This window comes from Meleagris gallopavo, chromosome 2, assembly GCF_905368555.1.
Source record: "Meleagris gallopavo chromosome 2, MGAL_WU_HG_1.1, whole genome shotgun sequence".
Taxonomy (NCBI): domain Eukaryota; kingdom Metazoa; phylum Chordata; class Aves; order Galliformes; family Phasianidae; genus Meleagris; species Meleagris gallopavo.
In genome coordinates, this window is record NC_139405.1 from 70375094 (window position 1) to 70446304 (window position 71211).

The following is a 71211-nucleotide window of genomic DNA, read 5'->3' on the forward strand; positions in this document are numbered from 1 at the left end:
AATCTTTTCCTAGGCTTATTAACAAAAATATAAAAACTGCCAATGCCTTTGTATTTGTGCCTGAGGAAATCCACAGTTCCAAGGACCTGTTACCACAAGTCCATGGGCTGCTCTCCCACATTCCAATTACACAGGTTGCAATCAACATATGTCTCAAATCAGAATGTTTAACTTTCCATCTTCAGATTTGAAGGACAATGCAGGGATATAGAAAAGAAAATGTAATTATATGGCAGAACTGGCAAAGCTGGAAAAATGAAAGGAGTTAGCATGCTGCTACAGCTTTACAGCTTTTTTAAATTGCTTACTCTTACAAAAAAATATGTTAATTTCATAAAATAATTCATTTTTCTGTGTGTTTTGTTCCCTTTTTTCTTTTCTTTTCTTTTCTTTTCTTTTCTTTTCTTTTCTTTTCTTTTCTTTTCTTTTCTTTTCTTTTCTTTTCTTTTCTTTTCTTTTCTTTTCTTTTCTTTTTTTAACAAATTATCAGCACTCTGTTGTCTTCCCACCCAGGAGGAACTAGCCCATCCTCATTTTGTTCACATTTTTCATCACCATACACACTGCCACACCATGAGTTTTGTATGCAAACCATCAAAGAGGGCAGGCTATGTCCAAATATCAACCATCTCACTGCAGTATCTAATTTGACATAGTTTAGCAGGCAGATAACTGTCACAGCCATACTGCACTAAGAATATAGAAATGCAGACTTTCCAAGCATTGATCCTGCAGTCATAGAGAACATGTTAAATCCACTACTATTTTTTTCTGTAGTAAGAGTGGTGAAGCACTGGAACAGGTTGCCAGAGATGGAGATATTCAAGCTCTGTATCAGCCCCTGACAAACCTGATCTAGGTGTAGAAGTCCCTGTTCATTGCAGGGAAATTGGACTAGATAACATTTAAAGGTCCCTTCCGACTCAAACATTTCTATGATTTTATGATTCATTACATGGCCAAGAAGAGGCGCTTTTGTACATAAATCATCTTTCTCCCAGGAGAACTGTTGTAACAGCCTCCTTGGTTGCACAGCAGAGGAGTCAGATCACCAGAGGACATACATTCCGTCTACAGTGAGCAGCAGTGAGACAGTAAATCACTGAGTACAATAAACAGATAGGTAGATGGAAAGAGAAGGAGATGGGTAGGTAGAAAATGGACCACATTATCATGCTGGCTACCTTCTTCATTGCTCTAGGAAGAGCAAGAAGGTTTTTTTCACAGGAAAACTTGTTAAATTCCTATAGTTCATCTCCAATGAAAACACAAAAATTTCATTGATTTATAATTGACAAATATCATTAACCTGTAATAAGTGAACTATGCATTCAGAATTAAAATCAGATAAAACTAGGCACTTAGAAACGTTAGTATAAAAATGTATACATTTCTAAACATTCATCTATATCTACTTTCACAAAACGGTACTCTTTGTAACTCCTTTCTTACTGGTTAATCTGGCTGGTGGTCATTCTTCCCTTCATTACTAATTACTATGAATAGTTTGAGGCAAATATGTTTTCAGGAAGTTTTGGGCATCCCTTTCACACCCTATGACCAGCTGTTGCTATCCCACCCAGAGGAAACCTTGTAGATATCTTCTCAAAGAAACAAAAACCCTTCTGATTACCTTGTTATCATACTGCTTCTGTTAAACATCTGCTAGCAAATCCCATGTCTAGGGAAATCATTTTACTGAAGATACTTAGGTTATTTTAGGACCTCTTTTTCAAAGAATTTTAAAAGAATGGAAGAAAACTCCAGAGATAGACAATGTTCCTGCTTTGTCGTGATACAGATTGATTTCATAATTCCAAATCTTTATCGTGTTGCTAACAATGTCCCAGGTAAAATTTAAAAAAAAAAAAAAAAAAAAGCATTTATTTTATTTGGATGGATATGAGATAATGGATATCTTATTTTACAAACTGAAAAGAAGCACCTCTGGAAGTAACAGCATAACTGTATGAACTGTTTGTGCCAATTGCTCCAGTCTCAGCCTGAATGTCTTTTTCATACCATACTCTGTGTAATAGGACAGATGGAAAGACTAGCATTGTTGGCTAGCATGTTTGTTTAGGTAATTTGTACAGAAAAGAGAAAAAATAACAACAATCTTAGTAAAATTAGTTTCAATAAGATCTTTAAGACATATAATGGTTTCTTCCTTTGATCATAAGTATTTCTAAGCATTTGGTTTCAATGAGGTTTTCATTTTAAAGTAATCCTTCCACACTGGATTTGTAAAACATCACCCCACTTCCTTGTTTTCTTGAGCAGTGCAAAAAGCACTGCTGGAGAATAATCTCAATGTTTAATAAATCATTTTGCAGACGAGTAGAGATGTCCTCTACCCTTCCATGAACACAGTCATTTAAGAAAAAAATAGATCTTTCTATATTGCAAACATTGTTCTAAATATACCTTAGGTGAAGCCCTGATTCAGCAAAATACTTATGCACCTGCTTCTGCCTATTCAATTCATCTGGATTTAGGAATAAGTTTGAATAGTTTGACAGGACTATCTTATGGTCTCTGAGAATATCAGAGTTATTTAGCTTTTTGTAAATCACTTCCTGGAGACAAAGAAACTTTATCTTGGTTTTGTGATATGATATACTACTTAGTCTCCCTCATGGTTTGGGATTTGGAGGGGCTTTGGATGTTCTGAGGCTCCATGCTAAGTGGAAGGAATAAGGACTCTTAAAGCTGCAACCATCACGTCTGCAAATTAATTAGATAAAGCTGAAATTTGAGCAAAGATGCTCCTGACCAGACTTTCAAGCTATTTGTCTGGCTTAAGATGCGAGATCAAAATTGAAGTCTTGCTTGTGAGCCTGGATTTCCTAATTCTTTCAAGTATTAATCATGAAGAGGAACAGAGAAACATATAATTTTTATATAGAATATATTTTATTATAGAACATATAATTTTTATGTAGATCTCACTGTCAAGTTGAAAGCTGTATTCCAGACGGTTAGGAAAAGGAAGAATTTGGAAGAGATCAGCAAAAGGGAGGATTCACATTAATGTCCCAGACAGTCAGCCATTCCCTGTGAGGGCTTTCTAGGCTGGGAACATGGAGCTGGGCAGAAGAACTCGGCCAGGCTGGGGAGGGAAATGGGGATGTGCAGCAGCCTGGGGCTGGCACCCTCTGCTGGGCTCTGAGAAAGGAGGGGTGAGAAATGCTTTCTCAGCCTGTTTGTCCCTTTTGTAGATGCATCCCCTAACATTTATCCACTTCTCCCTTTCTATGATTCAGGAATGGTGGAATGATAAAAGGGGCCAGGTAACACAAAAAAAAAGAAGAAAAAGAAATTCTCCAGTATAAGAAGAATTGGAACATGTTCTTGAAATTGTTTTCATTAAGGAAGAGAGAAAACTGAGGGGAAATAATTAACAACAAATGGATTCACTTAAAGCTGAGGAGAATTTTTTTTTTTCATTTGTGATGCTTTTAACTGCTGCCATTCATTAGACCAACAGCAAAAGAAAACAAAAGTAACTTGAATAGTCTCATAATCGTCTCTATTTAAATAAACTGGAATAAAGGCACACAAACAAGAAAAATTAAATTAAATCCTTGCTTTTAGCTGGAGCGAGAACTAACAATTGCATTCCCAGGACACATGCCATTTTCTCTGAAGTTTATATGTAAACTCTAAAAATTCACTAAGCTGTAATAGCATAAAAAAAAACCTAAGCTTTTTTTCAGCACTTCTTTCTACACCTGATTTGTGTGGATGATTAAAGAAAAACAATTTAATTACCAAAATAGTGATATACCTGCTTTGGATGGAGACATTTACAACCAGAAAGAGAAATTCATTCACTTTTTTTGCAATGAAATCAGAATTGTTCAGGATTCTGCCATACAAGAAACCTGGAAGGATCTGGACTTTAAGGCTTGATCCTTATGAAAGTACATCAGTGAAATATTTGTCATTTTCACATCTTATTTTGAAAGAGAAAAAATTAATTTCTGAATTGGAGCACACAAAGTTTCTCTAAGTCAACATTTCCTTAGAGAATTGTGAAATACTTCTTTTGTTTGTGTGTGTGTGTGTGTGTGTGTGTGTGTGTAAATCATTGTGGTAGTATATTTTATCCGTTATTAGGAAGATAAATGGATGGCCACTTATCAGAGTCTCATTTAAATAAAAAGAAATGGCACACGATGCAATTTTAGAAATTCTTTTTAGATCTAGATTTATCTCCAAAAGTGAACATTCATGAAAAGATTTCAAAAAACTAATGTATATTCATTGAGTCAGCTTAAGGCTATGATCAAGTGAAAAATTTGCAGCATAATTTTAAGAATTATTTTTCTGCTGAAATAGAACAACTTGTAATGAGATCTGCTGTGAGTGAGAGCTGCAGGCAACAACAATGGACAGTCTGGTGACAAAGACACTCAATGAGTCTGTGAAAACCTTAGCACAATTCCACTCTTCGGACAAGCAGAAGGTCTGCTATGATGGGCTCTGGAGATTGGTTAAGGAAGTCTGTCTCTCCTACTTTACATTTCAACATTATTTAAACACTTAGTTTCTCTAAAGCAAACCGGAATTTATAATTCAGCCTCAGATTCCCCTGAGCCTATAAGAGAGACATCCTTAACTTGTTACCACCCTTACCCAACAGAGATTTGAACTATGCTGTCATCCCTCATAAAAATGTGACTAAATCCTTTAGTAATAATGCATGCAGGTATGTAGCTTATTCTCAAGTGCAATTGAGAAATATTTTGAGTAACCTGGTGTTAACAGCTGATTATAAGCTAACTCATACTGTAGCACTTGAATGATCCATTTATATCAAACTTTTTGATCAAACCATTCTTCTAAGTCAGTAACACTAGCAAAACAGTTTGCTTCCATCTCTATTAGTTGCACAGAAAAGAAGCACATTATTTTGAATCAAACTACCATTTGTTATTTCATGCTTCACCAGAATGTAATTTAACATACTATAATAGAAGATTTCTGGCAAAATGACAACAAGATTTTGTCATCCTTCTGCTAACCTTTAGTGTTAATGATGGAAAAATCTATGTCTGGAACAACTGGCATCATTTACTGTAGATATTTATATTAGAATTAAATTAATCATACCCATTTACTATTCTTCTAGTGATCTAAGGGACCAGTTTGGATTAGACACACGCATCGCAAATGCAATATTCAATTAAATGAATCATGCCTAACATCGATTTATGAGTGGAACATGTACAGTCTATCCGTAAGTATTGAATATTAATTATGTCATTTACTGTGTTATTAGAAAGCATTCAAATGTTATCTTGATGACTCTAAGCCCAGATTAGAATACAGTATGATGGAATTCATATTAAATAGGCAGTTGTGATCATACCATTGCTATGATGATTTAACTTTTTTAAAATCAAGGAGTTTGTTCCTACAAAGGTTTGGTCAGCATAACAAAATCATATCCCACTTTAGGTCGCTTCTCACTGCTGCAATTATAGCAATAACAGCATTATCTCTGCCTCTATTTCTGACAGCCAGATTAAGAAAGCTTGCATCTGCTTCTCTTCCTCTTCCACTGAGGCACCCATAGAAAGGTCAAAGTGCCTCCAAGGACCAAGACCAAGACCTGCAGATGCTTGTGCCTTCTGCTGTCCCCCACCTATGTCCCTTCACTTATTTGGTGTAAACTGAAACACGCTGTACTTGGCCTTCCAAAGCACTGAACTTTTGGAGACAATTCCTCAAAAGCATTTAAGTATATGCTTACTGTTACAAGTACCACTTCAGCAGAGCTGCTTAATGTGTTCCAGAGCCTGCAGTTCTGTTGGCTCCTTCTTTAGATAGATGATGTTGGTCATGCCCAGCATCTCAATTTTTGTGAAGGAGCTGAGATGTATTTTGCCACAGGGACAAATGAGCATTACAGGTTTATAAAGTAAAGCAAACTACATAGAGAAAGATACTTTAAAAATGTAATTTGTGCTAATGTATGCAATCAGTTGAAAAGTGTAAGCTGGCAAAGCAAAAAGACATCCTAACACTAATTCAGACCATATGAAAAGCAAACTGTGTTCGGTCACAGATGGAACAAGCGTTATCTGAGCAAGAGTTAGAGTGCAATGCGGAGGATCAAAAGTCTTACATAAGTGTTCCTAAAAATATGGGGAAGTAAAGATTGGAAAAGACTGGCAATGATTTCAATGACTTTGAAATGAGTGTTTAGATTTGAGCAGATTGTTATGATAAACCTATAATATTTTTACAAGGAAAAGAACATTTACGGGCAGTGAGATATGTATGGTATAGAAAAACTTCATCCAAACCTACCTGTTCATTTCAAGAAACACCTATCTTGCAACTGGAGCGAATGTTGCACAATGGCTTGCACATTACTATTTCCTCACTTAATGATCACTTAACAAACAGTCAGGTCTGGGTCTAACTTCCGCTATCAGAATGACATAGGCAAAACCCACTAACAGAAGGAAGAGGTCAATATGCACTTGTGCTTTTGCTACCATATCCATTTTTCATTGTATCCATTTGCTATAATGCTTTGAGAGTTTTCATTGTCACCCCTAAAATCTATGGTTGAATCCGCAGAATGGGGTTTTTATAAATCAGTTAGGTCTGAGTATTTCAGCATGACGTGAAATGGGAAGAGATTTGATAATATATGGCTAGGGTATCATTTTCTGAAAGAACTGAAAGTCTGAAACGAAAGTTGTTTTTTTGGTTTGAACACACGAGAATTGTTCTTGCATCCCGACATGTATTTTCACTTCATAAATATTTTATGAGATGCTGTAAAGCAAGAGGTCAAGAAGTTTTAAAGCAGACTTAATTTGCAAGGGCACATTAATCTCAATCATTTTAAGAGTAAAGACTTCTGGCAACCTGAACGAGATATTGTATATGACTGTTCAGGTTCCTTGCACTACTGAGATGATTGAGGTGACAAAATTCCCATATGGACACGAGCCACAGTGATTAAAAAGGCCTTCTTGCCTTCCTGAAATATGCTGTTTGGAGTACTGCAACCCAGGTACAAGACCTTGCACTCAGAATTGTTGAATCTCATGAAGCTCCTCAAGGCCCACTGCTCTAGCCTGTCTCTCAGGACGGCATCACTTCCCTCGGGCGTGTCTACCACAAAACACAGCTTGATATCATCCACAAACTAGCTGCAGGTGCACTCGATCCCACTGTTGATGTCATTGATGAATATGTTAAAGAGCACTCGTCCGAGTATTGACCCCAGAGGAACACCATTCATCACTGATCTCCATCCAGATATTGAGCCATTGACCACCACTCTCTGAATATGATCTTGCAACCAGTTCTTCATCCATTGAACAGTCCACTCATCAAATCCATATCTTTCCAATTAGGGGAGAAAGATGTTATGGGGGACAGTGTCAAAGGCTTTCCTGAAGTCCAGATAGATGATATCAGTGGCCCTTCCCTTGTCCACTGATACAGTTATAGCATCATAAAAAGCAACATGGTTGGTCAAGCAGGATTTGCCCTTGGTGAAGCCATGCCGATTATCTCATATCACCTCCCTGTCTTGCATGTGCCTTAGCGTAGCTTCCAGGAAGATCTGCTCCATGATCTTCCCTGGCTTAGAAGTGAGGGTAACAGATCAATAGTTCCTTGAGCCATCCTTTCTACCCTTCTTAAAAGTGGTAGAATCCCCAGTCACCAGGGATTTCACCTACAACTTTTCATGTATGATTAGGAGCGGTTTGACGACTATGTCAGCTAATTCCCTCAGAACTCTGGGAGGCATCTCATCAGGACACATAGACTAACGGATATTCAGGATCCTCAGGCAGTCATATCCCCACATTCTGGGAACAGAACATCACTTCATTAAATATGCTGTCAGATTGGAAAGAGTTTTACTTCATACCACCTTGCTGAGTGCATAAAACTATCAGATGTGGTTTTGGCCAATGTACTTACACTGTTACTAATTCTTTATTTTGTATTATTTTAGAGCTTTTTCAGTACAGAATGAATAAAACAAAGAGAAGGTTTTGAGTTCTTAAAATTTAAAACCAAAATGGACTGTTGGAACATTTTTTTCATCACTTCCAACACTTTCCTTCACTTTCCCCCACATCTTGTGTTTGACAAAATGTAAGTCATGTTCAGCTAAGGCACGTCTTTCTAAAAGGTAAACATAACTGAAATGTGGATATCAAGATACAGAAAATACACTTCCTATGTAGACTGTCTAATCAACAGTTACCTTCAGTATCCAAAATATGTAATTTGCATGCATCTGTTTCCGTAGTCAAATAATTGGTCTTCGTCACATTTCTGTGACACTGCTAGAATCAAATCACCTCTTCATATGCAGCATGAATAACCTAAGGCAAACAAGATCCTGGACTCTCTCACAGCAAGGAGCTAATTCCATTACTCAGATAATTTTGTTAATCTTTTCCTTCTTCATTCATTTTTCAATGTTCTTGTAAAAAGATGGCATTGAGAGCACTAATGAAAGATGAGATATAGGGGGATATAATGCAGACTTTACACAGAATCTAGGCACTTAACCTCAACAATATAAACTTAAATTAGCATAGAGGGTTTCTATCAGAACCAAGATATGCGTGATTGTAATACACACCTTTGCATTTTATAGTAAATTCTCAAAATTTTAAAATAATATGCCCAGAACTATTTTATTCTTAAGGGCAAGGTGGTTGGCTCTTGTCTAACCAGTGTATCTCTGAGGATCTTGTTTTGAAAGTATTCAAAGAGTTTTGCAAATGTATTTGTCAATAACCATTCTCTTCCTTTAGGGGAAGTGCCTTAAGTTACACCAGGGGAAGTTTATATCAGTTGGATATCAGGAAAACCTTCTTTACAGAAAGGGTTGTTAAGCACTGGAATACAGTCCAGAGGAAGATGGTTGAGTCACTGTCCCTGGAATGTTCAAAAACTGTTTGGATGCAATGCTCAGGGACGTGATTTAGCAGAGGTTTGTTAGTTAGGGTAGTATGATTAGGTTGTGATTGGACTCAATGGTCTTTAAGGTCTTTCCAACCTGAGTGATTCTATGATTAGTACACTCTATTATATTTACTTGCTAGGATGTGGAAAATACAAGATCATTCTGTCTGAGGGAACATAAGCTATAGCTTTCTCTTCCTGGAGTGTCTTAAATCCTAAATGAATTTAATTTTCTTTAATTTCCCCATGAAGGTCACTCCATTGACAAAAACATATGGATCGCTTCCTGCATGCCAGGAAAATGCCCTAAAAATCCTGGCATCAAAGTACCAGGCAACTTCAGCACAACCCATCTTGCTTAGGAATCAAGGTCTTCCGAGAATCTATAGAAGAGATTTTTAGAAACCCTTCTGTGAAAAAAGAAGTCAAGATCTGATTCCTATCAGATCTTCCACTTGCATAGAACAGTAAAAGCTATCATGCATCAAAAACAAATGCCAGGTATTTAGGGACCTGTATTGGAAGGGGAATCTTAGTTTATAGAACGCAGTTTTGGTATTGGCAATGCATTCTGTACTAAACAGATTTAGAAATACACCAGCCCTAAGCTACCAGATTTCGTGCTAGTGCTTGTTTTCTTTCTCTCTGATCCGATTGCATCTGAAGCAGCATTTTCTCCTCCTTTTACCCAACCTCACCTTAGACAGTTACAATCTTCATGGTTAAACATACATCCTTTGAGGGAAGTTTAACTGATCTCAAGCACATGAACTTAAATTTTTGTCTCTCATGTTTTATGTGAGTAGAGAAGCACATGAGCAGACCCTTTTTAGGAATAGATAGACACTCTAGAAAGCCTTTTATAATAGAAACATTTGCTGGCATTTTCTTTATTAAAAGAAAACTTATTATGAAATTTCATCTTGCCTGGTTAAAACCATGCACTGATGTTTTTCAAAAGTGATTAAATGAAGTTTTAGGTAGGATGGACAAATCTTGATACTGCGCTTCCTGGCAAGCATGTTCAACTCTCCTTGAAGAATTCAATTTCTGAAAAAAATGTGCTGAGGAACAGATCGTAATTTCAGAGGTAGAAGTGTGAGTGGATGTATATTAAAAATGAGCGGTTTAATATCAAGACCTCAACTAGCATGAGTTTTGAATGGAAGAGCTGGCTTAATATCATTTGTCATTTTTTTAAAGACATGAAATTATAATAATAATGGAAAAAAAAATTAAAAAGAAGAAAGTGTTCAATTTTAGCTTATTTTTACAAGTTACAGAAAACTTTTTTTCACAGCCTAAGAGAAGGGATCCATGCTACACGTGATAACCTAGAAGGATTGCCCTGTAATCAACTGCACCAAAATAGCATACTTACTCCATATTCCTACCCCCAGGGCCAAAAATGTTAACTTTAAGACTTGTACAATTTTTTTGGTCACTACAAATACAAGGACAGAGATATGACTAACTTTTTAACAAGCCTAAATATGCCAGATATGAGTATAATTTTACACAATGTTTATAAGCAAACTGTGATATTAGCTTTGTGTTCCAGACTAATATCACTAGAACTGCCTAGGGAACTACCAATTTTAGCATTTGGTTTTGTTCTTCAGTGAAATAAAATCTTGAGGTCGTACACATTCTCCTTTTAATGGAACTGCATGACATTAATCTTCTTTAACATACAGGCACTGTTGCATCATTGCCAAATCCAGTTATGGTTTTCCAGGCACTATCACTGTTCCAAACTCCTCCTAGTCCTCTTGGATTTCTTAAGTAGCAATGTCAGTTGGTGCTAACCTCTTAGCAGGGGCGAGCATATTTATTTTTGTCAGACTTTGTTCTCCCTCCTGAATCAGTCACTTCAACCAACAGTCACATTGCTGACAGCCACTAAACTCAAAGTGCAAATCATCATGCTGAATCATGTCTCTGTTTCAAGGGTCTTCACCAGTGCTGGAACAATTGATACACTGAATCCTCACCAGCCATTTTGAAGAGCAATCATTTATTTTTTGCCTTCCAACAGAAATATATATATATATATTTTTAGTAATTCATAGATTCATAGAATGACAGATATAAAGACTTCAAAAGAATCTTGAGACATCACCACACCCACTCTCCTCAGGATAAGGCAGTAATCTAAGTATATATTATGCCTGATGGGTATTTGCCAAGAGCAAGGTAGTTACAAAAAGTCTACAACTTCTTAAGCAACTTACATAGTACTTCATTATTCTTACTAGTAGTACATATTCCTAATATGTAATCTGCTGCAATTTAAACCTATTACTTCTTTTCACCTCCTTCTTGAACATGGAAAACAGATTATTCCCTTTGTCTTTTCAGTGGTGTTACATAATTGAAAATTGTTCTCATGCTCCCCCTAGGGCTTTTCTTCTTTGATTGATCATCATATAATTACTTTTTTCTAGTCTTCTGTGATTCTGATTTTCTCAGGACTCTTCCCGTATGGGTCAAATTTTTCTTGGACTGCGTCATTCAGTACCAAGAGCAATGAAAAAGTTATTTCTGATGTCTTGCAAGTTACATTCTTGCTTATATATTGGAGATGATGTAAACCCTCTTCAGAACAGCATTCTACTGCTGATGCCTATTTGGCATTATTAAAATCTCAGTGGGAAATCTACTACTTAGCCAGCCATTCCCCAACTTATGTATGGGTGGCTAATCATCAAGCCTGAATGTACCCTTTATTGGGTTAGATCCTACAACTTTTCAAAACACATCTTCAAACTTTCTGTCTAGTGAGTGTGTTGTTGAAGAAATGCTTATACCAGCAAATTAGAATTTTACACTGCATTCTGGCATAGACCAGTCACCACAAGAGGCATTTGAAGAAAATCTGGCATTATGCATGAGTTATACGACTCTTCTTCAAAGACACAAACATTTCATCTTTACCAAGAAGATATCATAGGACATGCCAATAAGAAAGGATTTCCTGAGACAGCTTTCAAAAATCCTCCTCTTAGATCTCAAGCACTACAAATTGTTTTTGCACTTACTCTTAAAATCATTGCTGTTTTAATCTCAATCTGGCAGAATTCCCTCTATTGCCACTAAGAGTGGCAAACTGATTTAATGTTAAAGCAACATCATGGGTCTGCAATAAGCTTCTATGACTTTTTTTATTAGGATAAAAGTGAGCTTCCTGAACACAAAAAAAAATTAAACAGTCACATTTACCATACACATTTTTATCAGTGTTGCCAGCAAGTTAAGTGGCAGTGGTATTTCCCCTCTGTTCAACATGGGTGCAGCTATACCCAGAGTGCTGTGTTGAGTTCTGGGCTCCACAATAGAACAGAGATATGGACATAATAGAAGAGTACAGCAAAAGGCCACTAAGATGTTTGAGGGGCTGGAATATCTCTCATGTGAGCTGAGGCTGAAAGAGCTAGGACACTCAGGATGTGGGTCTTGTCGGTGTCTACAAACACACAAACAGAGAGTTGCAAAGGCCCTTTCCAGTGGTGTCCAGCACCAGGACAAGAGTGGGCACGAATTGAAACATGGTAGGCTCTGTCTGAACATCAGGAAACAATTTCTTACTGTGTCCAAGTACTGGCGCTGGTTTCACAGAAAGATTGTGAGGGTTTCCTCCCTCTTTGGAGATATTCATGAGCAAGGTCATTAGTCCTGGTCTGCCATTTCTATGGGGCCCCACTCAAGCAGAGATGTTAGACCGGATGGCTTCCAAAGATTCCCTCCTACCTCCACCAGTCTATCAACAAAGATTAGAAACAACTGAATAGAACCTGAGCAAAATCAGGGCTTCATTGTCAAGTAACATGGTTTTCAAAGTGAAATGGCAATTCAGATAAGAAGAGATTCTAGAAGGTAAGATTAATTGTATATATATATAGAATTATCTCCTATAACAAGATTTCAGAAACGCATTGGTCAGGCTTGCTGAGACTCTCAGTGACGTCAAGATGTTGTATTTCAGTTTCCATGAATATTCAACTGCTTTGCACTGGAATTCTTCACACAGTCACAGTTTCTTTATTCTAGTCATCTTTGATGGCCCTTTCAGTTTTCCTATTGGCACTGATAAAACACTTCTTTCAGCATTTGCTTTAACTTCTTCAGCTCTCACTTTTTGTGTGTGCGCCCCTTTCCAAGCATTTTTGTGAGAGCACTTTATCTCCTTCTGTTTTCTTGGGGAATCTTAAATCATACAATGACTATTTACAAAGGTCTGGGAGAAGTTTGGTAATGAATGACAGGCTATAGCTGCTACTCATGTCAGCTTGGCAGATAGCATACCCCATGGAGAAAAGATGTTCAGAGATTTTCAATAGCAACAGTATAAATTTGACAACTGTCTATTTTTTGCTGTTTGTGTCAGGAACAGACAGCCTCACTTCAAATGAGTTTGGGAAAGGAATGTAAGTCTTCTAGCAGTGAAGAGGGGAGGTAGCAAACAACTAGGGTGAAATGGAAAGTGCCAAAATACATATTTTTGGCAAAAGACCTATCCAAAGTAGTTTAGTTTCCAGTCTACATTATATCTGTCCAGATGCAGCAATAAAAAACTGTAGGTACAATGACATGGGAAGAATTTAGACAAATCTGGGCAGAGGCAAGAATAGTACATATGTAAACTCAAATACTTATTCCTAAAGCTAGTCAGAGACCATCATAAAACACCTATCATCCTCAGAAAACTCAGTTTAGCCTTTTTGTAAAGTATACATTATTCCAGAATGTTAATTACTAGAGGGTAAGTGAACTGGGTTGAAAGGCTAAGTGAACTGGGTCTATAAATATCTAAGGTGTGGGGGGCAGAGTGGTGAGGCCAGACTGTTTTCAGCAGTGTGTGGAGACAGGACAAGGGGAAACAGCCAGAAACTACAGCATAGGAAGTTCTGCACAAATGTGCACAAGAACTTCTTTACGGTGAGGTTGACGGAGCACTGGAACTGGCTGCCCAGGGAGGTTGTGGAGTCTTCTTCTCTGGAGATATTCAAGACCCACCTAGACACCTACTTGTGCGACCTGGTGTAGGAAACCTGCTTTGGCAGGGGGGTTGGACTCGATGATCTCTGGAGGTCCCTTCCAACCCCTATGATTCTGTCATTCTGTGAGAGCCTCATCCCCCACACCCACAAGTCAAGCAAGGTGCAGTAAGATACTCTCACTGTTCCCAGCTCCTTATCTGTGTTAAAAGGTAAGATGTGCAATAGGAAGATCAGGTGTTTTGCTGTCCCTAACCTTAATTTTATGTACCCTGAGTCAATGGCTGCCAAAAAGAGTCAAAAGGCTGTAAGTATAACATAGCCAAAAAAAAAAAAAAAAAAAAAAAAACCAACAAAAAAAAAAAACCAACAACCAACTCATTTTTAGAGACAAAATGAGAGCATTTTATGGGTAGTTCATCATCCAGCAGCAGTGTAGAATCATTTATGGATTTATTTCACTTTTCAGACAATCTTCCCAAATTTCTGTTTGGTGAGCGCAATGGTGAGGAAACGAGGAGGGATGATGATTCCATTTTTTTCTTACATGCCAGAGGGTTTAAATATGTTGTATTTAAAAATGATCACAATATAAAAAAGTGTCATACTGATCTTCCTGTGACAAAAGAACAAATTAACAATCATAGAACCATGGAGGTTGGAAGGGACCTCAAGAGATCAAGTCCAACCTCCCTGCTAAAGCAGGTACCCAACAATAGGTCTCCATAGAAGAAGAATCCATAACCTCTCTGGGCAAGCTGTTTCAGTGCTCTGTCACCTTTACTGACAAGACATTCTTCCACATGTTAGTACAGAAGTTCCTATGTGCAAGTTCTAGGCCATTGCTCCTTGTCTTATTGTTACACATTGCCAAGAACAGCCTGGCCTCATCCATTTGCCTCCACTTCCCTTTAAATTTTTATAAACATTTACTAGATCCCCTCTCAGTCTTCTTTTCCTCAGGCTAAACAGACGGAAGTTACTCAGCCTTTCTTCATATGAGAGGTGCTCCAGTCCCTTTATCAGCTTTGCAGCCCTCTGCTGGACTCCTTCCAGGAGATCCATCTTTTTCGAAACTGGGGAGTTCAGTAATAATAACACACTGTGTTTTTTCTCCAGTAGTCTTTCACAAAAAGAAATTCTAAAAATATGAGAAAAGGGAAGAGCTGGAATCTTGTGTTTTATGGCCCAATCTTATTTTATCAGATTTAATTCAATTATACAGAGTTATTTATTTCATGTTTGGGCATGGCATGTCTGAAAATGAGGCATCTCATGGAATCATAGAATCATAGAATTACAAGGTTGGAAACGACCTAGATCATCTAGTCCAACCGTCTTCTCATTACCACTGCTACCACAGCCTACTAAACCATATCTCACGGCTCCTTATCCAGACGCCTCTTGAACACTGCCAGGGACGGCAGCTCCACCACCTCTCTGGGCAGCCATTCCAGTGCCTGATCATTCTCTGAGAGGAAAAGGTTTTCCTCATGTCCAACCTAAACCTCCTCTGGTACAACTTGCAGCCATTTCCCCAGGTCCTGTTCATTGCTGGGAGAAGAGGCCAAACCCTTCTTCACCACAACCTCCCTTCAGGAAGTTGTAGAGTGCAATGACGTCTCCCCTGAGCCTCCTATTCTACAGACTAAACAATCTCAGCTCTCTCAGCTACTCCTCATAGGACTTGTGCTCCAGATCCCTCACCAGTTTCGTTGCCCTTCTCTGGACACGCTCCAGGGCCTCAACATCTTTCCTGTAGTGAGGGGCCCTAAATTGAACACAATACTCAAGGTGCGGCCTCACCAGTGCTGAGTAGAGGGGGATAATCATCTCCTTGCTCCTGCTGGCCACACTATTTCTGATGCAGGCCAGGATGCCATTGGCCCTCTTGGCCACCTGGGCACACTGTCAGCTCATGTTGTGCCAGCTCATGTTCATCTGAAGGAGATAAGATCTGTTAGGATGATGCAAGTGGAGTTAAGGACGTATGGGACTTCAACTGGTTTCTGAGTCTTCATTTGATTAGGGTACACTATTTTTGATATCATATTTTATACAAGCCCCATGCAGGCACAATAAAAAAGCCAGACATCAGTATCTATGAAATAACCCAAATTGCTTTTCTTTACTTTTTTTCTTAATCAATATTTTTAAAGTCAGTTAACAACTAATAAACAAAACATTAATCATTCAAAAAACATACAGTATGGTGTCTTTGAAATGTTCAAGTCCATATCCATACTCCACTAAAATACGGAAAGACTTATGATCTGTTTCTCAAAATTTGTCATTATTTGGGCTGAACGTAGTTCAGTTTTAAACTTAGCAGCCCACAAGTAATTCATGTTGTGATCTAAAGTTAAGAATAATTGCCTGAATTTGTCTAAAAAAAAAAAATTGTAAGATTACTTGTTCCAGGTTAGCCAGCTGGGGACAGAGCTCACTAACATTTCCTAAATCTTGAAATCATTAGCCAAAGTAAATTGCCAAAAGCAATACACAGAATCTTAGGAAACGCAGGAAGGGAACATCTGAAAGACGCAATTTGTTTCGAACATGAACAGCACATCTAAAAAGTTTCTCTGAGATATGACTTATCCCATCATTAAGTTCCTGCAATGTCTTTTTTTAGTTTTGTTGAATCAGTATTTTCCAAGAGTAAAACATTATGTTTGAAGATTCTTACCCATATGAGATCAGAAGTAAAATTTATAACCCATGGAATAGATGCCAGACCATGTAAGTATTTTATTATATGACTGTGATATATATTAATATAAATATCATATATAACGTATGACAATCAAATACAAGACAAACAGGGGAAGTTAGTAAGACAATTCTTGTTTTAATGTCTGATGTGTCCAAAAAAAAAAAAGACAAAATGCATCTTATCCAGGATTGCAGGATTGTGACCCGACTTGAGAAAATATAAACCTAAAGAAAAATAAATTAACAACTGGGAGTTCTCCTCCTCTCACAGAACCCCCAGCACTACTCTAGTGAAAGCTTGGGAAACCCATGTGTCAGAACTCCGTAGCCAAACAAGAGGTCATGGTTATAATAACAGAAGCTCTATTTACCCTGATTGTTGGATGTTTTATTTGGCAACTAAAGCAGCACTGCCTGTCAAGTCAGGCTAATTAAATAAAACTATCCAATCTACCACTCTCCTGCTCTCTTCATTTTTCCCCCTCAGTCCTTGTAGAATCAGTAAAAACAAATCTGTGCTCACTCCTCTACTACTACACTTCTCAGTGTTTGTTAAACTTCCACCACTGCAGAAGCATTAAACACCAGCATACGTCTGCTTCTCCTCTCTCTGTAACATGAGAGTAAATTGAGGAATTGTAATTTCTCAAATGAAGCTGTCATGATTTGTGATAGTTTGTCTGGAAGCCTCCTTACTCACCCAGCTAAAACAATACATCATGCAGAGTTGTTACAGTATCCTTTTAATTTTCAGAAGAAATGGAAAGGGTACCTAGATAAGTGTCAAAGCATAGTTAAAGGCAAAAAAAAAAAAAAAAAAAAAAAAAAGAGTCCCCTTGAAGGAATTTGTCTTCAAGCATGTTTAAGAATTGGTGACAAATCCATAGTGCTTTTAAGCTGGTAACAATGTCTGCTGCTTGCACTAAAAAAAGACATCTGTATAGAAACAGTTCTTCTGGACACCTGCATTGAAGACATCCACAGCTTCAAAGAGCAAGCGACTGACCTTGGTCTGTGCAGAAAATATGAAGGATTTATTGTCAAGCCTGCAGAGCAGCCTTAACTGAATAAATTCGGAAACCCTTTTCTGGAAGCCAAAATAATTAAATCACATACAATTAAAGCCTCTATGACTAAAAGTTACAGGTGTGGAACATACCTCATTTACTTTGAGATAGATCTAACAAAAAAAAAAAAAAAAAAAAAAGCCTGCCAATTTTATGTTAGCAATTCTTATGGTTCCAAACGTCTATGAAGTAAGGATTTTCTCTAGCAACAGGAAACAAGTCAAAATGCTAGAGATATCTGCATGCCATAGACTTCCATTCTTTAAGACTTTAGTGTTATACCTGCAAATTTGCCCTATCATTATTTTTGTAATACACAAATGACTATGACCTGTTACATTTTCTGTATAATTCATTTTCTAAACGGCTGTGGGAAATTCTTACCACTTTTTAGACAAAGGACTTCACTATTGTCTCTTCTAACAAAAAGAGAGCTTTTAAATGAAATCACCCCAAATAATTTAATTATAATTTAAATTTATTCAAAAGAATAAACTGAAATACCTCATTATTTCCATATACAGAAAAGAAAACGGGCATAAGAGGAGACTAGAAAAGCTTGACTAACAAACTAGCAGTGCTTCATTTGAAACAAAGAAAAAGTTTTGACAACCTATTTTCATTAGGACTCCAGCAGCATCTGAAATGCAAACATGCTGTAAACATCCCTCTTTAATTATATCTTTGGTTATTCTTAACTAGACAAACTTATCTCAAGCATTCAGATCCATGCAAAAGGCTTTAACTCTTAGATCCCTGCTAATATCAGTACTTTGAAGGATCAAGAACACTTTCCCTTGTGTAAAGCAATAGGAAGGGCAGCAATGACAGCAGAGCAGCAAGGTCCTAGGCTACGTCAAACAAGAATTTACTCATATACAATAGTCACCAAAAAAAAAAAAAAAAAAAAAGATGCTGCTTACCTTCAGAATGCCTCAGGTAAGCAGGAAACTCCAGTTAGACACCTGTGCCTTCACTGCCAACCCTTAAGTGAGGTCTGGAAAGGTGTGGATCCTGACTCCACCCCTTCTGATCATGCAGGTGCATTGCATATACCTGAGCTCCCCTGGGTTGGCCCTGCCTTCCCACAAGGTGCTCAATCACTGTTTCAAGCCATGACTTATCATTTCTGTCAGATTTTTCTAACATGCTTACAGTCATAATGCTGCTGTGGGGTTAGGAAGTCTTTCCATTCCACTTGGTAACTTTTTTCTAGTAAAGATTTTAAAGGAAAAAGCAAGTACTAAGAGGAAAATAAGGTAAAGGAACACAAATTTAGTTGTGAGAAAATGTAATCCATCTAGTTCTCAAAGTGTTGTTAGTAGCTGAGATGTACTGCATTTGTACAGCTCCATAAAATACATACAGCTTCTTTCCTGCCATGATTACAAAAATAACTGAAAAGTAAATCCTGTACAATTTGTGTCATCTCCTTAATAATGTTTGTTATCCATGGGTCACTTTTGCTATAGCTGCCAGATTTACTAATCATTTACTATTATTATTATTATTTTATTGTTACATTCCATTTTACTCCATCTATTACTGTCCCTGGAAACTCATGGAAGACATAAAGTTATATGCCCCTGGATAATCAGCTTACGCTTTTTGATACGAGGTCTAAGAGGGAATGAACAGAAAATAAAGTTCTGAGTAAGGAAAAGCTTAGCTACTACATTTGAATATTTTGTTTAAACACGTGCTTGTTTTCATTGCTCCATAAAATGTTCTACAAAACTACAAGCTAGTGGTTTAAGATAATGATCATCAACTACTTGACAGCTGTCCATGCTGAGGATAATTCAAAAGAGAAACAAACGAAGAGATGCTGCAGAACAGAGCAGAGATCATTAACTTAATAACAGAATCTCTTTACTTACCTCTTTGATCAAATCTTCATGTGTTCTGCTCCCATCATGGCTTCACAAAGAGCAGATCTTGCCTGACCAATCTTGTGGCCTTCTATAATGGAGTGGTTGCTTCAGAGGATGGGGGAAGGGCAACGGATAGAATTGCCTCCTATCTAAAAATTCTGCAAGGCCTTTATCATGGTCTCTCACCACGAACTTCTCTCTAAATTGAAGAGACGTGGATTTGAAGGATGGACTGTTTAATGGATTAGGAATTGGCTGGCTGGATGTAACCAAACAGTTGTGTTCAATGGTTCTGAGTCAGTGTGGAGGTCAATCACAAGCGGTGTCCCCTAAGGGTCGGTCTTGGAACCGGTCCTCCGCAACATCTTCATCAGTGACATAGATGATGGCGTCGAGTGCACCCTCAGCAAGTTTGCAGATGACACCAAGCTGAGCAGTGCAGTCGATATATTGGAAGGAAGGGAAGCCATCCAGAGGGACCAGGACAGGCTGGAGAAGTGGGCCCATGAAAATCTAATGAGGTACAGTAAGGCCAAGTGCAGGGTGATGCACTCGGGTAGGGGCAATCCCAGGTATTTATACAAACTGGGGGAAGATCTCCTTGAGAGCAGCCCTGCGGAGAAGGACTTGGGGATCCTGGTCGATGGGAAGCTGGACGTGAGCCAGCAGAGTGAGCTCGCAGCTCGGGAGGCCAACTGTGTTCTGGGCTGCATTAAAAAAGGGGTGGGCAGCAGGGAGAGGGAGGTGGTTGTCCCCCTCTACTCGGCTCTTGTGAGGCCTCATCTGGAATACTGCGTCCAGGCCCGGGTTCCCAGTACAGGAAGGATGTGAAGCTCTTGGAGCGGTCCAGAGGAGGGCCGCTAACATGATCAGAGGGCTGGAGCACCTCTCTTATGAGGAAAGGTTGAGGGAACTGGGCTTGTTTAGCTTGGAGAAGAGAAGGCTCCGGGGAGACCTCATTGCCGCCTTCCAGTACTTAAAGGGAGCATATAAACAGCAGGGGGAACAGCTGTTTACGAAGGTGGATTGTGATAAGACAAGGGAGAATGGTTTTAAACTGAGACAGGGGAGGTTTAGGTTAAATATTAGGAGGAAGTTTTTACCCAAAGGGTAGTGACACACTGGAACAGGTTGCCCAAGTAGGTTGTGGATGCCCCATCCCTGGAGGCATTCAAGGCCAGGCTGGATGTGGCTCTGGGCAACCTGGTCTTGTGGTTGGCAACCCTGCACATAGCAGGAGGGTTGAAACTCGATGATCATTGTGGTCCTTATCAACCCAGGCCATTCTGTGATTCTATGATTAATCTCCTGCCCAATCACGGATTTCTAACTCCTCCTGCTTATTCCCCACGCTGCGTGCATTGGTGTACAGGCATTTCAGGGAGCGAGCTGAGCATGCCCGTTTCACCCCAGTGGAGTGGGGGCTAACTGGCTTTGATCAGTACTAGAGCGCTGCCCCACCAATGCAAGTCCGGCTACAACCCCATCTGTCTTCAAATCTAGCTGAAAGCTCTCAGAATGAGCCCTGCTAATTCCCGTCCCAGAACCCTTTTGCCACTGTGACATAAACCTTTCCCATGCATTACTGTCAGGTCTGGTGACTTACAAAACCAGCCACTGTCAAAGAACCCAAAGCCCTGCCTATAGTACCAGTCTCATAGCCAGACATTTGTGTATTGGCAGAGGCTCAACACCCTGCCGGACAGGCTGCAGCCAGCAAGGCACACACACCAACACCGTTTGCTCACTCTGCGTGCTCTGTGGGTGGCAGCTAGCTGCTGCCCTCCCTGAGGCTACTTATGGCCAGGTAGCCTGGTCCATGGTGGGCAGTGCTGGCTCCATCCACGCAAGCTCGACAGCCCGCCCACAAGCTGCCAACCCTCTGACACAGGCAAAGCACTTTTGCCGGCTTCAAGAAGCCCCCAGAAGAGCATTTCATCGGCCCTTTTTGCTTCAGATCCCTTCCCCAGTGCAGTCTTACACGCTCTGAAACTGTTCTTTGCAGAGAGAGTTTGCTCTTATTGCTAAAAGTCAAGAAATAAGGATAACAATTCTCTGAAGGCTAGCGTGTAAAATTTAATTTTATTAAATTATCTTTTTAAAAATCTGAAAGATCTCAGTCTGAAATGGTAGGATGCAAATGATGATCTTAGGGCTGAGATTCAGTTCTCTACTAATATGTCAACTATAAAACCGTGACAATGAAGGCAGAGTTGAGGCACTGGCAGGTTTCAGTTCTGCTGTCTCCTTTTCTCCAGGCCTGAAGCTGGTCCTGGTGTTGGTTCTGCAGCTGCTCAGGCTTCCATCTAGACTCTGCGAAGTGCTGGGGAAGCTATACAATACTCAGAAGGCCTCTTGGCCTTGCTCTTGCACCAGCATTCCCCCTCCTCTGTTTGAAGGATGTTCTCATGCATGTTCGTCCCTTTCACTGGTGGCAGCGTGCAGGAAGAGGTATCCGGTGGTTGCTCTTCATTTCCGCCGCCTGACTTGTAGCATTTGTTGTTAGTGTTGGATCGTTTTAGGGACACCAGGAGCTGCCGGTACAGCCCTTCCATAGCGAGCATGTCTGATTTCTCTGTGCTCCTCTTGTCACGGAAGCCAGAGTTGAAGGGCTGGCAGGCTTCAGTTTTGCCATCTGCTTTTCTCTCCAGGCTCAAAACTGGTCCTTGGGATGGTCTTGCTGCTGCTCCTGGTTTCTTGTGCACTTTGGGAAGTGCTGAGGAGAGCATACGCCAAAAAAGCCTTTTGGTCTTGTAGTCCCACCAGCGTTTTCTCTCCTCTGTTTGAACGAGGCCCTCCTGGAAGACCATCCCTTTCACTGGTGGCTTTGTGAAGTTAGAGATCTCAGGTGGCAGGTCTTTAACTCCACCGCCTAGCCTAGGACGCTGACTGAGCGTCCTGGGGGTCCCGCGTGCCACCAGAACCTGCGGGCGCTGGTCCTGTCTGGGAAGCCTGACAGGTTTCCCCGCAGAGCTCGTGGTACCAGTGGCAGAGTCCATGTGAAGAGAGGGGCACAGACTGCGCAGCAACAAAGGCTGGGTCTTTCCTGGCTGCACGGGATGGGGCAGGATGGGACTGCCCTGCCATCGTGACGCTTGCTGCTGGGAGCAACATGGCCTGCACAGGGGGCTCCTGTGCCTGCCTGTCTGCCTCTCAGCACCTGTAAAACAGGGAGCGGGCCTTAGCCACAGTAGAGCAGGGGGCACAGGGGATCTTCCAGGCCCACCCAGCCTGGCTGCCACGTGACAGAGGCTGGTACGAAGCTTGACTTCTCCCAGAGGGCTGGTCCTGCCTGGGAATGTGCCAGGCTGACCCTCAGGGGACTCACCTGACTTTGATGCCACCACTTGCAGCCACCATGTCCACCATTGCCGGCGCCGGTCAGAACCCTGCGGGCACATGAACGTGGCACAGTGAAAGGACTTGCGGGGCAGCCCTCACCCCCCACCCCAAAGCCCTGAGTCACCTAGCCTCAAGTGACTCCCATCCTCAAATTTCCCTACCTGTCGGCGCCAGAGAGGGGTGAGCAGAGACAGCCCAGCCACCAGGAGCAGGAGGCTGGGGATAAGGAGAAAGCTGTCGACAACCATCGCTCAAAGCTGGTCACGACCGCACTGGGAGAGACAAAGTGCTGGCCGCTGGCTCACATGGGCAGCGCCGTGAGATCATAGTCCGGTGGGTGGGGATAACTCTGTGAGGTCACAGCCCATATGGAAGTAGGCTGGCAGTAGCCCCCAGCATGGGGATGGGGGGAGTTACGGACATAACTTGAGTATAATAAATAAATACATAACATTGGAGCTTTGACAACAAGTGAACACACGTACCAGTTTGGGGACCATCCTTGACATGCGCTGCTGCCATCCTTACTTCAAACACCTGAGTCAGGCACAAGTTAGAATGGGAAAGCGGTTTTAGTTTGATTTTAGTTCTCACTATCCAAGTTCTTTTTTAATGGGTAATTAAACGAATCCTCTTCAAAATGAAACTGCTTTGTGCAGAGTTGTACCTGGTGTGTGACCTTCCCCTCCTCAGCTGAGTTGTTCCGTCATATCATTCACCCCACCACTGTGAGGAGGGTAAGCAAGAGAGCAGTTGAGGGGCGGGGGCGTGGCAGTCAGGGTCAGTGCCCCCACAGCTTCAGGATTCTCGTAAGGTAGCATTCCAGGCACTGGTATAATTGCTTATTTTTGAGCAATGCAGATCTAGGCTCCTCAGGACAGCCTCCAGCACTATAGACAGAGATAAAGAAGGCATTTAGTAACTCCGCCTTCTCTGTATCTTCTGTTACCAGGGCACCCACCTCATTCATCAGTGGGCCTACACTGCCCCTAGTATTAGTTCTGTCTGCAGTGTACTTGAAGAAGCCCTTTCTGTTGTCCTTGCCCGCTCTTGCCAGGTTAAACTCTAAGGAGGGGCTGAGCTTTCCTAGTTGCCTCCCTTCATCCTCTGACAACAGTCTTATATTTCTCCCAGGAGGCCAGCCCTCCTTCCATGATCTGTAGACTCTCCTCTTCCACTTGAGTTAGCCCAGCAGTTCCCTCTTTAACCACGCAGGTCTCCTGGCTCCCTTTCTTGACTTCCAACCTGTTGGGATGCTCTGGTCATGAGCTTGGAAGAAGCAGTCCTTGAATGCTAACCAACTATCTCGGGCCCCTTTATCTTCAAGTACCCTGTCCCATGGGATTTCCCCTAGCAATTGCTTGAAAAGGACCAAGTTGGCCCTACTGAAGTCCAGGGTTGTGATTCTGCTTGGTTTTCTATTCCTGCCACATGAGATCCTCAACTCCATCATCTCCTGGTCACTGCAACCAAGGCTGCCCTTCACCACTTCAACTGGACCCTCCTTGTTAGTGAGAACAAAATCCAGCAGCGCTCCTCTCCTAGCTTGCTCATCCACCATTTGCATCAGGAAGTTATCATCAATGCACTGGAGGAACCTCTTGGGTGGCTCGTGGATGGCTGGCTGAGCAGACCTTCCGGCAAAGATCAGGGTAGTTAAAATCCCCCATGATAACCAGGGCCTGTAATTGCGAGGCTGATATCAGCTGCCTGTAGAAGGCCTCGTCGGCTTCCTAGTTCTGATCCAGTGGCTTGTAATAGACTGCACCACAACAGTGTCACCCATGCCAGTCTGCCCCTTAATTCCCACCCACAGTGTCTCAACCCGCTCCTCATCCACCCCTGGAAAGTACTCAATGCATTCTAGTTGCTCTCTCACATAACGAGCAACTCCACCACCTCGCCTTGCTGGCCTGTCTTTCCTGAGAAGGACATAGCCATCCATGACCACATTCCAGTCATGTGATCTGTCCCACCAGGCCTCTGTAATTGTCACCAGATCTCAGGGTGGAGGCTGGTCACAAGCGGTGTCCCCTAAGGGTCGGTCTTGGAACCGGTCCTCCGCAACATCTTCATCAATGACATAGAGGATGGCGTCGAGTGCACCCTCAGCAAGTTTGCAGATGACACCAAGCTGAGCAGTGCAGTCGATATATTGGAAGGAAGGGAAGCCATCCAGAGGGACCAGGACAGGCTGGAGAAGTGGGCCCATGAAAACCTAATGAGGTACAGTAAGGCCAAGTGCAGGGTGATGCACTCGGGTAGGGGCAATCCCAGGTATTTATACAAACTGGGGGAAGATCTCCTTGAGAGCAGCCCTGCGGAGAAGGACTTGGGGATCCTGGTCGATGGGAAGCTGGACATGAGCCAGCAGAGTGAGCTCGCAGCTCGGGAGGCCAACTGTGTTCTGGGCTGCATTAAAAAAGGGGTGGGCAGCAGGGAGAGGGAGGTGGTTGTCCCCCTCTACTCGGCTCTTGTGAGGCCTCATCTGGAATACTGCGTCCAGGCCCGGGGTTCCCAGTACAGGAAGGATGTGAAGCTCTTGGAGCGGTCCAGAGGAGGGCCGCTAACATGATCAGAGGGCTGGAGCACCTCTCTTATGAGGAAAGGTTGAGGGAACTGGGCTTGTTTAGCTTGGAGAAGAGAAGGCTCCAGGGAGACCTCATTGCCGCCTTCCAGTACTTAAAGGGAGCATATAAACAGCAGGGGGAACAGCTGTTTACGAAGGTGGATTGTGATAAGACAAGGGAGAATGGTTTTAAACTGAGACAGGGGAGGTTTAGGTTAGATATTAGGAGGAAGTTTTTACCCAAAGGGTAGTGACACACTGGAACAGGTTGCCCAAGTAGGTTGTGGATGCTCCATCCCTGGAGGCATTCAAGGCCAGGCTGGATGTGGCTCTGGGCAACCTGGTCTTGTGGCTGGCAACCCTGCACATAGCAGGAGGGTTGAAACTCGATGATCATTGTGGTCCTTATCAACCCAGGCCATTCTGTGATTCTATGATTAATCTCCTGCCCAATCACGGATTTCTAACTCCTCCTGCTTATTCCCCACGCTGCGTGCATTGGTGTACAGGCATTTCAGGGAGCGAGCTGAGCATGCCCCTTTCACCCCAGTGGAGTGGGAGGCTAACTGGCTTTGATCAGTACTAGAGCGCTGCCCCACCAATGCAAGTCCGGCTACAACCCCATCTGTCTTCAAATCTAGCTGAAAGCTCTCAGAATGAGCCCTGCTAATTCCCGTCCCAGAACCCTTTTGCCACTGTGACATAAACCTTTCCCATGCATTACTGTCAGGTCTGGTGACTTACAAAACCAGCCACTGTCAAAGAACCCAAAGCCCTGCCTATAGTACCAGTCTCATAGCCAGACATTTGTGTATTGGCAGAGGCTCAACACCCTGCCGGACAGGCTGCAGCCAGCAAGGCACACACACCAACACCGTTTGCTCACTCTGCGTGCTCTGTGGGTGGCAGCTAGCTGCTGCCCTCCCTGAGGCTACTTATGGCCAGGTAGCCTGGTCCATGGTGGGCAGTGCTGGCTCCATCCACGCGAGCTCGACAGCCCGCCCACAAGCTGCCAACCCTCTGACACAGGCAAAGCACTTTTGCCGGCTTCAAGAAGCCCCCAGAAGAGCATTTCATCGGCCCTTTTTGCTTCAGATCCCTTCCCCAGTGCAGTCTTACACGCTCTGAAACTGTTCTTTGCAGAGAGAGTTTGCTCTTATTGCTAAAAGTCAAGAAATAAGGATAACAATTCTCTGAAGGCTAGCGTATAAAATTTAATTTTATTAAATTATCTTTTTAAAAATCTGAAAGATCTCAGTCTGAAATGGTAGGATGCAAATGATGATCTTAGAGCTGAGATTCAGTTCTCTACTAATATGTCAACTATAAAACCGTGACAATGAAGGCAGAGTTGAGGCACTGGCAGGTTTCAGTTCTGCTGTCTCCTTTTCTCCAGGCCTGAAGCTGGTCCTGGTGTTGGTTCTGCAGCTGCTCAGGCTTCCATCTAGACTCTGCGAAGTGCTGGGGAAGCTATACAATACTCAGAAGGCCTCTTGGCCTTGCTCTTGCACCAGCATTCCCCCTCCTCTGTTTGAAGGATGTTCTCATGCATGTTCGTCCCTTTCACTGGTGGCAGCGTGCAGGAAGAGGTATCCGGTGGTTGCTCTTCATTTCCGCCGCCTGACTTGTAGCATTTGTTGTTAGTGTTGGATCGTTTTAGGGACACCAGGAGCTGCCGGTACAGCCCTTCCATAGCGAGCATGTCTGATTTCTCTGTGCTCCTCTTGTCACGGAAGCCAGAGTTGAAGGGCTGGCAGGCTTCAGTTTTGCCATCTGCTTTTCTCTCCAGGCTCAAAACTGGTCCTTGGGATGGTCTTGCTGCTGCTCCTGGTTTCTTGTGCACTTTGGGAAGTGCTGAGGAGAGCATACGCCAAAAAAGCCTTTTGGTCTTGTAGTCCCACCAGCGTTTTCTCTCCTCTGTTTGAACGAGGCCCTCCTGGAAGACCATCCCTTTCACTGGTGGCTTTGTGAAGTTAGAGATCTCAGGTGGCAGGTCTTTAACTCCACCGCCTAGCCTAGGACGCTGACTGAGCGTCCTGGGGGTCCCGCGTGCCACCAGAACCTGCGGGCGCTGGTCCTGTCTGGGAAGCCTGACAGGTTTCCCCGCAGAGCTCGTGGTACCAGTGGCAGAGTCCATGTGAAGAGAGGGGCACAGACTGCGCAGCAACAAAGGCTGGGTCTTTCCTGGCTGCACGGGATGGGGCAGGATGGGACTGCCCTGCCATCGTGACGCTTGCTGCTGGGAGCAACGTGGCCTGCACAGGGGGCTCCTGTGCCTGCCTGTCTGCCTCTCAGCACCTGTAAAACAGGGAGCGGGCCTTAGCCACAGTAGAGCAGGGGGCACAGGGGATCTTCCAGGCCCACCCAGCCTGGCTGCCACGTGACAGAGGCTGGTACGAAGCTTGACTTCTCCCAGAGGGCTGGTCCTGCCTGGGAATGTGCCAGGCTGACCCTCAGGGGACTCACCTGACTTTGATGCCACCACTTGCAGCCACCATGTCCACCATTGCCGGCGCCGGTCAGAACCCTGCGGGCACATGAACGTGGCACAGTGAAAGGACTTGCGGGGCAGCCCTCACCCCCCACCCCAAAGCCCTGAGTCACCTAGCCTCAAGTGACTCCCATCCTCAAATTTCCCTACCTGTCGGCGCCAGAGAGGGGTGAGCAGAGACAGCCCAGCCACCAGGAGCAGGAGGCTGGGGATAAGGAGAAAGCTGTCGACAACCATCGCTCAAAGCTGGTCACGACCGCACTGGGAGAGACAAAGTGCTGGCCGCTGGCTCACATGGGCAGCGCCGTGAGATCATAGTCCGGTGGGTGGGGATAACTCTGTGAGGTCACAGCCCATATGGAAGTAGGCTGGCAGTAGCCCCCAGCATGGGGATGGGGGGAGTTACGGACATAACTTGAGTATAATAAATAAATACATAACATTGGAGCTTTGACAACAAGTGAACACACGTACCAGTTTGGGGACCATCCTTGACATGCGCTGCTGCCATCCTTACTTCAAACACCTGAGTCAGGCACAAGTTAGAATGGGAAAGCGGTTTTAGTTTGATTTTAGTTCTCACTATCCAAGTTCTTTTTTAATGGGTAATTAAACGAATCCTCTTCAAAATGAAACTGCTTTGTGCAGAGTTGTACCTGGTGTGTGACCTTCCCCTCCTCAGCTGAGTTGTTCCGTCATATCATTCACCCCACCACTGTGAGGAGGGTAAGCAAGAGAGCAGTTGAGGGGCGGGGGCGTGGCAGTCAGGGTCAGTGCCCCCACAGCTTCAGGATTCTCGTAAGGTAGCATTCCAGGCACTGGTATAATTGCTTATTTTTGAGCAATGCAGATCTAGGCTCCTCAGGACAGCCTCCAGCACTATAGACAGAGATAAAGAAGGCATTTAGTAACTCCGCCTTCTCTGTATCTTCTGTTACCAGGGCACCCACCTCATTCATCAGTGGGCCTACACTGCCCCTAGTATTAGTTCTGTCTGCAGTGTACTTGAAGAAGCCCTTTCTGTTGTCCTTGCCCGCTCTTGCCAGGTTAAACTCTAAGGAGGGGCTGAGCTTTCCTAGTTGCCTCCCTTCATCCTCTGACAACAGTCTTATATTTCTCCCAGGAGGCCAGCCCTCCTTCCATGATCTGTAGACTCTCCTCTTCCACTTGAGTTAGCCCAGCAGTTCCCTCTTTAACCACGCAGGTCTCCTGGCTCCCTTTCTTGACTTCCAACCTGTTGGGATGCTCTGGTCATGAGCTTGGAAGAAGCAGTCCTTGAATGCTAACCAACTATCTCGGGCCCCTTTATCTTCAAGTACCCTGTCCCATGGGATTTCCCCTAGCAATTGCTTGAAAAGGACCAAGTTGGCCCTACTGAAGTCCAGGGTTGTGATTCTGCTTGGTTTTCTATTCCTGCCACATGAGATCCTCAACTCCATCATCTCCTGGTCACTGCAACCAAGGCTGCCCTTCACCACTTCAACTGGACCCTCCTTGTTAGTGAGAACAAAATCCAGCAGCGCTCCTCTCCTAGCTTGCTCATCCACCATTTGCATCAGGAAGTTATCATCAATGCACTGGAGGAACCTCTTGGGTGGCTCGTGGATGGCTGGCTGAGCAGACCTTCCGGCAAAGATCAGGGTAGTTAAAATCCCCCATGATAACCAGGGCCTGTAATTGCGAGGCTGATATCAGCTGCCTGTAGAAGGCCTCGTCGGCTTCCTAGTTCTGATCCAGTGGCTTGTAATAGACTGCACCACAACAGTGTCACCCATGCCAGTCTGCCCCTTAATTCCCACCCACAGTGTCTCAACCCGCTCCTCATCCACCCCTGGAAAGTACTCAATGCATTCTAGTTGCTCTCTCACATAACGAGCAACTCCACCACCTCGCCTTGCTGGCCTGTCTTTCCTGAGAAGGACATAGCCATCCATGACCACATTCCAGTCATGTGATCTGTCCCACCAGGCCTCTGTAATTGTCACCAGATCTCAGGGTGGAGGCTGGTCACAAGCGGTGTCCCCTAAGGGTCGGTCTTGGAACCGGTCCTCCGCAACATCTTCATCAATGACATAGACGGATGGCGTCGAGTGCACCCTCAGCAAGTTTGCAGATGACACCAAGCTGAGCAGTGCAGTCGATATATTGGAAGGAAGGGAAGCCATCCAGAGGGACCAGGACAGGCTGGAGAAGTGGGCCCATGAAAACCTAATGAGGTACAGTAAGGCCAAGTGCAGGGTGATGCACTCGGGTAGGGGCAATCCCAGGTATTTATACAAACTGGGGGAAGATCTCCTTGAGAGCAGCCCTGCGGAGAAGGACTTGGGGATCCTGGTCGATGGGAAGCTGGACATGAGCCAGCAGAGTGAGCTCGCAGCTCGGGAGGCCAACTGTGTTCTGGGCTGCATTAAAAAAGGGGTGGGCAGCAGGGAGAGGGAGGTGGTTGTCCCCCTCTACTCGGCTCTTGTGAGGCCTCATCTGGAATACTGCGTCCAGGCCCGGGGTTCCCAGTACAGGAAGGATGTGAAGCTCTTGGAGCGGTCCAGAGGAGGGCCGCTAACATGATCAGAGGGCTGGAGCACCTCTCTTATGAGGAAAGGTTGAGGGAACTGGGCTTGTTTAGCTTGGAGAAGAGAAGGCTCCAGGGAGACCTCATTGCCGCCTTCCAGTACTTAAAGGGAGCATATAAACAGCAGGGGGAACAGCTGTTTACGAAGGTGGATTGTGATAAGACAAGGGAGAATGGTTTTAAACTGAGACAGGGGAGGTTTAGGTTAGATATTAGGAGGAAGTTTTTACCCAAAGGGTAGTGACACACTGGAACAGGTTGCCCAAGTAGGTTGTGGATGCTCCATCCCTGGAGGCATTCAAGGCCAGGCTGGATGTGGCTCTGGGCAACCTGGTCTTGTGGCTGGCAACCCTGCACATAGCAGGAGGGTTGAAACTCGATGATCATTGTGGTCCTTATCAACCCAGGCCATTCTGTGATTCTATGATTAATCTCCTGCCCAATCACGGATTTCTAACTCCTCCTGCTTATTCCCCACGCTGCGTGCATTGGTGTACAGGCATTTCAGGGAGCGAGCTGAGCATGCCCGTTTCACCCCAGTGGAGTGGGAGGCTAACTGGCTTTGATCAGTACTAGAGCGCTGCCCCACCAATGCAAGTCCGGCTACAACCCCATCTGTCTTCAAATCTAGCTGAAAGCTCTCAGAATGAGCCCTGCTAATTCCCGTCCCAGAACCCTTTTGCCACTGTGACATAAACCTTTCCCATGCATTACTGTCAGGTCTGGTGACTTACAAAACCAGCCACTGTCAAAGAACCCAAAGCCCTGCCTATAGTACCAGTCTCATAGCCAGACATTTGTGTATTGGCAGAGGCTCAACACCCTGCCGGACAGGCTGCAGCCAGCAAGGCACACACACCAACACCGTTTGCTCACTCTGCGTGCTCTGTGGGTGGCAGCTAGCTGCTGCCCTCCCTGAGGCTACTTATGGCCAGGTAGCCTGGTCCATGGTGGGCAGTGCTGGCTCCATCCACGCGAGCTCGACAGCCCGCCCACAAGCTGCCAACCCTCTGACACAGGCAAAGCACTTTTGCCGGCTTCAAGAAGCCCCCAGAAGAGCATTTCATCGGCCCTTTTTGCTTCAGATCCCTTCCCCAGTGCAGTCTTACACGCTCTGAAACTGTTCTTTGCAGAGAGAGTTTGCTCTTATTGCTAAAAGTCAAGAAATAAGGATAACAATTCTCTGAAGGCTAGCGTGTAAAATTTAATTTTATTAAATTATCTTTTTAAAAATCTGAAAGATCTCAGTCTGAAATGGTAGGATGCAAATGATGATCTTAGAGCTGAGATTCAGTTCTCTACTAATATGTCAACTATAAAACCGTGACAATGAAGGCAGAGTTGAGGCACTGGCAGGTTTCAGTTCTGCTGTCTCCTTTTCTCCAGGCCTGAAGCTGGTCCTGGTGTTGGTTCTGCAGCTGCTCAGGCTTCCATCTAGACTCTGCGAAGTGCTGGGGAAGCTATACAATACTCAGAAGGCCTCTTGGCCTTGCTCTTGCACCAGCATTCCCCCTCCTCTGTTTGAAGGATGTTCTCATGCATGTTCGTCCCTTTCACTGGTGGCAGCGTGCAGGAAGAGGTATCCGGTGGTTGCTCTTCATTTCCGCCGCCTGACTTGTAGCATTTGTTGTTAGTGTTGGATCGTTTTAGGGACACCAGGAGCTGCCGGTACAGCCCTTCCATAGCGAGCATGTCTGATTTCTCTGTGCTCCTCTTGTCACGGAAGCCAGAGTTGAAGGGCTGGCAGGCTTCAGTTTTGCCATCTGCTTTTCTCTCCAGGCTCAAAACTGGTCCTTGGGATGGTCTTGCTGCTGCTCCTGGTTTCTTGTGCACTTTGGGAAGTGCTGAGGAGAGCATACGCCAAAAAAGCCTTTTGGTCTTGTAGTCCCACCAGCGTTTTCTCTCCTCTGTTTGAACGAGGCCCTCCTGGAAGACCATCCCTTTCACTGGTGGCTTTGTGAAGTTAGAGATCTCAGGTGGCAGGTCTTTAACTCCACCGCCTAGCCTAGGACGCTGACTGAGCGTCCTGGGGGTCCCGCGTGCCACCAGAACCTGCGGGCGCTGGTCCTGTCTGGGAAGCCTGACAGGTTTCCCCGCAGAGCTCGTGGTACCAGTGGCAGAGTCCATGTGAAGAGAGGGGCACAGACTGCGCAGCAACAAAGGCTGGGTCTTTCCTGGCTGCACGGGATGGGGCAGGATGGGACTGCCCTGCCATCGTGACGCTTGCTGCTGGGAGCAACGTGGCCTGCACAGGGGGCTCCTGTGCCTGCCTGTCTGCCTCTCAGCACCTGTAAAACAGGGAGCGGGCCTTAGCCACAGTAGAGCAGGGGGCACAGGGGATCTTCCAGGCCCACCCAGCCTGGCTGCCACGTGACAGAGGCTGGTACGAAGCTTGACTTCTCCCAGAGGGCTGGTCCTGCCTGGGAATGTGCCAGGCTGACCCTCAGGGGACTCACCTGACTTTGATGCCACCACTTGCAGCCACCATGTCCACCATTGCCGGCGCCGGTCAGAACCCTGCGGGCACATGAACGTGGCACAGTGAAAGGACTTGCGGGGCAGCCCTCACCCCCCACCCCAAAGCCCTGAGTCACCTAGCCTCAAGTGACTCCCATCCTCAAATTTCCCTACCTGTCGGCGCCAGAGAGGGGTGAGCAGAGACAGCCCAGCCACCAGGAGCAGGAGGCTGGGGATAAGGAGAAAGCTGTCGACAACCATCGCTCAAAGCTGGTCACGACCGCACTGGGAGAGACAAAGTGCTGGCCGCTGGCTCACATGGGCAGCGCCGTGAGATCATAGTCCGGTGGGTGGGGATAACTCTGTGAGGTCACAGCCCATATGGAAGTAGGCTGGCAGTAGCCCCCAGCATGGGGATGGGGGGAGTTACGGACATAACTTGAGTATAATAAATAAATACATAACATTGGAGCTTTGACAACAAGTGAACACACGTACCAGTTTGGGGACCATCCTTGACATGCGCTGCTGCCATCCTTACTTCAAACACCTGAGTCAGGCACAAGTTAGAATGGGAAAGCGGTTTTAGTTTGATTTTAGTTCTCACTATCCAAGTTCTTTTTTAATGGGTAATTAAACGAATCCTCTTCAAAATGAAACTGCTTTGTGCAGAGTTGTACCTGGTGTGTGACCTTCCCCTCCTCAGCTGAGTTGTTCCGTCATATCATTCACCCCACCACTGTGAGGAGGGTAAGCAAGAGAGCAGTTGAGGGGCGGGGGCGTGGCAGTCAGGGTCAGTGCCCCCACAGCTTCAGGATTCTCGTAAGGTAGCATTCCAGGCACTGGTATAATTGCTTATTTTTGAGCAATGCAGATCTAGGCTCCTCAGGACAGCCTCCAGCACTATAGACAGAGATAAAGAAGGCATTTAGTAACTCCGCCTTCTCTGTATCTTCTGTTACCAGGGCACCCACCTCATTCATCAGTGGGCCTACACTGCCCCTAGTATTAGTTCTGTCTGCAGTGTACTTGAAGAAGCCCTTTCTGTTGTCCTTGCCCGCTCTTGCCAGGTTAAACTCTAAGGAGGGGCTGAGCTTTCCTAGTTGCCTCCCTTCATCCTCTGACAACAGTCTTATATTTCTCCCAGGAGGCCAGCCCTCCTTCCATGATCTGTAGACTCTCCTCTTCCACTTGAGTTAGCCCAGCAGTTCCCTCTTTAACCACGCAGGTCTCCTGGCTCCCTTTCTTGACTTCCAACCTGTTGGGATGCTCTGGTCATGAGCTTGGAAGAAGCAGTCCTTGAATGCTAACCAACTATCTCGGGCCCCTTTATCTTCAAGTACCCTGTCCCATGGGATTTCCCCTAGCAATTGCTTGAAAAGGACCAAGTTGGCCCTACTGAAGTCCAGGGTTGTGATTCTGCTTGGTTTTCTATTCCTGCCACATGAGATCCTCAACTCCATCATCTCCTGGTCACTGCAACCAAGGCTGCCCTTCACCACTTCAACTGGACCCTCCTTGTTAGTGAGAACAAAATCCAGCAGCGCTCCTCTCCTAGCTTGCTCATCCACCATTTGCATCAGGAAGTTATCATCAATGCACTGGAGGAACCTCTTGGGTGGCTCGTGGATGGCTGGCTGAGCAGACCTTCCGGCAAAGATCAGGGTAGTTAAAATCCCCCATGATAACCAGGGCCTGTAATTGCGAGGCTGATATCAGCTGCCTGTAGAAGGCCTCGTCGGCTTCCTAGTTCTGATCCAGTGGCTTGTAATAGACTGCACCACAACAGTGTCACCCATGCCAGTCTGCCCCTTAATTCCCACCCACAGTGTCTCAACCCGCTCCTCATCCACCCCTGGAAAGTACTCAATGCATTCTAGTTGCTCTCTCACATAACGAGCAACTCCACCACCTCGCCTTGCTGGCCTGTCTTTCCTGAGAAGGACATAGCCATCCATGACCACATTCCAGTCATGTGATCTGTCCCACCAGGCCTCTGTAATTGTCACCAGATCTCAGGGTGGAGGCTGGTCACAAGCGGTGTCCCCTAAGGGTCGGTCTTGGAACCGGTCCTCCGCAACATCTTCATCAATGACATAGACGGATGGCGTCGAGTGCACCCTCAGCAAGTTTGCAGATGACACCAAGCTGAGCAGTGCAGTCGATATATTGGAAGGAAGGGAAGCCATCCAGAGGGACCAGGACAGGCTGGAGAAGTGGGCCCATGAAAACCTAATGAGGTACAGTAAGGCCAAGTGCAGGGTGATGCACTCGGGTAGGGGCAATCCCAGGTATTTATACAAACTGGGGGAAGATCTCCTTGAGAGCAGCCCTGCGGAGAAGGACTTGGGGATCCTGGTCGATGGGAAGCTGGACATGAGCCAGCAGAGTGAGCTCGCAGCTCGGGAGGCCAACTGTGTTCTGGGCTGCATTAAAAAAGGGGTGGGCAGCAGGGAGAGGGAGGTGGTTGTCCCCCTCTACTCGGCTCTTGTGAGGCCTCATCTGGAATACTGCGTCCAGGCCCGGGGTTCCCAGTACAGGAAGGATGTGAAGCTCTTGGAGCGGTCCAGAGGAGGGCCGCTAACATGATCAGAGGGCTGGAGCACCTCTCTTATGAGGAAAGGTTGAGGGAACTGGGCTTGTTTAGCTTGGAGAAGAGAAGGCTCCAGGGAGACCTCATTGCCGCCTTCCAGTACTTAAAGGGAGCATATAAACAGCAGGGGGAACAGCTGTTTACGAAGGTGGATTGTGATAAGACAAGGGAGAATGGTTTTAAACTGAGACAGGGGAGGTTTAGGTTAGATATTAGGAGGAAGTTTTTACCCAAAGGGTAGTGACACACTGGAACAGGTTGCCCAAGTAGGTTGTGGATGCTCCATCCCTGGAGGCATTCAAGGCCAGGCTGGATGTGGCTCTGGGCAACCTGGTCTTGTGGCTGGCAACCCTGCACATAGCAGGAGGGTTGAAACTCGATGATCATTGTGGTCTTTATCAACCCAGGCCATTCTGTGATTCTATGATTAATCTCCTGCCCAATCACGGATTTCTAACTCCTCCTGCTTATTCCCCACGCTGCGTGCATTGGTGTACAGGCATTTCAGGGAGCGAGCTGAGCATGCCCGTTTCACCCCAGTGGAGTGGGAGGCTAACTGGCTTTGATCAGTACTAGAGCGCTGCCCCACCAATGCAAGTCCGGCTACAACCCCATCTGTCTTCAAATCTAGCTGAAAGCTCTCAGAATGAGCCCTGCTAATTCCCGTCCCAGAACCCTTTTGCCACTGTGACATAAACCTTTCCCATGCATTACTGTCAGGTCTGGTGACTTACAAAACCAGCCACTGTCAAAGAACCCAAAGCCCTGCCTATAGTACCAGTCTCATAGCCAGACATTTGTGTATTGGCAGAGGCTCAACACCCTGCCGGACAGGCTGCAGCCAGCAAGGCACACACACCAACACCGTTTGCTCACTCTGCGTGCTCTGTGGGTGGCAGCTAGCTGCTGCCCTCCCTGAGGCTACTTATGGCCAGGTAGCCTGGTCCATGGTGGGCAGTGCTGGCTCCATCCACGCGAGCTCGACAGCCCGCCCACAAGCTGCCAACCCTCTGACACAGGCAAAGCACTTTTGCCGGCTTCAAGAAGCCCCCAGAAGAGCATTTCATCGGCCCTTTTTGCTTCAGATCCCTTCCCCAGTGCAGTCTTACACGCTCTGAAACTGTTCTTTGCAGAGAGAGTTTGCTCTTATTGCTAAAAGTCAAGAAATAAGGATAACAATTCTCTGAAGGCTAGCGTGTAAAATTTAATTTTATTAAATTATCTTTTTAAAAATCTGAAAGATCTCAGTCTGAAATGGTAGGATGCAAATGATGATCTTAGAGCTGAGATTCAGTTCTCTACTAATATGTCAACTATAAAACCGTGACAATGAAGGCAGAGTTGAGGCACTGGCAGGTTTCAGTTCTGCTGTCTCCTTTTCTCCAGGCCTGAAGCTGGTCCTGGTGTTGGTTCTGCAGCTGCTCAGGCTTCCATCTAGACTCTGCGAAGTGCTGGGGAAGCTATACAATACTCAGAAGGCCTCTTGGCCTTGCTCTTGCACCAGCATTCCCCCTCCTCTGTTTGAAGGATGTTCTCATGCATGTTCGTCCCTTTCACTGGTGGCAGCGTGCAGGAAGAGGTATCCGGTGGTTGCTCTTCATTTCCGCCGCCTGACTTGTAGCATTTGTTGTTAGTGTTGGATCGTTTTAGGGACACCAGGAGCTGCCGGTACAGCCCTTCCATAGCGAGCATGTCTGATTTCTCTGTGCTCCTCTTGTCACGGAAGCCAGAGTTGAAGGGCTGGCAGGCTTCAGTTTTGCCATCTGCTTTTCTCTCCAGGCTCAAAACTGGTCCTTGGGATGGTCTTGCTGCTGCTCCTGGTTTCTTGTGCACTTTGGGAAGTGCTGAGGAGAGCATACGCCAAAAAAGCCTTTTGGTCTTGTAGTCCCACCAGCGTTTTCTCTCCTCTGTTTGAACGAGGCCCTCCTGGAAGACCATCCCTTTCACTGGTGGCTTTGTGAAGTTAGAGATCTCAGGTGGCAGGTCTTTAACTCCACCGCCTAGCCTAGGACGCTGACTGAGCGTCCTGGGGGTCCCGCGTGCCACCAGAACCTGCGGGCGCTGGTCCTGTCTGGGAAGCCTGACAGGTTTCCCCGCAGAGCTCGTGGTACCAGTGGCAGAGTCCATGTGAAGAGAGGGGCACAGACTGCGCAGCAACAAAGGCTGGGTCTTTCCTGGCTGCACGGGATGGGGCAGGATGGGACTGCCCTGCCATCGTGACGCTTGCTGCTGGGAGCAACGTGGCCTGCACAGGGGGCTCCTGTGCCTGCCTGTCTGCCTCTCAGCACCTGTAAAACAGGGAGCGGGCCTTAGCCACAGTAGAGCAGGGGGCACAGGGGATCTTCCAGGCCCACCCAGCCTGGCTGCCACGTGACAGAGGCTGGTACGAAGCTTGACTTCTCCCAGAGGGCTGGTCCTGCCTGGGAATGTGCCAGGCTGACCCTCAGGGGACTCACCTGACTTTGATGCCACCACTTGCAGCCACCATGTCCACCATTGCCGGCGCCGGTCAGAACCCTGCGGGCACATGAACGTGGCACAGTGAAAGGACTTGCGGGGCAGCCCTCACCCCCCACCCCAAAGCCCTGAGTCACCTAGCCTCAAGTGACTCCCATCCTCAAATTTCCCTACCTGTCGGCGCCAGAGAGGGGTGAGCAGAGACAGCCCAGCCACCAGGAGCAGGAGGCTGGGGATAAGGAGAAAGCTGTCGACAACCATCGCTCAAAGCTGGTCACGACCGCACTGGGAGAGACAAAGTGCTGGCCGCTGGCTCACATGGGCAGCGCCGTGAGATCATAGTCCGGTGGGTGGGGATAACTCTGTGAGGTCACAGCCCATATGGAAGTAGGCTGGCAGTAGCCCCCAGCATGGGGATGGGGGGAGTTACGGACATAACTTGAGTATAATAAATAAATACATAACATTGGAGCTTTGACAACAAGTGAACACACGTACCAGTTTGGGGACCATCCTTGACATGCGCTGCTGCCATCCTTACTTCAAACACCTGAGTCAGGCACAAGTTAGAATGGGAAAGCGGTTTTAGTTTGATTTTAGTTCTCACTATCCAAGTTCTTTTTTAATGGGTAATTAAACGAATCCTCTTCAAAATGAAACTGCTTTGTGCAGAGTTGTACCTGGTGTGTGACCTCCCCCTCCTCAGCTGAGTTGTTCCGTCATATCATTCACCCCACCACTGTGAGGGGGGTAAGCAAGAGAGCAGTTGAGGGGCGGGGGCGTGGCAGTCAGGGTCAGTGCCCCCACAGCTTCAGGATTCTCGTAAGGTAGCATTCCAGGCACTGGTATAATTGCTTATTTCTGAGCAATGCAGATCTAGGCTCCTCAGGACAGCCTCCAGCACTATAGACAGAGATAAAGAAGGCATTTAGTAACTCCGCCTTCTCTGTATCTTCTGTTACCAGGGCACCCACCTCATTCATCAGTGGGCCTACACTGCCCCTAGTATTAGTTCTGTCTGCAGTGTACTTGAAGAAGCCCTTTCTGTTGTCCTTGCCCGCTCTTGCCAGGTTAAACTCTAAGGAGGGGCTGAGCTTTCCTAGTTGCCTCCCTTCATCCTCTGACAACAGTCTTATATTTCTCCCAGGAGGCCAGCCCTCTTTCCATGATCTGTAGACTCTCCTCTTCCACTTGAGTTAGCCCAGCAGTTCCCTCTTTAACCACGCAGGTCTCCTGGCTCCCTTTCTTGACTTCCAACCTGTTGGGATGCTCTGGTCATGAGCTTGGAAGAAGCAGTCCCTGAATGCTAACCAACTATCTCGGGCCCCTTTACCCTCAAGTAAGGCTGTTGATGTGGTCTACCTAGACTTCAGAAAGACCTTTGACACTGTCTCCCACAGTATTCTCCTGCAGAAGCTGGCAGCCCATGGCTTGGATGGCGTGTGGCTGAATAAGGAACTGGCTGGGAGGCCGGGCCCAGAGAGTGGTAGTGAATGGAGCTAAATCCAACTGGCAACCTGTCACTAGTGGTGTTCCCCAGAGTTCGGTTCTGGGGCCTGTCCTCTTCAATATCTTTATTGATGACCTGGATGAGGGCACTGAGTGCACCCTCAGTAAAATTTGCGGATGACACCAAATTGGCTGGAAGTGTTGAGGATAGTAAGGCCCTACAGAGGGATCTGGACAGGCTGGATAGCTGGGCTGAAGCCAATTGGATGAGTTTCAACAAGGCCAAAAGGCGGGTCCTACACTTTGGCCACAACAATCCCAGGCAACACTACAGGCTTGGGGCAGAGTGGCTGGAAGACTGCGTAGAGGAAATGGACCTGGGGTTATTGATTGATTCTCAGCTGAACATGAGCCAGCAATGTGCCTGGGTGGCAAAGAACGCCAATGGCATCTTGGCTTGCATCAGAAATGGAGTTGCCAGCAGGAACAGGGAAGAGATTGTTCCCCTGTACTCAGCTTTGGTGAGGCTGCAGCTTGAGTACTGTATCCAGTTTACGGCCCCTCACTGCAAGAAAGACGTTGAGGCTCTGGAGTCGGTTCAAAAAAGGAAGACAAAGCTGGTGAGAGGTATGGAGCACAGGCCTTATGAGGAGCGGCTGAAGGAGCTGGGATTGTTCAGTCTGGAGAAGAGGAAGTTCAGGAGAGACCTTATTGCTCTCTATAACTACCTGAAGGGAGGTTGTAGTGAGGTGGGCATCAGCCTCTTCTCTCATGTAACTGGTGATAGGACTAGTGGGAATGGCTTTAAGCTGCGCCAGGGGAGATTCAGGCTGGACGTTAGGAAATACTTCTTTTCTGAAAGAGTGGTCAACCACTGGAATGGGCTGCCCAGGGAGGTGGTGGAGTCACCGACCCTGGAGGTGTTCAAGGAACATTTGGATTTTGTGTTGAGCGACATGGTTTAGTAAGTACTATTGGTGATAGGTGGGTGGTTGGACTGGATGATCTTGAAGGTCTTTTCCAACCTTGGTGATTCTGTGATTCTGTTGTGGATGCCCATCCCTGGAGGCATTCAAGGCCAGGCTGGATGTGGCTCTGGGCAGCCTGGTCTAGTGGTTGGTGACCCTTCACATAGCAAGGGGGTTGAAACTAGATTATCATTGTGGTCCTTTTTAACCCAGCCACTCTATGATATGATTCTATGATTCCATGATGCGATTCTATGATTCTATTATATGACTCTATCTATCTTCAGTTCCCCACACAGCCTCCTCATGCCTGTACAGAACTCATACTTTTCATATCTGGATGTATGAGTTTTGTCATAGACTCTCCCACCTGGGAGCAGTAGGTAGAGGGTTAGATCTAAGTAAACATATTTTAGTGTTAACAGTTGAGAAACAGAAGGACCATTATTGCAAAGCAATGCTAAATCTGGACAGCCATATATTTTCTACAAAGTCAGAGATGAGTCAACAATTAATTGCAGCTTCTGCTCTTAACAGCTCTCAGGAGCAGTTTTATCCATCATAGTCCTTCTTGAGTGTCCCTTATCTCTTCTAATGAACTACAGAGCTTTGTTTCACCTTCTATGGCTCTTTCAACTCATAACCCCATCCTTTCAATTCTGGGAAACCAGCCAACCATGTATGTTTCCTGAGCTCTGTAGTTTTCCTTATCAATTTTCTATATTTCATGACTTAAACTTTTGATTACTTCCACATTTGTTTTCCGCTTATTAGATAGGGGAGGTTATATATATCTACTTATGACTATTAATCACTGTATGATGACTTAGAGCAAACATGTTCTTTAAGGACTGGAGGTACAATCAGTTTGAGAACTGAGTATCATGTCCCCAGAAATTGCAAGGAGCTGTCTAACATGAATAGCCAAGAAATTTCCAATTCCTTTAAGCTTACCTAGCAAACATTGCAACCAGCGCTTGTATTTAGCATTGAATGCACATTGATAACACCTAAATAAGGCAAACTAGCTTGCAATATGCACAGCTTTTAATACATATGTACAAGCAAGAAAACTAGAAGTTTTCTCTTGAAAATTCAGGAATGTTCCCTACTGTGTTCTTTAACTCAAGGATACCAAAAGTTTAAATGAACTTGTATGCCACAAATACATATCCAGACCATTAGTTTTTGATCAGTAACTCAAATAAATTAAACTCACATCAAAAAGATTATTCGATTGTCATTGTCTCCACAAAGTTCAGATTTTCAAAAGAAACTACACTTTTAAAGACTTAAGAAAATACACAATTTTTGTATGAAAATACAAAGTACAAGAATCAGAAGTCCAGTTTGAATAATGAGGAATAATAGCCTGTATGAATTTCAGAAGACACAGATGGTAATTATTTCAGACTTTATGGAAGCAATTTTTCATGTACAGACAAGATTTTGGCAAGGCTTTATTAAGTGAGTTGGACTGCAGATGTAATAGGAAAATCACATGTTAGACAAACTTGCAATTCATGAGCAAGATAGGACAAAAAAGTAGATACAGAATGGCAATAATGACCTCCCAGTCAGTTGTCAGTGGAGGAGCATGATGACAAGTAAGAATTTAATAGCAGCAAGTAGTAATGTCCTGAGTTACAAATCAGATTATAGGTACCGAAGCCCTCCTGTTTAGCAAAGAGCTTAAGAACTTACTCAAAAATCAATGTAATGCTTACCCTGAATTTTAATGAATTCTGAGTCAGACTTTTTCCTAGATGTCCACCTGAAAAAAAAAACACAAGTAATTGTGTCAGCAATTTCATATAATTACTTTTTAAACTTGTGGTGAAAATTAGCAAACATATCTATTTTCTTCCCCAAACAGCTACATGGGAAATGAGAAAAATCACATCTATTATTAAGCTAATAGTAACTTTTGTAGAGTTCTGCTTTTACTAAGGACAGTAGTTCATTGTTTTGTCCTAAGTCTGTGGATAAGAAGGCATAAAAGAGAACAAGATCTCCTGTGCTTCTATGTGTGTTGAGAGGAAGAAGCATACGCCTAGGTCAGTCTTTGTCAGCTTGCTCTAGGATTAGGTGAACAGAACTTCTGGAGCACCAGGAATTCAGAAAAATACTACGGGGAAAAAAAAAAACCAACCATCAAAACACAAAAGTCCTATATGGGAACCTTTCTTCATACAGTTCAGTACACATCAGAGAAACACCTGGTGTCTTCGACCACTGCAAGAGATTACTGTTTCATTATTTATAAAAAGATGTATGCACGAGTATATATGTATGTGCGTGTTTGTGACAGAAAGCTGTTCACCAATCTCACCAAGTGTATGAGTATATGCACCAGATTAAGAGCAGAATTTGGAAGGATGCAGGCATTTAGGCTCTTCTGAGTTCTGTCCAGTGTTTTCTCTTACCACTTTTCTTGCTTAGCTTCGGCCTTTGTTCTTTAATACATTTCTTATATTGTCAGACAAATACCAAAAGAGAAATAGGAAAGAAAATTTTGTTAGAAAGACATCTTGTTCAATTCGTATTTAGACTAGCTCAAGAACGGACAAAATATTACACAGCACATAAGAGCAAAACTTTGCAGTTCTGAGCAAGTCTCAGAGGTAAGAGAATCCAGGAGTCAAAATTGACTCTACGTTGTTGAGAACTTTAGAGCTGTGAATGGAGACATGAAGAAAACAACTGAAACAATCTGAACTACAATCTACTGAAAAGTTCTAAACATTTTTGGCCCTATTTCTGTTATTGCCCAGGTGCCAACAGTAATTCTGGCTTTTGGCACAATTCTGTTCCCTTGATGATCCTACAAGCAATGAAGTTGACAATCAACTGGAGATCAAGTCTAAATATTCACCCACTGGAGAAATTGCTATAGGTTAAGTTTTATGTACATCAGCTAGTGACTTATAGTCAGATTGTGACCAGAACTAAAAATTGAGCAATCTAGTTTAAACTCTTGCATATCACAGACTATTAAAATTTACCCACATACCCTTGAATGGAGCCCTGTTTCTTGGAATGATTAATTCTCACAGTTCACGCTATAAAGTATATGAACTTTCTGACACGTAACTCACAAGACAAGTAAATCTGCCTCCACATTTAACAGATTTGCCAAAATACATCAAACTGTTTACGTTGGTATTTCTAAGAGATGCAAAGAGAGAACTGCTATGGGAAAACGCTCAAACTTTTAGCACTGTACAGAGAATATCTTGTAGGACATAGGTCACAGTGGAACAACTCTCCTTAACTTAAATGTACATATTGCACACAAGCATATTCTCATTCACCCCTTTTTGCCTCCTTACACAAGTAAAACATGGATAGTGCCTTCCTCAGAAAGAGATCTGAAAGCCTCACAGATATTACAAGGGAACACTCAGCATGGAGACCTAGGACAAGACATTAAAGACAGATGTGGCAAATGCCAAATGTTCCCCTACTCATGCAGATACATACACAGGTCCTTCTGCAGCAGGAGGCCTGTCACAGAATGATGTGAACATACCATCTTGAGGAGAGAGGATGAATTCCAGTAATACTCAAACTTCCCATATGATGGACTGGAGATTTTCTGAGCTACATAAAGAGACTTTCTAATTCCATGGTCTCACAGCACAGATCTATGATTCAGTATCAGAATAAAAGCTATTTGTTCTATTTTTCTGGCAAGGCCATACTGATTAGCTGTGGACCTCTAACAATTGCATCGGCTTGACCGATCAAATGCCAAGCTCCAGGCTCCTAAAGTTATTTCCTCAAGAGTTTTGAGAAAAAAAAATTTACCTCAAATGATAACTGTTCCTCAGAGAATGAGATTGCCAGTGGTAGGTCTTCTTATTCCTAAAGCCACCATATTCATTTTACATGCTGAGAAAAAATGCACCATGACTGCTCAGCAGACGCAGTGGTTTCCACAAACAATGGATCAGTGCAGCAGTATGACACAACTTTGTACATATACAGCACATGCTGTGTTTCTCAGTCATAATGAATTAATTATAAATATACAGAAAAAGAGTATTGGCACATATGCATCACAGGCAGTCTGCATACACATGGTAAATACGGTGCTTGAAAACGCCTTTGCAAAATTCCTTCTACATATGTATAGAAGTAGTAGGATGGGAGAAGGACAAAGGGGAAAAAGAAAGGTGAAGAACATAACTGAGTAGATGCCACTACAGGAACTATCCTGTCACTAGCTCCCCAAAATTATATCCAGTGGGTGAAGATTTCCTGATGAATGAATTGCCCCCACATGGTCTGCCTTTTGTTGTTACGTACAGTGGACAAGAAGCCGGAGAATGTAAAGAGCCAGATAGATTTATGACATTATACTTCCTATGTTTACTTAAGCAGAGACCTTTCTCCCTCCTAGTTGCATTTTTATGGGTGAAAAGAAGTAATCTTCTTTATTTTGGAGAAATCTGCTATCTTACCATAGATTCTGAAACCAAATTTAAACATTGGACAATTAAAAAAATGTATGTATTTACTAAAAATGTACTGCCAATGGAAAGCCAGCCTGTAAAAGCTAAGGACAAGAAAGAACTCTCTCCACATTCCCAGATACAAACAAACATGCCTGATCTTCCTCCCAGCACATCTCTAAACCAAGGTATTTTCTCATTGTGCATTTCAAATGCAATCTCATATGAAGTGAACCTGAACTTCGGGCATACTTCAGCCAACATCCTCAACTAGAGAGTACTTCTCCAATATAGGTCCTCAAAGTCAAGGGAAAAACAAATGACATATGTGTTTACATTCACATAGGCTCAAATATCTTACTGATTTGACATGCATATGGATTGCATATTATCACTGGATTTGTTGTACAGGCATAGGCTTTTTAGACTCCCAAGAGTGAAAGACTGCTAACCTTCCTGGGGAATTAAATACTTGCTTAATTTTAGAGACTCTATTGATAAGATCTCTGCCAAATAATCTATCAACTTAAGTGTAAATCATAGTGACTGCTAGTCTGATGGTATGGAGGTGCCATATAATTGACTGATGTATATGGTTTGTTGCTTCTAATACATAAGTAAACTGCTTTGTAGAACAGAAAGTGGACAACATCTTGTGGGGAAAACAAACACAATTACTTGGCAATTGGGAAACAAGGACATAACAATAACATCAGATTATTCAACTGCCATGAACAAATACTGTCTTTTTTTGTGGGATTAGATAAAGTATAACTCATAAAATTAACCACAAACAAAAAGCTCCAAATCTGAAACCTGAAAAGCCACAGGTAATCTCAATAGCAATGGTGAACTTCCAAAAATCTCTTTAAGTCTAATTATGCTGAAGCTACAGAAAGTCAAACAAAAAAGAAGCATTTGCTCATGTTATCGCTTGACCTGACTGACATCATCAAATATCAACAGGTCCTGGCAGTGGTTGCTTATTTTAGAATTTTGTGTTTGATTTGCTTTCAAGTAAAATGTCTTAATCCCCAGGCTACTCCGAAGGCTACTCCAAAAGTAATGCCTCCTATTTTATGATGATGTCCCACAAAGTCTGAGGCAGTAGAGATTGAACCTTCCCACCCATATTCTGTTACATTTTGTGGCTGTGCAACAGATGGCAGCAAAGGGGCAGTCTGATATAATGGCATCTGACATGGAAGTGTGTACGAAGCAGAGGTGTGGAATTCTTTCATGCAGAAAAAATTGCACCAACACTCATCGACTTGCTGAACATTTTATGGAAACCAAACAGTGGATGTGAGCACAGTGAGGTGGTGAGTGGTGTATTTTTGCAATGGCGACAACAAGATGAATGACGTGCCATGCTGCAGACAGCCATGCACAACTATCACATCACCAAATGAAGAATGTCTCAATCAGGCTCGTTTGTGTGAATTTAGTGGTGGTAACTATGTTAAAAAATAATGTTTTTTGTAGCTGAAAATTTGTGGTTTCTCTGGACATAAATAGAAAACATTACTATTGGAGAGACCAACATGGGTACATAATAGCAAATATGATTTGCAAAATCAGAACCATTCATTGATTGTGAATTTATTAAGCAATGTATGGAATGAATGGCAGATATAATTTGTCCTAATTGAATTTAAAAAAAAAAAACTTTTTTTAATTCATTTATCTAAGTAGACTACATTCAGGTAAATTTATCAAAAGAAATTTGGAGAGTAAAGCTTTTAATTTTAATTGACTACAGAAAAGTAGTGACATTAGTGATACAGCTCAACCTGCCATTTTTATTAGAGGTACTGATGACAAATATAATGTTTCTGAAGAAATGGCTTCTTTGGTGCCATTAAAGGGAGGAAGCAGAGTTATTTTTCTATTTTAAAAATCTCTCTACAGAAATTTCATCTTCCAGGCCTGAAGTTCAAACACTTGTTTAGGAAGAGAAACCCGGAATCAGCTCTTCCTACAGCCTGTGGGAACACAAGGTACCTACTCAGGTACCTTGGCCCTAACATCCAAGCTACACTGTTTGGATTAATCATAGAATCACAGAATCATAGAATTGCTCAGGTTGGAAAAGACCTTTAAGATCATTGACTCCAACCGCAACCTAACCATACTACCCTAACTCTAACAACCCTCTGCTAAATCATGTCCCTGAGCACCACATCCAAATGGTTTTTAAACACATCCAGGGATGGTGATTCAACCACCTCCCTGGGGAGCCTATTCCAGTGCCTAACAATCCTGTCAGTAAAGAAGTTTTTCCTGATATCCAACCTAAACTTACCCTGGCGCAACATGAGGCCATTTCCCCTCATCCTCTCACCTATCACCAGTGAGAAGAGACCAACCCCATTCTCGCTTTCAGATATTGGAGGAGAGCAATAAGGTCTCCCCTCAGCCTCCTCCCAGACTAAACAGTCCCAGTTCCTTCAGTCCCTCTCATAGAGCATATTCTCCAAGCCCTTCACAAGCCTTGTTGCCCTTCTTTGGATCTGCTCCAGCACTTCAATGTCCTTTCTGTACTGAGGTGCCCAATTAACCATTCTCCATCCCTCTTTACCGGAGTTTTGTCACCACAAAAAAAAAAAAAAAAGCATTGTGTAAATATGCAGCACCATTTCCTTCTCCAAACACTTGAAAAAGAACTGGCTGTAGTTGTATTTTGCCTGGGGCTTTAGTCTAGGGGCAGATATGTAGTTTATGCTGCAAATAAGCCTAACAGAGGACCAAAGTGAAGATGAACCTGGATTCCTGGATTTAATTAATAGTTGAGTAACAATTTTTTAATTAGGATTAGACATGGGTTTGAATGAGATGTTCTGGAGCTTTCTGTCTGGGCCAATTCTGGATATACGCCAAGGTGCCAGTAACAAAATTAGGCAACAGCTGAAAAGACAGTGTGGATTTTTTTCTGTTTCCCCTGTTTTCAAATTCCACACCTACAACTCACTCACCCAAATTTCACTTCAGAAACCGGGGGACAGGATTTGAACTCTTTTGTTTTGGAGACGAGGTAGAACTTAGGTACTTAGATCTGGGACAGCAGTTCAGCAATTCTAATGGCTTATAGTCCAGTGAAAATTAAAGGGACAAGGCTCAAGGTTACAGAACAAACAGCTGTGTGCAGTAATCATAGCTGATAGCACTTTTGGGAACTGTGAAAAGACAGTAAGTGTGACTCACAGTAGTGGATCAGTAGGCAGGCTGAAAGATGGAGAGGAAAGCCATTTGGATTACACTGAGATTTGTCGCTCTGAATTTTGTTCATTCCCTTCACTAAATTAGTATGAATGTTCCCTTAGTGATTTCTCTATTTTTTTCTCATATGAGTTTATTCCAGATTTTATCTATGCCATGATACGCCTTTCTTGCTTCCTTTTGCTCTTCTTTAATTTACATTCATTTGTCTAGCAATACAATAACAGCCTTTTGCAGTGCTGGCACATGGGTTATTTTCTTTCATAGAAAGCTTTAGAACAGCCCTCTTAATTTCCACTTTAAAATCTGCAAGATTTTAAGACAAGAAAAATAAAATAAAACATACATGTCTCTCCAGCAAAATGTCTTAGCCACTCCAGAATACTGACAAGAGACTCACTTCCAAAGAATGAGTTATGGTTTAGTTCCACAAAATATTCAAACTTTTAAAGCTCTGAGTGTTACATGATTTTATGCTTTGGGGAAAGAAAAAAAAAAAAAAGAAAAGAAAACAGAAGAGCACATTGATACCATTCGTTGGACAACAAATTAGAGTAATACATTGCTGGAAAGTACAAAAGCAACACATGATTTTACAACACACTTGGTCTTGCCAGTGTCATTAAAATAGCATCATTGTGTTACACTGCAAATATATAGGGTCTAGCAAAAACATAAAAATAGAATGCACCAGTACTTTTGCAATAGCAGAAGACTAACACTGAGCATAATTTACATCAGCATAAACCCATGACTCAAACCATTCGTGCAGGCCCCTTGCAGGGTATTCTGCAAGCAAAGTGCTCCATCTACTGGGTACCCCGATACTCGGTGCTGTACGTTCAGCCAGCCTCGGGACCGAAGCTCCCTATTAGCTGCGTTTGCATGCACAAGCACTGCAAGTGTTTTGGGGAACTTTCTATTTAGAAAGAAAAGAAAAAAAGAGAGAAGAGAAGAGAAGAGAAGAGAAGAGAAGAGAAGAGAAGAGAAGAGAAGAGAAGAGAAGAGAAGAGAAGAGAAGAGAAGAGAAGAGAAGAGAAGAGAAGAGAAGAGAAGAGAAGAGGAGGGGAGGGAGGAGGAGGAGGAGGAGGGAGGGGAGAGGGAGGGGAGGGGAGGGAGGGGAGGGGAGGGGAGGGGAGGGGAGGGGAGGGGAGGGGAGGGGAGGGGAGGGGAGGGGAGGAGGGAGGGGAGGGGAGGGGAGAGGAGGAGGAGGGAGGGGAGGGAGGGGAGGGGAGGGGAGGGAGGGGAGGGGAGGGGAGGGGAGGGGAGGGGAGGGGAGGGGAGGGGGGGGAGGGGAGGGGAGGGGAGAGGGAGGGGAGGGGAGGGGAGGGGAGGGAAAAAAGACACATGATAGGGTTGCTTATCTTGTGTAGGGATTTCCTGCACTGCCTAACACTTAGCAAACAGGGTGCTTGGGAGCACCCTAACTGTATGCATGAGATATTTTTGCATTCACATTTCTAATGTGATGCCAATGTGCAGAGAAGTGAATGCTCTTATGTGCAGAAAAGTATTTTCCCACTAGATGTCAGTGTGCCATCCAGCACATCAGGTGTGATACCATCCAAAATTTGTCTGGTACTTGAGCTCCATAGGAGTTAAGGTGTCTGTTTCCTTCCTATTTATTTATTTATTTTTTTCTTTTTAGTAGTCTGTATTTAGGTTTAATGCATATTTCAAAGTACATCACTCATCTTGGTTTATTCCCAAATTCCTGTTTCTACATAAGTAATTTCCGCAGTAGGAATTTCTGTCATACTAGATTCTGCTGCATTGTCCCTTTTGGACTGAGTTGGTTTGGACAAGAGAATGAGATCTTTTCATCTTTGCAGTATAAAATGTCTTTCCTATAACAACTAAATAAATGCTATCCCTCCAAATAATACTATTCTATGCTGAAAATAAGAGATGAATTTTGTGTTTTGTGATAATATTGAGACTTGATAGAAACAGCTTCTTTGTTCTAGTGAGGTCTAAATTGGCAAGTACCAGTTGGTTAATCCAATTTTCTGAGATTTTAGCTTGCTAAATACTAGATTATGCCTAAAACATACCGGGTAAGTAGCTGACACTGTTAGTTTTCTAGATAATGAGAAATAATTGTTACTTTGAACATAGTGAATTTAATTCATGAGCCTGGATAAAAGTTTTTTTGCTAGAACCTAAAGCTGACAAGTCCTTGTTGTGGTTGCTAGATTACATTAGTTCTGCTTCCCTTTATGTTTTGAGCAAATCCACATGGGAAAGGCCTCTAGGAAGCCTTTTGTCTTTTAAGAACTGAGGGAGATCAGAAATGCACACAATCTGTTTACATCTACAGCAGAGTACCCACTTAAGCTTGTTGCAGTACTGAAATGAATTCACCTGTCTATCACAAACACCTCAACCTGAATGCTGTAGCTATGGCTGATAGCCAAGTTTTGGACTGGTCTTTCACAGGAACATGTCAGAGAGGAATGATAGGTATTTCTTTTGAGACATGCCTGTGGTATCGTGTGTTCTAATTGTATGTGATGCACGATAAATTAGGTACAAGGAGAAGACACCACAAGACAACCTGGCTGGAAATGTAGGACTTTCACTTCTCTCAAACACTGCAGGTTGACTTCATCCCTTCTCCCTCACTCACATGTTATCAGTTTCTAATAGACTTGAATTCCTCTCTCCTGCTTCTGTATATCCTGAAAGCCTGCAAGCTGTCACTCCCAAATGGCTTAGCAGGATAACCGTCAGCCCTCTTCATCCCTACCAGAGAGTTCATCCCTACCAGATGCTCACTTTTCCCAATCTCTCTCCTTTTTTTTTTTTTTTTTTTTAGTAGCTCATTACTTGTAACACTCTACAGTAGCAAGTGACTCTGTCTTCCTACTTAGGCTTTGGAAAGGGGGGGAATTCCAAAAGTGCCAAGCAACATAAAAAAGATTTTATATTATTTGTCCATTGTGAATGCTATTCCCTCTCCAGACCATTCTTTCAGATTTAGCAGTAAGATCCAAATAGAAGATCTGTCATTTCTGACAAATAAATTATTCCAGGGCTCAACAAACTCCAGAACATACAAAGGAATGTTGAATTCGCTACAATGAAAGAACTTGTTGAAAATTATTTGGAGAGCAGTAGTATAAATCTGAAGGAATCACAGGCTACATCTTAGCAGAAACACAGTCTCATTTTTAACTCAGATTTTAACAACTTGACAGAAATATTGCTGGATCACTATGACACATTCAGTCAATCTGTAACAGCTCAGGAATACCAGACATGGTGAGTTTTCTGCTTCCTGAATGCCTGAGTTGAATAGAGAACAAGACTGAATCTAGATCTCAGATCGCAGGCTGTAGTTAATCTCATACTTGTATAAACTACATGGTTTTCCTGAGGGTACTTCTTTAATATTAATGTGACCCAACAGTCACTCTTCCTTGTCTCCCTTTAATGTCTTCCTTTGAATCAGCTTCTAACTTGGAGAAATGCATAAAAAACAATAAATAGTTATAAATAAGAGAAAGATACATAAATAATATACAAGATACGGGGCAGTAAAGTGTCTGTATACTGCTGTGCCTGTCCTGCAGGGAACACAGATGTGAGTTGATTGTTGTGAAGCCATACATTTTTCATGAAGCAAAGGTTTGCAGGAAAAATAACAGTCCACTGATTCAGCTGGGGGAAATAGTAAAAAAAAAAAAAAAAAAAAAAAAAAAAAGGCCATGGCAGAGAAGCATTTGGATATGTAAGCATTCCTTCAGATTCAAACTTCTTTTCTGTGTTTCAGTGGAATTTTGTCATATTCAGAAAGCATCCCCAGGGAGTGCCTGGGGTAAACATCAGAGACTCACTGTCTCAACACTTCATTTCACTGTAGTTAACTATGTTTGACAACAATGCTCTTACAGTCATAAGGCTATGCAAGAAATGAACTGAACTAATTCTCACCTTGAGCACCTTGTCCTTAAGTTTACAGCAGGCATTGTTATCCCTTCTGCATCTATAAGCATCAGATAAAGTCCTGAGATGGCCAAGACCCATCATACATCATATCCTTCGGAGGAGGGGGATTCTGAACACAATGCATTGGCGACTGTGGCTACAGAATGGATTGAAAGTATCCCACCACATCACAACATGACATAGTTGAACAAGGAGGCCATCTTATCCCTCTCACTGATCAAACAGAGATGCTCTTGCACTCTCATGGTTCTTGCATGGAAGTTGTGTTTAAGTTGCTCATTACCTATATGATTCCCATGTACTTTCAATGCAGTATCCCTGGGACACCCCAGTGTCATCAGTTTGTTGGCCCACAGGATGAGGCAATTGTTGGAAGCAGTTCTTTCTCAGAAAAGGCAAATTTGTGCCTTATGAAGGAATGATAGCATATAGGCAGTAAGAAACTGCTTAAGACTTTGAACTTCTTCTGTACTTTTGCTTAGATAGCTGAAGCTTAATAGTGGCATGGTAAACTTTAATAAATCTAGGAAAATAACATAAGGCCAAATTCTGACAAATTAAGGACAAATGATTTAGAGCTAGATTAGAATAAAAAGGAAAGAAGTTTGGGCTCTGGCTACCTGTATTTTTAATGTAGACAACATAGAGAAGAAATTCAGAAATCTTCTGCAACCAATGTTGTATATAACTAACCCAAACAGCCCACAAGTGGATTGCAATTATTTGATACAATTAGTCTACTTACGATTTCTGGGAGGGATGAAATTAAAGGTGGTATGAAAAAGATGCTTAATTACAATTGCAGGAAAGTTATTGAAGAACAGCGGTTGGGGTTCCATTTAAGGTTAAAATACCTACATTTATACGTCTACATTTAGATATCCATACATGATGTGTCATAATCCATACGCATTAAATAGTATATTTATAATATATGTCATAATCCATACAGCATTTAATAGTACTCAGGGGCCAATTCACACTTGACTAGCTACTAAGGGACAAAATCCGACCCAGTAAATTCAGAAAAAAAAACATTTGTTGATAGTGATAAAAAGCTGGTCTTGGCTTATACCATTGCCCAGAGAACAGGAGCTCACAACAACACAAATGTAGTAGTAATCACCACCCCTGAGAAAATACAGGGCATGCTCTTGCCACTCCTTCAGTGCCAAAAGTTTTATGACAGGAGCACAAAGATAGTATATCTTTCCTACAGAATTCTGAAAAGTTGGAAATATTCCCAGAGAACAGAGATAAGGTGGTATAGACACAGCATTGTATGGACATGTGTGCCATGGAGTGGAGTGGCCTGAGAGATGCTCTTGAGGAAAGGGAATCTGCACACCCTGAAGTCTGTCCTGGTCTCAAGTAGCCTAAGTCAAACAACCTGCACTAAATCCCACAGAAATCATTGAAAATCCTTTCACTTTCATAGGTTTAGCATGCCATTACAGGGACTGTCCTGTTCCTCTACACTTCCTCCTGCCTCCTCCCTGCCTCAACTGCATCCTCTTGCTTGTGCCTCTAAGGAAAAACAAGGCTGCATAGATTTGCAGGCTTGACCTTTGTGAAAAGAACTCCTGTATTTAATATGCAGCTTGCAGTCATCGTTCCCAACTTCAACAGCCATCTGGAGGAAAGTTTTGAAGCTCACTGACATGCTCAAGAAGTGGACCTGATTGAGAAATGATGGTCAACAGCTGCCAAAGGGGAGGGGGATGGGAGCTGAAAGTTTTCACTGATGGCTCCTGTATTTCCCCGCAGTGCTACTAGCAAGTAAAAATATGTCACAACCTACCAATCATACCCAGCTTGCATTTCATAAATTAAAACATATCAGCTGTTTCTTAACATTTTATTTTCAGTCTTCTTTTGGTCATAATTTGGCCTAAGGACTACATCTGTGATGAATTCCTTGTAACAGGACCTTGCCATTTGGACTATAGTTGTCATCAAAATATTCTAGTGTGTTCACAAAGGCTCAGAGAAATGTATTTTTTAAAATATTCTATCACTCAAAAATTAGTTTAAAGAAGTCACTTTTGCTTGTTGAGCTGAAAGCTAGTCTACATTGAAATTCAGTTTCTGCATTGCTCTGGTTAGAAACATCTATGTGTCTGCATGTATAAGTATAAATGTAAGCACAGCAACACAATAGCAATAATCTGTGTAGACAGTAAATATACATGTGTAATGTAGATTTCCAAAATAAAATCTCTCCCTAATATGCTCTTTTTAGTGTTGCATAGCAGCTTGAAGCTCCAAGTGTTTATTTTGAAGAATTTTTTCCCAAACGAGATTTTTATTTAAAGTCTGAGTCAAGGTGTTGCTATTACCCAGCAGCTATATGCTTAGTGCTTACAAAAGGTAGAAATACAAGGGCAAGCAACTAGAGTACAGTTTTCAAAAGCACACAGAGAGGACCCACCTGCTTTCAAACATTCCTGTCCCTTTCGCAGTGCCACCCTGGGACAGCTGCGTGCAGCCTGCTCTGGCTGCTGCGGCTGTGACCTGTAACACCAGTGCCCGCAGAGCAGTTCCCTTCCAAGAGCCAGGGCCAAGGTCTGCCTTGGGCAAGGAGCTGCCGGGGAGCAGCAGCAGGCTGAAATGGAGGCGGACAGCCGAGAATCTCATCACCACTAAGTGCCTAATGGGTTTCAGGAGCTCTGTGCTTGTGGAAAATAAATAACTGAGCTTGTCAAGAGATCAAAGGAAAGCAATAAAAGCAAAAAAAGGCTGATTGTGACATTATTTTCTCTAACAGATCACAGGCCAAAGCCACCCGTTGCCGTGTTCTTTGACAGATGCAATCTCACTGATACAGACTTGGGAACCATGGATGATGTGACACATGGGAGCAAGGCTGCTCCTACAGCAAGGTGAGTATGGTGCTTTCTAGCCCTCTTAAAATTCCCCCCATGTTCTTCCTGAGTATTTGTGTCACACACAATTAAAGGAACCTTCTCAACACTTAATGAGCCACACAGCAGTGGCATCTATCTGTTGGGTGTCTGTGCCAAGGTGCTGCGAGGAACACAGCTGGGCCCAGCAGTGAAGTCGGCAGCACCTCAAGGAAACATATTTCTGTGTAAAAAATGCAGCGGGAACACTAAGACCAAAGGAGAAGGAAAAAGAGGAAAAGAAAGAAGACAGTATGCCTGAGCAGATATTCCTTGGAAGAGCGGAAAGGAGGAAAGGAAAGGAGTAGCTGTTCTAGCCCTTGTTAAATTGCATTTTTTTCTGCTTGCCTGTGCTGCTACGGCATAGTGCTGTGCATACTTGTCCATATATAACAATTTCCACTTGCCCAAGGAATCTCACACTACTTGCTAGTATATCCATAAAAGTGGCCTATGTATTGCAGATTAGAGTTAAGCAAGAAACAGATTTCTCAGCCTTCTGAAAGTTAAAATACCTTTTCTTTCTAAACGAGAAAGGAGCTAATGCATGGGATGGTGATACCCACCTCAGACACGTTTATCTGACGTGTGGGAAGGCCACATACAATATTTTGTCCTTCCTTGTCTACTGCTCTGCTACTAAATTCAATCATCGCTTTGCTATGCGTTACCCTGAGGTTCAAACTCACTCACTCCTTTTCCCTCTTCCTTGATCCATTTTACTGCCTATGAGCAGTCACTGCTTGTGATATTCAGAGCACCGATTTCCCTTAGTTTTTCACTGTCCCAGAGAATATCTAATATTTTGGTACAAGCTATTTTTATCACTTATTTTTATTAAGCTCTCAGAGGAGAAATTAGGTAAGTACAACCTCAGAGCTGCCATGCAGATTTGTCAAGCTCAAGCCTGAGTCAGACACTCAAAGCACATCATTCCCAAAACCATTCTTCCAGCTATGTGTCCTAGCATGGAACTGCTTCTAGTGAACAGCACTACCACAACTTCAGTATTCTTGTAACAAAGTTTGAGTTTAAGGGGAAAGAAGATCCTGGCCAAGTGCCTGTGTGGTGCACTTCCACCTTTCTGGCCTTTAATAAGACTAGGCAGCTGGGAATTGATTTGGAAAGCCAGATAGCAGACACAACTGCTTAGCTGGAGGCATGCTCAGCTTCAGCTTCTATTTTTTTGGTGAAGCTCTCATTTATCCTCATAGTCTCTGAAGTTACAGATACTTTGAACCCAACTGCTATTCCACATAAGCTGTATTTTATGTAAAATCAACTTCTTTATTACATAACAACCAGCAACATCTGAAAGCTTTAAACATATTCTAACATTTTCATGATAGCAAGGAAAGATTTATGGGCAGAGTAAATATATTTTATTGGCCCAATGATGTAGTTGGAAAAATGCAGACTTGATTTTGGGCACACAAAAGTTTTTTTGCGTGTTTGTAATAGACGCTGCAGCACTATTGCTTGATGTTTGCTGTTTCTTTTAGTTCAGAAGCAGATCTTTGGTGCCTGAATGTTTGTCTGATTTTCCAGCGCTGTGGGACAAATAGAGGTGTTAAATCCCTGTAAATCTCACCTTGTTTATATTGCTAGGTCATCACAGCTACTTTATGCAACTATTTTAGTATACTGTAAAGTTCAACATAAAATTAAATACCTACATATTTCATAATCTTGCTTTAGAATCATCATAGTACATTGCTTTATGACACTGTATTTGAATAATATCTTATCTCAAAACACTTCCTGAACATTCGTAACTTTTTACTTCCTTCCCTAAGTTGCATTTTATTTTATTTTTTATTTTTAAACTCAGAATAAGATGTTTAGACCGCTTCTCTGAAATTTTCTCCATAAAGAGAAGGAAAATGCACCATCTGGGGCATACTTTGTAGCTGCTTATTTGAGGCAGACCATTCAGAAGGAAGTAAATCTTTCCATATTTTAGAGGCTTGTGAGGGAAGGAATTTATCCACATTTAGCAGACACTGGGGTAAGTACATTCTTCTGGAAGCCACAGGTTTTGGGGGCAATAAATCCCTCCATTTCTATTAGACAGGAGGCAATAAATCCTTTGATCTCTATCACACTCAATGATTTTACTCCACTCAGAATGTCCATATCACTGAGGTACTGTCTTCATTTTCCCATTTCCCTGGGTTCAATTTATCCTCCTTTTCTGGGTTATTAACTTTTTTTTTTTTTTTTTTTAAGTTAATTGATTGTACTTCTCAGCTGTTCATTATAGGGAATGGCACTCAGTTACATTATCTGTTAGGAAAGAAAATATTTTATTTTGTTTTCTACTTTCATCATCTGGATAAGAGAGTCTGAAGTTGTACCAAAGTATTCACTCTCATAAGTGAATGATTCTTTCTCAAAGACACTGGTGCACTTAAGTTTCTTGAAATAAGATTTTCTTTAAAGAAGAGTTGTTTTACAATTCTGTCCAATTTCACTTTAGTGAATTCATCCATTCAGACTTTTTTGTCCCCCTCAAATTTAGCCAGAAGCTTCAATAGGTTTTATGTTGGACTGAAAATCATTAGAAATCTAAATGCCAAGTTGAAAATTTGGAAGGAACAGATTTTGCCTATTAATTCAACTCAGTTTTTTCCTTCATAGAGGAATGGAAGGATAGGTACCTTGCAGTTTGGAGTCAGGTGTTGGAAAATAAATCTTATTGACATTTTCTAGCACTATGGTATCTCTCAAATGTTCAGGATATATCTTAATTTTATCATTTTTCTCCTCCTTTTGCTTTTACAAGCCCAAAAGCATTTTCAAAAATCCATTCAAAACATAATCAAAATGCATGCACAAAAATGCTCTTTTAAAAGTCCATCCACTGAGGGTTTAAGATGAGGAAGACAAATTTGGAACAAAACCTGCAACTCCTAGCACATAAGACAATGAAAAATACAGAAATTTTAGGCTACAAAAGTAGATTTCTGTCAAACAGTGACACCCGGTGGCCAGCCGAGTTTAACTGGCATGCAGGCCGATGCCATACAAGCCCTGTATCTACTACTGCTCTTGGGAGAAGACAGGAAAGTTGTTTCTGGCAAACAGCTACCTAACTAGGAGTCAGAGTGAACATACAACAAACAAAACAAGCACGTGGTTGGATACATAAAGCCTAAATATACCAAAATTGTTTGTGCTTTTTTTCCTTCTGTTTTCCAGTGTTTCATAGCATCTTGTTAGTTATGAATACAAATATTAGCTCCTGAAAATGCTAGAATCCTCCATAGATGGGCCAGATTTGCCTCTTTGTATATAAAAATTGTGCCTCCAGGCACTGCCAGTAGTGCCCGTCCCTGCCCAGTCTCCCTGACTCCCCAGTGTCCACCCCCCTGTGGCCATCAGCCCCTGCCCTAAGCTGCCACAGACAGCTCCCCACAGCCCTGCCTCATAGTGCCCCAACACTCAGCAGTAGCAAACCACAGTTTTATAAATGAAACTTTCTCTGACTTATCACTTTTCCTAGGGGGAAAAAAAATAATAATCTGATAATTAGAAAGAGATATACTTCTTGAGCTTTGCCAGAGGAACTTCTGCAAACTTCTGTGAACAACGTCACAAAAAGTAGCATAAACTCCAGCCCATACATCCATGAGTCATTTTTGAAGGATCTTTAGATCTTAAACTGCCACTGGCAAAAAATTCTTTCACTTGCAGCCATAAGGGGTACTGGTGAGAAGTGGTGAGCTCTGCTCATACAAAACTCTACAACCAGAGGTTGCTCACAGAAGGCACAAAGAAACCGGTTCCCTGCTTCACACATTCTGCCTAGCTCCATTTCAAATTAATGCACTAAAATAACGTTGGAAAGACCCTATTTCATAGTTTGATCAAAGAGTGATTGGGCAAGACACTAAAAACTGAGGAGAGTTAATATTCTGTTACATTCTCTCAACTGTACCTTCCCCTGTTATCTCTGTTCTTGACTTCTTTATATCCCTAAACGGATGGCAGAATCAAGTCATGTTGTACAACTTATTTGCTATTGTAATAAAATAATGTTTTCAGTAATTCATGTTTTTCTATTTATATAAAGTTATGAGATTAAATTAGAGTGCAGCTGAAAAAATACATATAAAATGGGAATTTTCTAGTTTTCCTCTCATCATCTGAATCATACTGTTATGTAAAAAATAAACTTTGTGGTAAATATATATAAACATTATACTAAGTCTCACAGCTAGCTATGAATGCTTCATAACTATGCCAGGCAATGCTATGTTACAACAACAAAAATATGTACTTCAATTCTCGGAAGAGATTTAACTGATTTAAAAAAAAAAACTCTCATGCATTTTGTGATCTATATTGAAAGTGTTTTCATGAAACAACAGGATATCAGGAGCACTCATCAACATTAGTACTATTCATATGTGCTTTATTAACTCTTTCTGCCCTACATATGTTAAAATCACAATACAGTGATCACAGTAGCCAGATCCTTAAAACTTTGCCTGTCAGTACACGCTTGAATTTAGTCCCTGAGGAAATAATTTTCGGAAAGATAGCAAAAGCATAAATGGGATAGCTTCTAAAATTGCTTCCAGATAAAACAGAAGAGCTGGTGTTAGCAGCACTCTGAGGTCTAAATCTCCACCCAAAGCAAAGCATTAAACAAATAAGAGGACAATGATATCTATGACCAGAAAAAAAAGCAACACCGCTTTATATTAATTTTTTCCATGTAAAATCACTGAGGATTTACTTTTGTGATACTCACAATTCTGCATGGAAATTCCGTTTTCAAAGAAAAAGAAAATATGTCTCATTTTTATTCAATCTTTTTTTCTTTGTTTTTTTTGCTACTCATATTTTTATTCCTACTCATATTTTTATTCCTTATATATTCATTCCCACTCTGTTAATCCCCTTTCCTTCTACTGCCAGCTTCCAAGTCTGTCCCCTTAACAGTCTGTATGCCACAATCCTCTTTTCTCTCTGTTTCTACCTCTCCTCATTCTATTCTCCCTTCTTCCTCCTCACTTTTTATAGTTCTCTTTCTAGTACTACCTAAAGCTTCAATCATCCTTCATTGTTCCTAAATCTTAAATCATGCTGCTAGTTGCTTAGTACATATTTTGAATGCCCATTATAATCTCAGATTTCCTAAAGTTTAGTCAGTAGCTATAGCTTAAAGGGAATATCTGAAGCTTTCTTTTGTTATATTTTTGCAAGTCTGGCTGCTACAATTGAGTTCTTTTTTGTTTTCTTCTGCATTAATATTCTGCTTTTTGTCTTTGTTTCTACTGTCGCTTGGTGTTAACTAGTTGGTTGAAATATTTAGTGTAATTGGGTAAGGCGTCTTTTTTTGATAGAAAAACAGAGCCCTAAAGGTCCCAAACTCTGTAGCCTCAAAATAGTCACAGATTTTCCTTTTTGCCAAATGCTGCCCCTGGCAGAGAAAATTCATTTTGCGCTCCATTAGGCTCTGCTGTCTTCAGTTTTCTCTGTCATGCCTGCCCATTTCTTTCTCTAGCCTTCTTCTACAGGAGTTTCTGCAGTGCTTAGCATCAAAAGTGCAGTACTTCAGAAAAACCTGTCAATGCAAGAATTTAAATCTGCAAAAATTACACAGCAATACCAGCTTGGGGCAATGTATACTGTACACAAAGGCTTTTTATGTCTGGATGTTGGTCCCTGTGACCAATTACCAAAGCCATCTTCCTGACTTATTTTCATCATGACTTAATAACATAGTGGTGGTTACAAAGACCTGTAACATTTCCAGCACTAATTCTGCTGATGCACAATTTTGCTTTAACATGCAACTCCAAAAATCCTAAGTAATGTCAAGGAAATAATATATATTTTCCTGTAATTCCAAGAGAACATGCCTCTTTTGTTCATTTTATCTCAACAACACAATGAACTAGTATAAAATATCATTAAACAGTGGTGAGGAATATGACATGCACATTTTATTGTCTTAAGGTACTGAAGTATTGCACAACATCATTATGCAGCTAAGTGCCCTTCCGAGTTGACTACACTCTTCATGATGTTGCAGCAATCTTATTTTTGTGCTGATTTTAAGCAATGCACTAAGTGAATGCATGGCTGATAGCCCATGATATACACAGTACTTCTAACGTGAGAATCCCAGTGTTTATTAGTAACCTTGTCCAAATTCCAAGGAGATTATAGACACACAAAATGTCAGCCAGACAAAGGATGAGCCATCAAAGATTTTAGCTTTGGTAAGATGTTTTGTAGAGTTGTATAAAATGCTATACAGTGTACAACAACAGTAGAGACAATGGTTAGTGAATTAATATCTATGCATTGCTTAGAATACTGGAAAATTAGTGAATGCTTATTGACTGATTCTCATTGCACTAGAATTAGAAGATACTGAATTAAATTACCAAGTAACACCAAAGGAAAAAAAAAAAAAAAGAAAGCTTTTCACACCTGTAGTTTGGCCACATAGCTCGTTACAAAATATAGATAGTTCATATTCTAAAAGAATAAATCGACTTTAAAGCTAAAGAGAGAAATGTCTGAAAGAAGGACTCACCTGGAAAAGTACAGATGAGGCATTCCATTCAAAAATCTTGGAGCTTGGAATGAATATAAAGGGATTGTTTTTACACATTTTTTCTTAAGGATCTGGTCTTGGCAGAAGTCAGGACATTGGGTTCTAGTGCTTTCTAGATGCACACTGGTTTTCCCACTTTGAAAAAAATCGACATCCAATCACCAGAGAGTGCTTGAATAGAATACCTACCATATTCTTCATACAAGGATACATGAGTCAAACAGATATTAGATGTCCTAATATGTTGTGTCATTTCAATAGATAGAAACATAAGCAGGAAGCTCCTGCTTTTGTGATTGACTTGTAATTTATAGTCCTCTTTGAAGCAAAAATTCTTTAACATAAATCCTTTAAAAATCAAGCCTATCATATGCCAAGCCCACTAGTTTGCAATCACAATTCCTAAATTTGGATAATTCTTTTTGGATAAATTTCAGTGACATTTTCTTTTTTTCCTTCACTTTGGTTTCTTAATTTCTGAATGTAACCAGTGATTTCAGATTAATCACTAATGAATGTACATTGATAGCAGGTGGAAAATTCATAATGAGATTTAGCATCAACACATGGACTTAAGGAACATTTTGGCAGTTGCTGATGCAAATTTAACTTCAAGACATCTCATTCCTCAGAGGAAGTCCTTAAGGTGTATGTAACTCTTCTCACATAGCATTTTTATAGCTTTTGGGGTTCTTTTTTGCCTTGCATAAGTAATGTGACAACTTTTTCAGTAGAACATTATCATTTACTAGCTTTCGTTATGTTTTAAATATAACTTTCATTGTGTATGACTAACAAAAAAACAAGAATAGACCCCAGAGTAAAAAATAATTAAAGCTTTCTATATTAAACAAAATTGACTATAGGTAGTAAATTACATTTCTGAAGAATAATTCTTAAGACACCACTGCATAGAAATTAAGATGGTAGAGAATCCAATGCTTTTTTGTTAGTTTGCTTCAGTTTTACTCAGTCTCACAGTTGACTTTCTGTGTTACTCCTGAAGTAAGTTTGCCTGCTTTCAGGCTCCAGTCATTAATGCTTGTGATTCTTTTCTTTTCTGGATTAAAAGCCACCTTTGCTGGTCCTTCTTTCTAAGAAACACTTCTTGGATTTTGTGTTTATCACCCAAATATATTGATCTTCTCAGCTATCCCAGTAAAATAAATAAAGGTACTTAACTTTTTCTCTATATTTTATATTCCATATAAATTGTTATATTATGTTTTTTGTGCCGTATCCTAGAGAATAAAAAGCACTAGAGGGCCTTTAGCAGCCTTTCAGTACCTGCAGGGGGCCTACAGGAAAGCTGGAGGGGGACTTTTCATAACAGTGCATAGCAACAGGACAAGAAGTGGCCTTAAACTGAAAGGGAGTAGACTAGATGTTAGGAAGAAGCTCTTTACTGTGAGGGTGGTGAGACACTGGAACAGGTTGCTCAGTGAGGTTGTGGATGCCCCAACCCTGGAAGCATTCAAGGCCAGGCTGGATGGGGCTTTAAGCAATCTGATCTAATGGGAGGTGTCCCTGCCTATAGCAGGGGGGTTGGAACTAGATGATCTTAAAGGTCCCTTCCGACACAGACCTTACTATGATTCTATGGAACAGTGAAAAGATGGGACAAAAGCGTTTGTGATGATCTTCAGGTCACTGGGTGCCTCAAATTTTTAGCCATGGAATGAGGTTAATGGTACACTTCTGTTTGTCAGGATCAGCATGAATAACATATAAGTTACATAATATTCTAAAAATATTCAAAAGATTAGCTGTTCTAATAATGGAGGACTGTCAAGACTATGAGTAAGCAATGGAAAAAAAAAAGAAAAAAGAAAAAGCCTTAACCAATTAGAGGGGAATAGAAATACTTCCACGATTTTGAAGCTGAATAAAATTTTTTCACAGACACAAATAATAAAATCATTGACCATTCATTACAATCTAGGACACTATGTTTCCACAGTGGAAATTCTACTTTAAATTTTTGTTCTGATTTCAAGTTTTGGATCAAAGGAGAGTATCAAAAAAATTGAACAGTACTTCCTTAGAGAAAATTAATGTGGATCAGTTTATACACTTCATTCATTTTCCATTCAATCATTTCAATATACGAGTATGTATATAGATACTGGGTATGTAATACATATCCATATGCAATGCATGTTGCCTAAAAGTTTTCAAATGCACATTTGCTTTATTGCACAATGAAAATACAGTAGCATCAAAATCTGCAAGTGAGACACTCTTTTAGAGCAGAAAAAAGCTTGAAACTAAGCATAATTGGAAAGAACAAGAAACAGTTGTAATCCATAAGATAGCTTATACACTGTTACAATTTTTGTGTAGATAGGTAGGTAAAATATAGAAAGCTAAAAACATTCAGAATTGCATGAAGATAAAATAGCAAACTATAAGAAGTTACCTTCATTGAATGCCACTGACACAATTTTGGAGCCTGCCCTTGTTTTATGCTGTTTATTAACGAATTTTGTTTTATTTTGGCTGTTTCTAAGGGTATATGAATCTTGATTCAACACTAAAAGCAATTTTTAGGGGACTTTTGAATTCTACTGTTTCTACTGCTATCTGTAGTTCTTCCATGGCTTTAACTATAAGGCTTTTATGCCTAACAGTTTCTTGCTGAATCCTGTAATATTACCAAAGGAAAAAAAAAAAAAAAAAGAAAAAAAGAAAACCCTAGTCATTAAAAGTAAAATAATCAGTACTTACATGCACTATGATCTTAAAAGACTGTCTCCAATGAATTACAGCATTGGATGTCTCTGGGAGAATCCATTATCCTGCATATAATTGAGTGTTTAGCCAACATATGGGACTTTAAAGATAAAATTGCATTTAACGCCTGCTAGAAGAACATCATCCAGTCAAAGCAGGTGATTAGCTAGTAGACAGTAAATCAGGGCTGTAATTTACTGCAGTAAATACAGATGGAGACTAGATAAATGAATTCTGAAGCAGAATGAACAGACTTATAATTGTCACCTATAAAATATACTTCTTGTCTACTAAGGTCAAATCTACAGCTGACGTATTCTTATTGTTTTGGGGGGTTTGGTTTACAATAATAAAAATGAAGACTCTTAACAATAATTTTTCAATAGCCTGGTTAGAATTTAAGTAACAATTGTGGCAGACTCTCTTTATACAGCAATCTTCCCCATGAGGATAATTTGATATACTTTATAAAAATTTCATTAAAGTTACAAAAGGAATTCAGAGAATCATAGAATCCTTAGAGTTGGAAGGGACCCTTAAAGGTCATCTAGTCCAAGTCCCCTGCAAGGAACAGGGACACCCACAGCTAGATTTAAACACAGTTAATAAAAATGTTTGAAATTGTAAGTACTGTGTTAGAAGTTAGAAGACAGCATACAGAAGAATGGCAAGGATCTCTTTTCTGTTCTTCTGATCATCTGTGATAAAACACGGCCATGATGATTTTCTGCTCTATACTTTGGGTTTTCCAACCTGTAAAATGGGGACAGCAGTATCAGCCAGGATAGGTGGTGACTGCCAAGCACATTCACATGACAGGATAATTGCACCTCCAGGGATCCACAGATGGTTTCCACAGAACTGACTACAAATGCAGTCCTGCAAGAAAGGATAACATCAGTAACATCATTTGCAGACAAACATGGCCTTAAGCATGGTGTCAGCTGGTGATCAAATGGCTCCTTCACAACCATCACCTGCTAGCAGTTATCGGATTTTTTAACAGCTAAGAAGTATGGTGTGCTCAGGATATCTACAAGCAGATTGTAGGAAGCTTCAGGTCTTCTGGGTATAAAGAAGAGTAAATTATGTAATTCTCTCAATTTATTATTTGAAGTATTTTCACAATGTTATGCTCATGCCCTTGCATGAGCTCATGCTTAAGCACACCTCAAGCATTTCCCTAACCATACGTGTTATAGTAGGATCTGCTTGCAGATGTCCAGATGTGATTGTCAAGGATAGTTTGAAGAAGTGAATTACTTGATATCTAATGGAGAGGTACACTGATACTGCTTTTATCAGCTCAACAGAATACAGAAATTTGAAATATGCATTTTCTTAAAATTGTCCTCCATGAACTGACTACCTGTATCTGGAATGTTCATTATCTTGATGCTAATGCCTGTTTGATCCCATAAATACTGTCTTTTTCCAGTAAATCTTAATAGTCACGAGGGAAATAGAAGACAATGTGAAGTAAAAAACACGATGCTTTCTATTGCTGAAATAAAGTGAATATTCTGTTAAATTCAATATTCATTTTTTACCACTTTGATCCATGTACTGGTTCGAAATCAGATCTGGGTTCTTTTAAGCAACAGTGGCAACAAGAAACTAAAACCTACTTGATTTGTTTGTGGACCTGCACTGGCAGAAACATGCAGGAATTTTACAAAGCAGATTGTAATCTTTCATCAGAGATGAAACAGGTCAATCAACAAATGACTCTTGGGCAGTAGGTAAGTCAAAATAGGTATCTTGATTAAAATTTTCTAGAAAAGACAAGGGAAAAATACTTTAAAATACTATTTGAAAACGATGTCAGAGCCTGATATGGTCAAAAATCACTTTGTTATAAATAAATATACTTAATCAGAAAGCTCTGTCATCGTGAATATGAAAGCAATTAGGTACCTTAAAAAACTGGGTGATTATAGTCCATGCAGGGAAGATGCTGCACACAGAAGATGCACTCAACTTCAAAACAAATGTAGGCTAACTTATTTGTTCTAGAGGGATACAGAAATAAAAGTCCCTAGCTGTTGTAAAAATAACTTCCTCACAGGACATGCTGAAGAGACCTGTGGTGACTAGATGATCTCCAGAGATCCTTTCCAACTCCTACTACTCTGTGATTCTGTGACCCTGGGAGCTGCGTTAATGGGAGCTCAGGTAACATTTGGTGGGTCCTTCATAACTTGCAGCTGCAGGACCAGAGGGCAGACCTCTGCAACAGCTCTCTTTGGTGAAGAGGATTGCTGCTAAGGCCATCCTGCAACTCAAAGGAGACTGATAAAGGGCAGTAACGTTTCATTTTCATTAGCAGTTTCAGCCCCAAAGGAAAGTGAAGACATTTAAGGCTTTATTCAGCTGCAGAAAATTAGACATCTGGTGCCATTCAAAAGGCATGAGGTTATCTGAGACATCCTTATGTGTCAGGACCCTGAGGATATGTGCAGTCTTCCAGAGTGGCAACTGGAGGCTGACAGAATACTGTAGGGCACCTGAAGCACTGCGAAGTGTCTGCGGGTGGTCAAATGAAACAGATCTCAAAGGCAGCAAAGCTGGTCCTGTCTGTTCAACCTTGAAACCAATTTGTAGAAAACAACCGTATCCTTATAAATAAAGTTCTTCTTTCAGGACATCAAAAACTTGCTGACCCATAAATGAGGAATTTACAAGAAGGTTAAAGTGCTGAAAAGCACTGAAAAACATTGGGGCAAAATTGAATATTGCTGAGATTAAAAATAGGGCTGGCTTCCCTTAGACATGAGATGCCAAAGCAGATGAACGGTGTATGAAGGAAGCATAAGAAGGCAAAGACAGTGGCCCAAGACTATGCAGGGCAGTAGTGAAGATCCTACACGGTGTCTAGAATAAGAAACATAAGTGCCAAACAAAAAAAGAAGCTGCCATGCAAAAATGGATTGTCAATTAAAATGTGTGTTTAACAAACCACATCTGTGGTTGTGGGGTTTTTTTTTCCCTGAAATTCTTTACAATTGTGACAAAACAACAAGCAAACAAAACATAAAGCATTCCCTGAATATTACATAAAACTCAATGGATATGTGTACCCTTCATACTGCCATAATCTACAAGATTACTAATATTGGTGCTTTTGTTTCTCCCATATCAGAAAAGATTCCTCAGTTTATTATTATGTACATGTGAATTACCATAGTACTAATAACACTTTACACCCATAAGAGTTCCAAAAATAAATATTGTCTTTTCATGAAGAAGTCTGCAGAAATCATTCCCCAATTTCAAAAGGCAGACAGCAAATGTAAGTGTTTTACATTTTAACTTTTCATGGGAAAAATAACATTTAACATTACCTCAGTTCAATAATACATTTCAAATTATTAATCATAGAATATCCCAAGTAGGAAGGAACTCATTATTAGTTAATTATTAATTAATTTTTAATTATTCTTACTGTCCTTCACTGGGAAAAGAATTGGAAAAGGATGTACAAGTGGCAGGGAGTGACATTCCAGCCATCCAAGTCGCAAGTTGACTCATGACTGCAGTCACATTATTCTGTTTTTATGACAAACTTGAGATCCAGAACACTCTCTCTTACTGAATCTTCTCCTTTAACCTTAGTATAAATTTTGTAACTGTACAATATTTTGTGTCACACAAAGTTGAAAGGTTTTTTTTTCTTCCTAAAGCTGTCATGGACCTTAATGAAGCCTATAGGATAGAATCACTGTTTAGATACAGAATTAATAAATGATTCTGTCTCATGCTGGAAAGCTTTGTGTGTGCATTTTACTAGAGGGTATATCATTATGCTTGTGTGTCATTCATATAAAATGTAAGCTGACATGAATTACAGTGGAGGGGAAAAGGAAAAAAGTATGGATTTGTATGCAACATTCCTTTCAGAATTAAAATAATCAATAGAAAGCAATTAGGGATGGCAGAAAAAAAAAAACATACAATTCTTCTAATAATAGAAAAAAATATGAAGAATATGTATTCAGAATTTTTCATTTTTTATATGTAATTTTGCAAGATTTTCCTATATTATGTTTTCTTAATGAGGGCACCTTATTGCTGCCAAGGCAAAAATGCTGTCTCAGAAAGAGATACTGTAATGACAGTGGTAGGATTCTCAGCCTGCCACTTTGGTTTTAGGGTCAGCAGGTTACAGTATAAGGATGTACACAGCTTGACGCAGTGAGATACCCAAGCTCTCTCTAGCATTGAGGGTTCTGAACCTTGCCATCCTGGAAGCCTCAGGAAGTGAGTTTACCATTCTTCTTGGTAGAGTTAACTAGCACACAGTCATGCAAGGGTTGTACCCATGATTTTTTTTGTCAGAACACTGGAAGGTCCTTTGCTGGCTCTTGCCAATAGTCACTCTGCCAATAGACTACAGAGATCAACTGCAGGTAATGAGGATATATTAATAGAAAGTTAAAGGGTACTAATTGTAAGACCTCATTTAACCACTAGACACAATGAACACTGAACTCGGAGCTGTCAGAGGTAAGCATGACTCAGACAATCAGGCTTCTCAGGCCAGACACAAAATTTGGCACCCACCAGAAGCAGTGTTTGTGCAGTTGGAAATGTCCAAGTCCAGCACAGGAGCTGGACTGGAGTGACCTAACAAGATCCTATGGGAAATGACAGGTAACAGAAAATGAGAGTGGTTCTGGTTGAAAACTGTCTGTTTCGTAGACACTGATGTCCATCTCAGCCATCTTCACAACAATCTCAGTATCAGCCCTTACCCTACACAGCAGTAAACTACTTACTTTTTTTTTTTTTTAAGATCTCAGTAGATGCCACTATCATGATGAATTAAAAGCAGTTCTACCAAATAGACCATTCAAAACAGAAGCATGAAACTGATGGTCTGCAGACCTCTTCCATCAAGCATCCTCACCCTGTACTGGGGTGGCCCAGGAAGGAGCAGGAGCTGGGATGGGCGGTAGCGAATGCAACTTCTGGGTGTTGGCTACAGAGCCATGCTATGTTCCTTCTGCAAAGCTGTGACTGCTCTGGTAGCTGCCTTGGCCAAGTGGCAGTTGTTCCCCTCTTCTCCCAATTCCACTGAGCACACCAGCTCAGCCACATGCCTCCACCTGTCCACAGGAAACCATTTCCTTCTCTGCTGCCTATTGCTGACCCTACACCCTTCCCTTCTTCCTGGGGAGGGCAAGGTTCATCCCTTAAGAATGAGGTGGAGAACTGAGAAGATTAAAAGTGGGAGGATGGGAAATGAGAGAATACGCAGCCTGTAGTTCAGTGCCAAGGGCAGGCAAACTCAACAGCCACCTTCTGTCTCTCACACTCTGTTCGAACTGTTGTTCCTTTTCCTACATGATTCCACTGCCAACTGGAATCAATTTTCTCCCTAATATAGGTTGTTTATTTTTTTATTTTTTTGCAACTGTAGTCATTGCCTTCTGGTTGTTTTTTTGTTTTGTTGTTTTTTTAAATCAGCTGTACAGGACATTGCTATGCAAAGTCACATATTTTTACCATCCTGATAGAACTGCCTACATTTAGTCATAAGCTTCATTCAAATACTGTTTTTCATTCTTTTACAATCAGTGGATGCCAGTAGAGAGGCAGACAGCTAACAATGTTGGCATTGTTGCATATTTTAGATCCATAATTTTTATTTAATAGATTCTATCCCACTGCCAGTACAAGCAATATATGAAGCATCAAGAAAAGCAAGTAAATATCTCTGATAATGAAATATACTTGTCCTCGGGATCTGTCATAATCCAGTGCTCAATGTCAGGAGTATATAGAGATATACAAGATCTTGCTCTCCTTAAGATGAAAGAAAAGAAGATCCCCTGTTCAAAATGTTTGCACTGAGCTTTAAGGCACGCTGAGCTGCCTGAGCTTGGAGACAAATTTGTTGCTAGAGTTAGGTGTCCTAGTGTAGCAAGACTTACATTCCCACGTGTTACATCAAGTTGAGTACCAACAAAACTTAATGCAAAAGACTACTGGGGATTGACATACAGTTTAACATGTTCCCTGTGATGTATTATACAAAGTGAAGATTTTAAAAGCCCAACTTTTGTATGCCGATTTTTAAAGCAGAAAGTTTAGTTCTGCTTTAGTAGACTTTCTGGGCTAGCCTTTTGTCTCTCGACAGGAGAGTCTTTTAGAAGTGTCTCTCTTTGGCATCCCCAGTTACAACACTGGTGGACAAAGCCCTCAGAGTAGCTCAATGAAACTCATTTTGGATCAAAACAAAAGTAAGGACTCCTTCCAGAAATAGTTGGATGTGATTCAGCTGCTAAGAGGCAGCCAGTCCTTGGGATCATGTGGGAGCCAGGTTGGAAATGAAGCTAGAAACTTCAGTACTGACTTATTCACTCTACACCATGCATGAGCCATACTGAGAGACCTACACAAAGAAGACTCATTGCAGTAAGAATAACGAATAGCATGGCTGATAAATAAAGAAGTACCTAAGAACAAATTCCACTTCAAGTTAGTACTTAGAGTTAAATCCAACTCTGAAAAGACTTCATGAATATATTCTTCTTGTTTTTTCCATCTTTTTGATCATATCTACACTTTATCATCAACACGTTTCTAAATTTCAGAAGATCACCCCTTTCCTATGCATACAGGTGTGTATGTAGCGTAGCATGATCTGCAATTTGTTTCATTGTATGTAAGTTTTACGTATTTCTAAGGTGTGTTTTGGAGCAGTGAAGTGCTTTTTAGAATGAGAAAGATAAAAGCACACTTTCAGAGACACAGTGTATTCTCAGAATAGTACTGTACCTGACAAACCTTCACAATACAGCATTGATCTCAATATGTCCCTATCAAGCAAGCTACTGGGAAGTCAAAAGACAAAGAA

The 71211-nt window shown here is 42.2% G+C and overlaps 4 protein-coding genes across 4 annotated transcripts; all 4 read right to left on the reverse strand.

The window, feature by feature from the left end:
• Window positions 1-21920: 21920 nt before the first annotated feature.
• On the reverse strand, window positions 21921-23204 carry LOC109364798 (uncharacterized). The gene is made up of 3 exons (XM_031557659.2): window positions 23118-23204; window positions 22943-23003; window positions 21921-22774 (listed from the first exon to the last, which is right to left on the reverse strand). Exons 1-3 carry the CDS (start codon window positions 23202-23204, stop codon window positions 21921-21923), a joined length of 1002 nt encoding a protein of 333 aa, XP_031413519.2.
• A 3765-nt stretch (window positions 23205-26969) lies between these two features.
• Window positions 26970-28253, reverse strand: LOC146545014 (uncharacterized). The gene is made up of 3 exons (XM_085218436.1): window positions 28167-28253; window positions 27992-28052; window positions 26970-27823 (listed from the first exon to the last, which is right to left on the reverse strand). Exons 1-3 carry the CDS (start codon window positions 28251-28253, stop codon window positions 26970-26972), a joined length of 1002 nt encoding a protein of 333 aa, XP_085074562.1.
• Window positions 28254-32019: 3766 nt separating this feature from the next.
• Window positions 32020-33303, reverse strand: LOC146545015 (uncharacterized). Its single transcript, XM_085218437.1, has 3 exons — window positions 33217-33303; window positions 33042-33102; window positions 32020-32873 (listed from the first exon to the last, which is right to left on the reverse strand). The coding sequence occupies exons 1-3, from the start codon at window positions 33301-33303 to the stop codon at window positions 32020-32022; spliced, it is 1002 nt and encodes a 333-aa protein (XP_085074563.1).
• A 3766-nt stretch (window positions 33304-37069) lies between these two features.
• On the reverse strand, window positions 37070-38353 carry LOC109366457 (uncharacterized). The gene is made up of 3 exons (XM_019613630.2): window positions 38267-38353; window positions 38092-38152; window positions 37070-37923 (listed from the first exon to the last, which is right to left on the reverse strand). Exons 1-3 carry the CDS (start codon window positions 38351-38353, stop codon window positions 37070-37072), a joined length of 1002 nt encoding a protein of 333 aa, XP_019469175.2.
• Between the last annotated feature and the right edge of the window lie 32858 nt (window positions 38354-71211).

Excerpts from the sequence above, each read along its gene's own strand:
- LOC109364798 (XM_031557659.2), bottom strand. The coding sequence starts at position 23,204 with ATGGTTGTCGACAGCTTTCTCCTTATCCCCAGCCTCCTGCTCCTGGTG. Across the intron at positions 23,004-23,117 it reads CCCCTCTCTGGCGCCGACAG|GGTTCTGACCGGCGCCGGCA; the intron begins GTAGGGAAATTT and ends ATGTGCCCGCAG. Across the intron at positions 22,775-22,942 it reads AGTGGTGGCATCAAAGTCAG|GTGCTGAGAGGCAGACAGGC; the intron begins GTGAGTCCCCTG and ends CCTGTTTTACAG.
- LOC146545014 (XM_085218436.1), bottom strand. The coding sequence starts at position 28,253 with ATGGTTGTCGACAGCTTTCTCCTTATCCCCAGCCTCCTGCTCCTGGTG. Across the intron at positions 28,053-28,166 it reads CCCCTCTCTGGCGCCGACAG|GGTTCTGACCGGCGCCGGCA; the intron begins GTAGGGAAATTT and ends ATGTGCCCGCAG. Across the intron at positions 27,824-27,991 it reads AGTGGTGGCATCAAAGTCAG|GTGCTGAGAGGCAGACAGGC; the intron begins GTGAGTCCCCTG and ends CCTGTTTTACAG.
- LOC146545015 (XM_085218437.1), bottom strand. The coding sequence starts at position 33,303 with ATGGTTGTCGACAGCTTTCTCCTTATCCCCAGCCTCCTGCTCCTGGTG. Across the intron at positions 33,103-33,216 it reads CCCCTCTCTGGCGCCGACAG|GGTTCTGACCGGCGCCGGCA; the intron begins GTAGGGAAATTT and ends ATGTGCCCGCAG. Across the intron at positions 32,874-33,041 it reads AGTGGTGGCATCAAAGTCAG|GTGCTGAGAGGCAGACAGGC; the intron begins GTGAGTCCCCTG and ends CCTGTTTTACAG.
- LOC109366457 (XM_019613630.2), bottom strand. The coding sequence starts at position 38,353 with ATGGTTGTCGACAGCTTTCTCCTTATCCCCAGCCTCCTGCTCCTGGTG. Across the intron at positions 38,153-38,266 it reads CCCCTCTCTGGCGCCGACAG|GGTTCTGACCGGCGCCGGCA; the intron begins GTAGGGAAATTT and ends ATGTGCCCGCAG. Across the intron at positions 37,924-38,091 it reads AGTGGTGGCATCAAAGTCAG|GTGCTGAGAGGCAGACAGGC; the intron begins GTGAGTCCCCTG and ends CCTGTTTTACAG.